We start from the raw sequence: 72,089 nt of genomic DNA, 5'->3' as shown, positions 1-72,089 counted from the left end.
TGCTCGCATATACTTACAAAGAATAGGTATCCCCACAAGGATGAGGGGCGATCTAACTATTTATATATTTTTCAAAGGAGAGTATGGATATGTGATGGTTTGCATATGCTCGGGCCAGGAAATGGCACTAGTAGAAGGTGTGTCCTTGTTTGAGTAGGTGTGTCACTGTAGGTATGGGCTAAGACCCTTACCCTAGCAGCCTGTAAGTCAGTATTTAGTTAGAAGCCTTCAGTTAAAGATGTAGAATTCTCAGCTCCTCCTGTACCATGCCTGCCTGGATGCTACCATGTTCCAACCTTGATGATACTGGACTGAACCTCTGAACCTGTAAGCCAGGCCCAATAAAATGTGGTCCTTTATAAGAGTAGCCTTGGTCATGGTGTCTGTTCACAGCAGTAAAACCCTAAGACAGGATATGTGCACTATTTAATAACTAATAACAGATGGATTAAAAAGTATCAGTGTAAGATATCTACATGTTCTATAGCTGAAGAACACCTGGTATTTTATAATGAGGAAGGGTTTATAAGGATTGCTTTTTAGTGTGTATATATATATTAATAAATATAATAAATATATTTATAATAAATAGTATATAAATATAAGTAAATGCATATTTAAAAGAGGCTAACAGCTTTTTCATGGGTCATTTAGAACCTTAGGACAACCATACTGCAAGAAAATCCAAGCTAGTCTGCATGAAGGCTGTATGTGTATGAAGCTAGATGCTTTGTCTATGACATGGTTCCATTCGGCAGACCATGTCAACCAAGCCCCAAACAATACAAAACCGAGGCAAGCTGTTCCAACAACATTGCATCTAAGTTACTAACCCACAAAATTTAAAGACATAGTAATAATAATAATAATAATAATAATAATAATAATAATGTATTACTTTAAAATCTACATTTCAGAGAGCTACATAATAATAAATAATATGAAATGTACACATTTATGTACCTACTTGAGATTTGCCAACTAAATTAAATTTAACTGACTTTCAAAAGGCTGATAAGGACCTCAAAAAATGACAAAAAAAAAAAAAAACGTTGATAGCTATAAATCCCAAGACCAATACAAGTGCACAAAGGATCTGATATCCTTCCTGCACATAAAGCTAAGTTGAAATGTGGGGAAAATAATGGTAAACCTAAGAGGAATTTATAAGACAAAATTGAAAGCAGTAAAGAAAACCATTTGCAAATTTAATATATACACATTTTCATTAACTATATACCAATCGAAGTATATATTAATAATAACATAAAACCATAATGATTATCAAGACATTAAAACTGAGCATTTAAAACATAGTCAGAGCTGCAGCCCGAACCTCACTGATCCCGACCCACAGCTCCCTGCTCCCAAACCCCATGGGAGAAAGAGCTCATCACCCAGACAGGTTGACACTCCTGAGACTGCAGGGCAGGAGAGACCTCCAATACTGCCCACTCTTGCCCACATCCCTGGCCCAAGAGGAAACTGTATAGGGCCTCTGGGAACAGGAAGATAGGGGCATTCAAGCTGTGGGAGCGCTGTGGTCCAGACTGTGCCCAATCTGAAGGGACCCGGTCAAACAGCTCCCTGCATCCAAATGCCATGGGAGGCAGAGCTAGACTTTCAGAGGGGCAGATACTCCTGTGAAGCCAGAGGAGACTACTCTCTGCCCACATTTCTGACTCTAGAGGAAAATGCCTAGCACCATCTGGGCCCCCTGTGCACAGGGACCCAGGAGAAGGCGGGGCAGGCCCTTCTGGTTGCTTTCATCACGGAGAGCTGAAACCCAGCCCCAAGGAGAGACTTCAGGCCCAAGACGAGAGGTAAAACCAACTTTTCTGCTCCAAGTGACCTGCCTGGTGGACTCAGGACACAGGCCCACAGGAACAACTGAAGACCAGTAGACAGGAAAGACTACACACCCGAAAGCAGAACACTATGCTCACATAATTGACTGAAAGAAAACAGGAAAACAGGTCTACAACACTCCTGACATATAGGCCTATAGGACAGTCTAGCCACTGTCAGAAATAGCAGAACAAGGTAACACCAGAGACAATTTGATGGCAAGAGGCAAGCGCAGGAACTCAAGCAACAGAAACCAAAACTACATGGCATCATCAGAGCCCAATTCTCCCACCAAAGCAAACACTGAATATCCAAACACACCAGAAAACCAAGATCTAGATTTAACATCACATTTGATCATGATGACAGAGGACTTCAAGAAAGACATAAAGAATTACCTTAGAGAAATGAAGGAAAACACAAGTAAACAAATAGAAGCCTAAAGAGAGGAAACACAAAAATCCCTGAAAGAATTACAGGAAAACACAATCAAACAGGTGAAAGAATTAAAAATGGAAATAGAAGCAATAAAGAAAGCACAAAGGGAGACAATAAAAGGAAGAGACAAGGAGTCATAGATACAAGCATCACAAACAGAATACAAAAGATAGAAGAGAGAATCTCAGGAGCAGAAGATTCCACAGAAATCATTGACACAACTGGCAAAAATAACGTAAAACAGAAAAATTTAATGGCCCAAAACATACAGGAAATCCAGGACACAATGAGAAGATCAAACCTAATGATAATAGGTATAGAAGAGACTCAAGACTCCCAACTCAAAGGACCAGTAAATATCTTCAACAAAATCATAGAAGAAAACTTCCCTAACCTAAAGAAAGAAATGCCCATAAACACACAAGAAGCCTACAGAACTCCAAATAGATTGGACCAGAAAAGAAAATCCTCCTGTCACATAATAGTCAAAACAACAAATGCACAAAACAAAGAAAGAATATTAAAAGCAATAAGGAAAAAGATCAAGTAACATATAAAGGCAGACCTATCAGATTTACATCAGTCTTCTCGCCAGAGACATGAAAGCCAGAAAATCCTGGACAGATGTCATACAGACCCTAAGAGAACACAAATGCCAACCCAGGTTACTGTATCCAGCAAAACTCTCAATTAACATAGATGGAGAAACCAAGATATTCGATGACAAAATGAAATTTACACAATATCTTTTTACAAATCCAGCCCTACAAAGGATAATACATGGTAAAGCCTAACAGGAGGCAAGCTACACCCTAGAAAAAGCAAGAAACTAATCTTTTTGCAATAAAACAAAAAGAAGAGAAAAACACAAACATTATCTCGCCCCCAAATACGAAAATAACAGGAAGCAACAATCACTATTCCTCAATATCTCTCAACATCAATGGACTCAATTCCCCAATAAAAAGACACAGATTAACAAACTGGATACACAATGAGAACCCAGCATTTTGCTGCCTACAGGAAACATACCTCAGAGACAAAGATAGACACTACATAAGAGTAAAAGGCTGGAAAACAACTTGCCAAGCAAATAGCCTGAAGAAGCAAGCTGGAGTAGCCATTCTAATATCGAATAAAATCAACTTTCCACCAAAAGTCATCAAAAAAGATAAGGGAGGACACTTAACATTCATCAAAGGAAAAATCCACCAAGATTAATTCTCAATCTTAAATATCTATGCTCCAAATAGGAGGGCACCTACAAACATTAAATTAACCTTACTAAAGCTCAAAGCACACATTGCACCTCACACAATGATAGTAGGAGATTTCAACCCCACTCTCATCAATGGACAGATCACAGAATCAGAAATTAAACAGAGACATAGACAGACTAAGAGAAGTCATGAACCAAATAGACTTAACAGATATTTATAGAACATTCTATCCTAAAACAAAAGGATATGCCTTCTTCTTACTAGCTCATGCTACTTTCTCCAAAATTGACCATATAATCGGTCATAAAATAGGCCTCAACAGATATAGAAAGGTAGAAATAATCCCATGCGTCCTATCATACCACCACGGGGTAAAGCCGGTCTTCAATAACAATAAGGAAACAATGGCCACATATACATAGAAGTTGAACAATGCTCTATGCAATGATAACTTGGCCAAGGAAGAAATAAAGAAATTAAAGACTTCTTAGAATTTAATGAATATGAAGGTACAACATACCCAAACTTATGGGACACAATGAAAGCTGTGCTAAGAGGAAAACTCATAGCTCTGAGTGCCTGCAGAAAGAAACAGGAGAGAGCATATGTCAGCAGCTTGACAGCACACCTAAAAGCACTAGAACAAAAAGAAGCAAATACAACCAGGAGGAGTAAGAGGTAGGAAATAATCAAACTCAGAGCTGAAATCAACCAAGTAGAAACAAAAAGGACCATAGAAAGAATCAACAGAACCAAAAGTTGGTTCTTTGAGAAAATCAACAAGATAGATAAACCCTTAGCCAGACTAACCAGAGGACACAGAGAGTGTATCCAAATTAACAAAATCAGAAATGAAAAGGGAGACATAACTACAGAATCAGAGTAAGTTCAAAAAATCATCAGATCTTACTACAAAAGCCTATATTCAACAAAACTTGAAAATCTTCAGGAAATGGACAATTTCCTAGACAGATACCAGGTGCTGAAGTTAAATCAGGAACAGATAAACCATTTAAACAACCCCATAATTCCTAACGAAATAGAAGCAGCCATTAAAGGTCTCCCAACCAAAAAGAGCCCAGGTCCAGACAGGTTTAGTGCAGAATTCTATCAGACCTTCATAGAAGACCTCATACCAATATTATCCAAACTATTCCACAAAATTGAAACAGATGGAGCACTACTGAATTCCTTCTATGAAGCCACAATTACTCTTATACCTAAACCACACAAAGACCCAACAAAGAAAGAGAACTTCAGACCAATTTCCCTTATGAATATCGACGCAAAAATACTCAATAAATTCTGGCAAACTGAATCCAAGAGCACAATAAAACAATCATCCATCATGATCAAGTAGGCTTCATCCCAGGTATGCAGGGATCATTTAATATATGGAAAATCACCAACTTACTCCATTATATAAACAAACTGAAAGAACAAAACCACATGATCATCTCATTAGATGCTGAGAAAGCATTTGACAAAATTCAACACCCCTTCATAATAAAAGTCCTGGAAAGGATAGGAATTCAAGGCCCATACCTAAACATAGTAAAAGCCATATACAGCAGACCAGTAGCTAACATAAACTAAATGGAGAGAAACTTGAAGCAATCCCACTAAAATCAGGGACTAGACAAGGCTGCCCACTCTCTCCCTACTTATTCAATATAGGTCTTGAAGTTCTAGCCAGAGCAATCAGACAACAAAAGGAGGTAAAGAGGATACATATCGGAAAAGAAGTCAAAATATCACTATTTGCAGATGATATGATAGTATACTTAAGTGATCCCAAAAGTTCCACCAGAGAACTACTAAAGCTGATAAACAACTTCAGCAAAGTGGCTGGGTATAAATGTAATTCAAATAAATCAGTACGCTTCCTCAACACAAAAGAGAAACAAGCTGAGAAAGAAATTAGGGAAATGACAACCTTCATAATAGTCCCAAATAACATGAAACACCTCACTGTGACTTTAACCAAGCAAGTGAAAGATTTGTATGATAAGAACTTCAAGACTCTGATGAAAGAAATTGAAGAAGACCTCAGAAGATGGAAAGATCTCCCACCCTCATGGATTAGCAGGATTAATATTGTAAGAATGGCCATTTTACCAAAAGCCATCTACAGATTCAATGCAATCCCATCAAAATTCTAATCCAATTCGTCATAGAGTTAGACAGAACAATTTGCAAATTCATCTGGAATAACAAAAAACCCAGGGTAGCTAAAACTATCCTCAACAATAGAAGGACTTCCGGGGGGAAATCAGTCTCCCTGAACTCAAGCAGTATTACAGACCAATATTGATAAAAACTGTATGGTATTGGTACAGAGACAGGCAAATAGTCCAGTGGAATAGAATTGAAGACCCAGAAATGAATTCACACACCTATGGTCACTTGATTTTTGACAAAGGAGCCAAAACCATTCAATGGAAAAAACATAGGATTTTCAGCAAATGTTGCTGGTTCAACCGGAGGTCAGCATGTAGAAGAATGCAGATTGATCCATGCTGATCACCCTGTACAAAGCTTAAGTCCAAGTTGATCAAGGACCTCCACATCAAACCAGACACACTCAAACTAATAGAAGAAAAATTGGGGAAGAGTCTCAAACACATGGGCACTGGAAAAAATTTCCTGAACCAAACATCAAGAGCTTATGCTCTAAGATCAAGAATCGACAAATGGGATCTCATAAAACTGCAAAGCTTCTGTAAGGCAAAGGACACGTTGTTAGGACAAAACGGCAACCAACAGATTGGGAAAAGATCTTTGTCAATCCTTCAACTGATAGAGGGTTTATATACAAAATATACAAAGAACTCATGGAGTTAGACTGCAGGGAGACAAATAACCCTATTAAAAAATGGGGTTCAGAGCTAAACAAACAATTCACAGCTGAGGAATGCCGAATGGCTGAGAAACACCTAAAGAAATGTTCAACATCTTTAGTCATAAGGGAAATGCAAATCAAAACAATCCTGAGATTTCACCTCACACCAGTGAGAATGGCTAAGATCAAAAACTCTGTCAACAGCAGATTCTGTCGAGGATGTGGAGAAAGAGGAACACTCCTTCATTGTTGGTGGGATTGCAGACTGGTACAACCATTCTGGAAATCAGTCTGGAGGTTCTTCAGAAAATTGGACATTGAACTACCTGAGGACCCAGCTATACCTCTCTTGGACATATATCCAAAAGATGCTCCAACATATAACAAAGACACATGCTCCATTATGTTCATAGTATCCTTATTTATAATAGCCAGAAGCTGGAAAGAACCCAGATGCCCTTCAACAGAGGAATGGATACAGAAAATGTGGCACATCTACACAACGAAATACTACTCAGCTATCAAAAACAATTACTTTATGAAATTCATAGGCAAATGGTTGGAACTGGAAAATAACATCCTGAGTGAGGTAACCCAATCACAGTAAAACACACATGGTATGTACTCATTGATAAGTGGATATTATTCCAAATGCTAGAATTACCCTAGATGCAAGAACTCATGAAAGTCAAGAAGGTCGACCAAAATGCGGATGCCTCACTCCTCCTTTAAAAGGGGAACAAGAATACCCTTGGGAGGGGATAGGGAGGCAAAGTTTAGAACAGAGGCTGAAGGAACACCCATTCCGCACCTGCACCACATGTGGCCCATTCATATACAGCCGCCAAACTACATAAAATGGATGAAGCAAAGAAGTGCAGGCTAATAGGAACCGGATGTAGATCTCTCCTGAAAGACACAGCCAGACTAATACTTCGGTGAATGCCAGCAGCAAACCACTGAAATGAGAACTGGACCTTGGTTGAAGGAATCAGAGAAAGGACTGAAAGAGCTGAAGGGGCTTGAGACCCCATATGAACAACAATGCCAACCAACCAGAGCTTCCAGAGACTAAGCCACTGCCCAAAGAGTATACATGGACTGACCCTGGGCTCCAAGTGCATAGGTAGCAATGAATAGTCTAGTAAGGGCACCAGTGGAAGGGGAACCCTTGATCCTGCTGGACCCCAATTGAACGGGATTCTTGAAGGGAGGGTGCTAATCGGGGGAGGATGGCGAGGGGAACAACCACATAGAAGGGGAGGGAGTGGGGAGAGGGATGTTTGACTGGAAACCAAGAAAGGGAATAACGTTTGACATGTAAATAAGAAATACCCAATTTAATAAAGATGGAAAAAATTGTTGGAGAAATCAGGGATTCAATTTACATATGTAAATATAATAAAAGCAATATACATCAAAACAATAGCTAACGAAAAACTAAATGGAGAGAAACTCAAAGCAATTCCACTAAAATCAGGAACAATACGCGACTTCCCACTCCCTACCTACTCAATATAGTATTAGAAGGTCTAGTCAGAGCAATTAGATAACAAAAATAGATCAAAGGGATACAAATTGGGAGGGAAGATGTCAGAACATCACTATTTGCAAATGATATGATAGTACGCATAAGCGATTCAAAGATTTCTACCAGAGAGATGCTTCAGCTGATAAACAACTTCAGCAAAGTGGCTGGATATAAAATTCACTCAAACAAATCAGTAGCCTTCCTCTACTCAATGGATAAACAGGCTGAGGAAGAAATTAGGGAAATGACACCCTTCACAATAGTCACAGATAATATAAAATCCTTCTGTGTGACTCTAACCAAGCATTGTGAAAGATCTGTATGACAAGAACTTCAAGTCTCTGAAGAAAGTAATTTAAGATAATCTCAGAAAATGGAAAGATCTCCCATGCTCATGGATTGACAGGATTAATATTGTAAAAATGGCCATCTTGCCAAGAGTAAGCTACAACAGATTCAATGCATTTCCCATCAAAATTCAATACTTTATAGAGTTAAAAAGAGCAATTTGCAAATTCATTTGGAATAACAAAAAACCCAGGATAGCAAAAACTATTCTCAATAGTAAAAGAGCTTCTGGAGGGAGGGGGACTCACCATCCCTGAACTCAAGCTATACTATATAGCAATATTGAAAAAATGTAATGGTATTAGCTCAGAGACAGGCAAGTAGATAAATGGAATAGAATTGAAGAGTGAGAAATGAACTCACACACCTATGGTCACTTGATCTTTGACAAATGAGTCAAATCCCTCCAGTGGAAAAAAGATTGCATTTTCAACAAATAGTGCTGGTTCAACTGGAGGTCAGCATGTAGAAGAATGGAAATCATTTCATTCTTAACATGCTGTACAAACTTAAGTCCAAGTGGATCAAAGACCTCCTCACAAAACCAGATAGACCAAAACTAATAGAAAAAAAGTGTGGAAGAGTCTTGAACACATGGGCTCTGGGGAAAATTTCCTGAACAGAACACCAATGGCTTATGCTCTAAGATCAAGTATTGACAAATGTGACCTCATAAAATTGCAAAGCTTCTGTAAGGCAAAAGACACTGTCACTAGGACAAAATGGTAACCAACAGATTGGGAAAAGATCTTTACCAATTCAATAGAGGGCTAATATCCAATATATACAAAGAACTTAAGAAGTTATACTCCAGAGAGCCAAATCACCCTTTTAAAATGGGGTACAGAGCCAAACAAAGACTTCTCAGCTGAGTAATATCAAATGGCTGAGAAGTACCTAAAGAAATGTTCAACATCCTTAGTCATCAGGGAAAAGCAAATCAAAACAACCCTGAGATTCCATCTCACACCTGACAGAGTGGCTAAGATAAAAAACTCAGTTGACAACAGATGCTGGCGAGGATGTGGAGAAAGAGGAACACTCCTCCATTGTTGGTGGGATTGCAGACTGGTACAACCATTCTGGAAATCAGTCTGGAGGTTCCTCAGAAAATTCGACATTGAACTGCCTGAGGACCCAGCTATACCTCTCTTGGACATATACCCAAAAGATGCAACAACATATAACAAGAATACATGCTCCCCTATGTTCATAGTATCCTTATTTATAATAGCCAGAAGCTGGAAAGAACCCAGATGTCCATCAACAGAAGAATGGATACAGAATATGTGCTACTTTTACACAATGGAGTACCTCTCAGCTATTAAAAACAATGACTTCATGCGATTAACAAGCAAATGGTTGCACCTAGAAAATACCACCCTGAGTGAGGTAACCCAGTTACAAAAGAACACATGGTATGCACTGCACTCACTGATAAGTCAATATTAGTCCAAAAGCTGAAATTCCCCAAGATACCAATCACAGACTACATGAAACTCAAGAAGAATGACCAAAGTGCAGATGCTTCAGTCCTTCTTAAAAGGGGGAACAAAAAGATTTATAGTAGGAGATATGGAGACAGTGTTTGAAGCAGAAACCGAAGGAATGGCCATTATGAGCCTTCTCCACATGGGGATTCAGTATATATATATATATATATATATATATATATATATATATATATATATATATATATACTCAAACTTAGACAATATTGATGAAGTCAAGTAGTGCATGATGACAGGAGACTGATATAGCTGTCTCTCGAGAGGTTCAGCCCGAGCATGGCAAATACAGAAGCGAATGCTAGCAGCAAAACATTGAACTGAGATCATGGTCCCCATTGTAGGAGTTAGAGAAAGGATTGCAAGAACTGAAGGACAACCTTATAATAACAATAGTACCAACCAACCAGAGCTCCCAGGGACTAAACCACTATCCAAAGTGTCCACATGGACAGACCCATGGCTCCAGCTGCATATTTAGCAGAGGGTGGCCTTGTTGGGCACCAATGGGAGGAGAAGCCCTTGGTCTTGCCAAGGCTGGACACACCCCCCAGTGTAGGGGAATGTCAGGGGAGGGAGTCAGAAAGGGTTGAGTGGTTGGGGAGGGGCAACACCCTTATAGAAGAAGGGGGAGGTGGGTGGGATAGGGGGCTTTTGGATGGGAAACCAGGAAAGGGAATATTTGAAATGCATGTAAAATATATCCAATAAAAATAAATTTAAAACACCCCACTGGATACCCATGCTCTACTCCACAGACCCAATGAAGTTAAACAATAAGCCAGGCCCACACATGGATGCTTGAGTCATTCTGGATATCATTAAGAAAACAAAATAAAATAGTCATAGGAGGCTGATGGAGGGAGGGAACTGGGTGGGAGAGGGGATGGAGAGGTGAATGGGAAGTGATTCAGGATCAGGTGTGGGGAAATACAGAGGAAATGGTCAGATGGCCATGCTCCTGAACCAATAGTGGTGACCTTCGCTGAGACTCACAGCAGTGGGGATATGGAACCTGAAGAGGTCACCTCCTGTAGCCAGGCAGGAACCCTACTGGAGCGATATGGACACCAACCCATTCACAAAACTTTCAACTCGAAATTTATCTTGCCTACAAGACATGCAGGCACAGGGAAGGGAGCAGAGGCTGAGGGAATGGCCAAGTTCTAACTAGTCCAAACCTGAGAGCTATCCCAAGGGGAAACACCAATCCCTGACACTACTAATGATACTCTGCTAAGCTTGTAGGCAGGAGCCTAGCATGTCCTTTGAGATGCTCCACCCAGCAGCTGGCTCAGACAGATATAGAGACACCCACAGCTATATGTTGGATGGAGCTTGGGGGCTCTTATAGAAAGGTTGTAGAAAGGACTGAAGGTATGAAAGGGATAGGAACTCCAGAGGAAGACCAACAGTGTCAACTAACATGGACCCTCGGGACTCTCAGAGTCTGAAGCACTAACCCATGATCATATGCTGTACATAGGCCTCCCCACACATATGTATCAGATGTGCAGTTTGGTCTTCATGTGTGTCCTGAACAACTAGAACTGGGTCTATCCCAGAAACTGTTGCCTGCCTGTGGAATCTGTTCTCCGAACTCAGCTGTCTTGTCTGGCCTCAGCGGTAGAAAAAGCATCTAGTTCTGCAGAAACCTGATGTGGTAGGGTGAAGGGAAATCCAGGACGGGCCTCCATTCTCTCAGAGGAGAAACGGAGGGCAGGAGAGACTGGGGAAGGGGAGCACTGAGGGGCAGGGATGGGGGAAGGCAGTGATCAAAATGTAAAGTGAATTAAAAAAATAAAAATATACAAACAGAATAATGGATCCCATTGAGGTATTTTCTAGTTATCCCCTTTCATTAAAAACTACCTAACCATTAGGGATAAAGCCTTGGTCAATGTCACCTTCGTTTTTCGATGTTCATATCAAGAACTTGTGACTAGACTGATCATAATCCTTAGGAGAAACCCCACTATTATTAGCATTCTGCTAAGTGGACATAGTAATAAACTTACTTCTAGACCTCATACCAATATTATCCAAACTATTCCACAAAATTGAAACAGATGGAGCACTACTGAATTCCTTCTATGAAGCCACAATTACTCTTATACCTAAATCACACAAAGACCCAACAAAGAAAGAGAACTTCAGACCAATTTCCCTTATGAATATCGACGCAAAAATACTCAATAAAATTCTGGCAAACCGAATCCAAGAGCACATCAAAACAATCATTCACCATGATCAAGTAGGCTTCATCCCAGGCATGCAGGGATGGTTTAATATACGGAAAACCATCAACGTGATCCATTATATAAACAAACTGAAAGAACAAAACCATATGATCATTTCATTAGATGCTGAGAAAGCATTTGACAAAATTCAACACCCCTTCATGATAAAAGTCCTGGAAAGAATAGGAATTCAAGGCCCATACCTAAACATAGTAAAGGCCATATACAGCAAACCAGTTGCTAACATTAAACTAAATGGAGAGAAACTTGAAGCAATCCCACTAAAATAAGGGACTAGACAAGGCTGCCCACTCTCTCCCTACTTATTCAATATAGGTCTTGAAGTTCTAGCCAGAGCAATCAGACAACAAAAGGAGGTAAAGAGGATACATATCGGAAAAGAAGAAGTCAAAATATCACTATTTGCAGATGATATGATAGTATACTTAAGTGATCCCAAAAGTTCCATCAGAGAACTACTAAAGCTGATAAACAACTTCAGCAAAGTGGCTGGGTATAAAATTAACTCAAATAAATCAGTAGCCTTCCTCTACACAAAAGAGAAACAAGCCGAGAAAGAAATTAGGGAAAGGACACCCTTCATAATAGACACAAATAATATAAAGTACCTCGGTGTGACTTTAACCAAGCAAGTAAAAGATCTGTACAATAAGAACTTCAAGGCACAGGTCTTCCTGGTTGCTGCCGCTGCAGAGAGCCCGTGGGCAGCACCCCACGAGCGAACCTGAGCCTCGGGACCACAGGTAAGACCAACTTTTCTGCTGCAAGAAAGCTGCCTGGTGAGCTTGGGACACAGGGAAGCAGAATTCCTCTAGGACCGGGCACATTCTGTGTTTACCGGAAGTCCCACACCCTCGGATCCCGGCCCGCAGCAGCTCTCTGCCCCCAGACCCTGAGAGAGAGAGACCCAACCACCTGGTCAGGTGGGCACTCCAGAGGCTGCAGAGCAGAAGAGACCACCAACACTGCTCACCCCTGCCCACATCCCTGGCCCAAGAGGAAAATGTATAAGGCCTCTGGGCTCCCGTGGGGGAGGGCCCAGGAGCAGCAGGACCCCTGCCTGAGACACCGCCGCATCCTGAAGGAAACAGACCGGATAAACAGTTCTCTGCACCCAAATCCCGTGGGAGGGAGAGCTGAACCTTCAGAGAGACAGACAAGCCTGGGAAACCAGAAGAGACTGCTCTCTGCACACACATCTCGGACGCTAGAGGAAAAAGCCAAAGACCATCTGGAACCCTGGTGCACTGAAGCTCCCGGAAACGGCGGCACAGGTCTTCCTGGTTGCTGCCGCTGCAGAGAGCCCGTGGGCAGCACCCCACGAGCGAACTTGAGCCTCGGGACCACAGGTAAGACCAACTTTTCTGCTGCAAGAAAGCTGCCTGGTGAACTCAAGATACAGGCCCACAGGAACAGCTGAAGACCTGTAGAGAGGAAAAACTACACGCCGGAAAGCAGAACACTCTGTCCCCATAACTGACTGAAAGAGAGGAAAACAGGTCTACAGCACTCCTGACACACAGGCTTATAGGACAGTCTAGCCACTGTCAGAAATAGCAGAACAAAGTAACACTAGAGATAATCTGATGGCGAGAGGCAAGCGCAGGAACCCAAGCAACAGAAACCAAGACTACATGGCAACATCAGAGCCCAATTCTCCCATCAAAACAAACATGGAATATCCAAACACACAAGAAAAGCAAGATCTAGTTTCAAAATCATTTTTGATCATGATGCTGGAGGACTTCACGAAAGACGTGAAGAACTCCCTTAGAGAACAAGTAGAAGCCTACAGAGAGGAATCGCAAAAATGCCTGAAAGAATCGCAAAAATCCCTGAAAGAATTCCAGGAAAACATAAATAAACAAGTAGAAGCCCATAGAGAGGAGACGCAAAAATCCCTGAAAGAATTCCAGGAAAACACAATCAAACAGTTGAAGGAATTAAAAATGGAAATAGAAGCAATCAAGAAAGAACACATGGAAACAACCCTGGATATAGAAAACCAAAAGAAGAGACAAGGAGCTGTAGATACAAGCTTCACCAACAGAATACAAGAGATGGAAGAGAGAATCTCAGGAGCAGAAGATTCCATAGAAATCATTGACTCAACTGTCAAAGATAATGTAAAGCAGAAAAAGCTACTGGTCCAAAACATACAGGAAATCCAGGACTCAATGAGAAGATCAAACCTAAGGATAATAGGTATAGAAGAGAGTGAAGACTCCCAGCTCAACGGACCAGTAAATATCTTCAACAAAATCATAGAAGAAAACTTCCCTAACCTAAAAAAAGAGATACCCATAGATATACAAGAAGCCTACAGAACTCCAAATAGATTGGACCAGAAAAGAAACACCTCCCGTCACATAATTGTCAAAACACCAAACGCACAAAACAAAGAAAGAATATTAAAAGCAGTAAGGGAAAAAGGTCAAGTAACATATAAAGAGAGACCTATCAGAATCACACCAGACTTCTCGCCAGAAACTATGAAGGCCAGAAGATCCTGGACTGATGTCATAGAGACCCTAAGAGAACACAAATGCCAGCCCAGGTTACTGTATCCAGCAAAACTCTCAATTAACATTGATGGAGAAACCAAGATATTCCATGACAAAACCAAATTTACACAATATCTTTCTACAAATCCAGCACTACAAAGGATAATAAATGGTAAAGCCCAACATAAGGAGGCAAGCTATACCCTAGAAAAAGCAAGAAACTAATCGTCTTGGCAACAAAACAAAGAGAATGAAAGCACGCAAACATAACCTCACATCCAAATATGAATATAACAGGAAGCAATAATCACTATTCCTTAATATCTCTCAATATCAATGGCCTCAACTCCCCAATAAAAAGACATAGATTAACAAACTGGATACGCAACGAGGACCCTGCATTCTGCTGCCTACAGGAAACACACCTCAGAGACAAAGACAGACACTACCTCAGAGTGAAAGGCTGGAAAACAACTTTCCAAGCAAATGGTCAGAAGAAGCAAGCCGGAGTAGCCATTCTAATATCAAATAAAATCAATTTCCAACTAAAAGTCATCAAAAAAGATAAGGAAGGACACTTCATATTCATCAAAGGAAAAATCCACCAAGATGAACTCTCAATCCTAAATATCTATGCCCCAAATACAAGGGCACCTATATACGTAAAAGAAACCTTACTAAAGCTCAAAACACACATTGCACCTCACACAATAATAGTGGGAGATTTCAACACCCCACTCTCATCAATGGACAGATCATGGAAACAGAAATTAAACAGTGATGTCGACAGACTAAGAGAAGTCATGAGCCAAATGGACTTAACGGATATTTATAGAACATTCTATCCTAAAGCAAAAGGATATAACTTCTTCTCAGCTCCTCATGGTACTTTCTCCAAAATTGACCATATAATTGGTCAAAAAACGGGCCTCAACAAGTACAGAAAGATAGAAATAATCCCATGCGTGCTATCAGACCACCACGGCCTAAAACTGGTCTTCAATAACAATAAGGGAAGAATGCCCACATATACTTGGAAATTGAACAATGCTCTACTCAATGATAACCTGGTCAAGGAAGAAATAAAGAAAGAAATTAAAAACTTTTTAGAATTTAATGAAAATGAAGATACAACATACCCAAACTTATGGGACACAATGAAAGCTGTGCTAAGAGGAAAACTCATAGCGCTGAGCGCCTGCAGAAAGAAACAGGAAAGAGCATATGTCAGCAGCTTGACAGCACACCTAAAAGCTCTAGAAGAAAAAGAAGCAAATACACCCAGGAGGAGTAGAAGGCAGGAAATAATCAAACTCAGAGCTGAAATCAACCAAGTAGAAACAAAAAGGACCATAGAAAGAATCAACAGAACCAAAAGTTGGTTCTTTGAGAAAATCAACAAGATAGATAAACCCTTAGCCAGACTAACGAGAGGACACAGAGAGTGCGTCCAAATTAACAAAATCAGAAATGGAAAGGGAGACATAACTACAGATTCAGAGGAAATTCAAAAAATCATCAGATCTTACTATAAAAACCTATATTCAACAAAACTTGAAAATCTTCAGGAAATGGACAATTTCCTAGACAGATACCAGGTATCGAAGTTAAATCAGGAACAGATAAACCAGTTAAACAACCCCATAAATCCTAAGGAAATAGAAGCAGTCATTAAAGGTCTCCCAACCAAAAAGAGCCCAGGTCCAGACGGGTTTAGTGCAGAATTCTATCAAACCTTCATAGAAGACCTCATACCAATATTATCCAAACTATTCCACAAAATTGAAACAGATGGAGCCCTACCGAATTCCTTCTACGAAGCCACAATTACTCTTATACCTAAACCACACAAAGACCCAACAAAGAAAGAGAACTTCAGACCAATTTCCCTTATGAATATCGACGCAAAAATACTCAATAAAATTCTGGCAAACCGAATTCAAGAGCACATCAAAAGAATCATCCACCATGATCAAGTAGGCTTCATCCCAGGCATGCAGGGATGGTTTAATATACGGAAAACCATCAATGTGATCCATTATATAAACAAACTGAAAGAACAGAACCACATGATCATTTCATTAGATGCTGAGAAAGCATTTGACAAAATTCAACACCCCTTCATGATAAAAGTCCTGGAAAGAATAGGAATTCAAGGCCCATACCTAAACATAGTAAAACCATATACAGCAAACCAGTTGCTAACATTAAACTAAATGGAGAGAAACTTGAAGCAATCCCACTAAAATCAGGGACTAGACAAGGCTGCCCACTCTCTCCCTACTTATTCAATATAGTTCTTGAAGTTCTAGCCAGAGCAATCAGACAACAAAAGGAGATCAAGGGGATACAGATCGGAAAAGAAGAGGTCAAAATATCACTATTTGCAGATGACATGATAGTATATTTAAGTGATCCCAAAAGTTGCACCAGTGAACTACTAAAGCTGATAAACAACTTCAGCAAAGTGGCTGGGTATAAAATTAACTCAAATAAATCAGTTGCCTTCCTCTATAGAAAAGAGAAACAAGCCGAGAGAGAAATTAGGGAAACGACACCCTTCATAATAGACCCAAATAATATAAAGTACCTCGGTGTGACTTTAACCAAGCAAGTAAAAGATCTGTACAATAAGAACTTCAAGACACTGAAGAAAGAAATTGAAGAAGACCTCAGAAGATGGAAAGATCTCCCATGCTCATGGATTGGCAGGATTAATATAGTAAAAATGGCCATTTTACCAAAAGCAATCTACAGATTCAATGCAATCCCCATCAAAATACCAATCCATTTCTTCAAAGAGTTAGACAGGACAATTTGCAAATTCATCTGGAATAACAAAAAACCCAGGATAGCTAAAGCTATCCTCAACAATCAAAGGACTTCAGGGGGAATCACTATCCCTGAACTCAAGCAGTATTACAGAGCAATAGTGATAAAAACTGCATGGTATTGGTACAGAGACGGACAGATAGACCAATGGAATAGAATTGAAGACCCAGAAATGAACCCACACACCTATGGTCACTTGATTTTTGACAAAGGAGCCAAAACCATCCAATGGAAAAAAGATAGCATTTTCAGCAAATGGTGCTGGTTCAACTGGAGGGCAACATGTAGAAGAATGCAGATCGATCCATCCTTATCACCCTGTACAAAGCTTAAGTCCAAGTGGTTCAAGGACCTCCACATCAAACCAGACACACTCAAACTAATAGAAGAAAAACTAGGGAAGCATCTGGAACACATGGGCACTGGAAAAAATTTCCTGTACAAAACACCAATGGCTTATGCTCTAAGATCAAGAATCGACAAATGGGATCTCATAAAACTGCAAAGCTTCTGTAAGGCAAAGGACACTGTGGTTAGGACAAAACAGCAACCAACAGATTGGGAAAAGATCTTTACCAATCCTACAACAGATAGAGGCCTTATATCCAAAATATACAAAGAACTCAAGAAGTTAGACCGCAGGGAAACAAATAACCCTATTAAAAAATGGGGTTCAGAGCTAAACAAAGAATTCACAGCTGAGGAATGCTGAATGGCTGAGAAACACCTAAAGAAATGTTCAACATCTTTAGTCATAAGGGAAATGCAAATCAAAACAACCCTGAGATTTCACCTCACACCAGTGAGAATGGCTAAGATCAAAAACTCAGGTGACAGCAGATGCTGGCGAGGATGTGGAGAAAGAGTTACACTCCTCCATTGTTGGTGGGATTGCAGACTGGTACAACCATTCTGGAAATCAGTCTGGAGATTCCTCAGAAAATTGGACATTGAACTGCCTGAGGATCCAGCTATACCTCTCTTCGGCATATACCCAAAAGATGCCTCAACATATAAAAGAGACACGTGCTCCACTATGTTCATCGCAGCCTTATTTATAATAGCCAGAAAATGGAAAGAGCCCAGATGCCCTTCAACAGAGGAATGGATACAGAAAATATGGTACATCTACACAATGGAATATTACTCAGCTATCAAAGACAACGAGTTTATGAAATTCGTAGGCAAATGGTTGGAACTGGAAAATATCATCCTGAGTGAGCTAACCCAATCACAGAAAGACATACATGGTATGCACTCATTGATAAGTGGCTATTAGCCCAAATGCTTGAATTACCCTAGATCCCTAGAACAAACGAAACTCAAGACGGATGATCAAAATGTGAATGCTTCACTCTTTCTTTAAATGAGGAAAAAGAATACCCTTGGCAGGGAAGGGAGAGGCAAAGATTAAAACAGAGACTGAAGGAACACTCATTCAGAGCCTGCCCCACATGTGGCCCATACATATACAGCCACCCAATTAGACAAGATGGATGAAGCAAAGAAGTGCAGAACGACAGGAGCCGGATGTAGATCGCTCCTGAGAGACACAGCCAGAACACAGCAAATACAGAGGCGAATGCCAGCTGCAAACCACTGAACTGAGAATAGGTCCCCCGTTGAAGGAATCAGAGAAAGAACTGGAAGAGCTTGAAGGGGCTCGAGACCCCAAAAGTACAACAATGCCAAGCAACCAGAGCTTCCAGGGACTAAGCCACTACCTAAATACTATACATGGACTGACCCTGGACTCTGACCCCATAGGTAGCAATGAATATCCTAGTAAGAGCACCAGTGGAAGGGGAAGCCCTGGGTCCTGCTAAGACTGAACCCCCAGTGAACTAGACTATGGGGGGAGGGCGGCAATGGGGGGAGGGTTGGGAGGGGAACACCCATAAGGAAGGGGAGGGGGGAGGGGGATGTTTGCCCGGAAACCGGGAAAGGGAATAACACTTGAAATGTATATAAGAAATACTCAAGTTAATAAAAAAAAAAAAGAACTTCAAGACACTGAAGAAAGAAATTGAAGAAGACCTCAGAAAATGGAAAGATCTCCCATGCTCATGGATTGGCAAGATTAATATAGTAAAAATGGCTATTTTACCAGAAGCGATCTACAGATTCAATGCAATCCCCATCAAAATACCAATCCAATTCTTCAAAGAGTTAGACAGAGCAATTTGCAAATTCATCTGGAATAACAAAAAACCCAGGATAGCTAAAACTATCCTCAACAATAAAAGGACTTCAGGGGGAATCACTATCCCTGAACTCAAGCAGTATTACAGAGCAATAGTGATAAAAACTGCATGGTATTGGTACAGAGACAGACAGATAGACCAATGGAATAGAATTGAAGACCCAGAAATGAACCCACACACCTATGGTCACTTGATTTTTGACAAAGGAGCCAAAACCATCCAATGGAAAAAAGATAGCATTTTCAGCAAATGGTGCTGGTTCAACTGGAGGTCAATATGTAGAAGAATGCAGATCGATCCATGCTTATCACCCTGTACAAAGCTTAAGTCCACGTGGATCAAGGACCTCCACATCAAACCAGACACACTCAAACTAATAGAAGAAAAACTAGGGAAGCATCTGGAACACATGGGCACTGGAAAAAATTTCCTGAACAAAACACCAATGGCTTATGCTCTAAGATCAAGAATCGACAAATGGGATCTCATAAAACTGCAAAGCTTCTGTAAGGCAAAGGACACGGTGGTTAGGACAAAACGGCAACCAACAGATTGAGAAAAGATCTTTACCAATCCTACAACAGATAGAGGCCTTATATCCAAAATATACAAAGAACTCAAGAAGTTAGACCGCAGGGAGACAAATAACCCTATTAAAAAATGGGGTTCAGAGCTAAACAAAGAATTCACAGCTGAGGAATGCCGAATGGCTGAGAAACACCTAAAGAAATGTTCAACATCTTTAGTCATAAGGGAAATGCAAATCAAAACAACCCTGAGATTTCACCTCACACCAGTGAGAATGGCTAAGATCAAAAACTCAGGTGACAGCAGATGCTGGCGAGGATGCGGAGAAAGAGGAACACTCCTCCATTGTTGGTGGGATTGCAGACTGGTACAACCATTCTGGAAATCAGTCTGGAGGTTCCTCAGAAAATTGGACATTGAACTGCCTGAGGATCCAGCTATACCTCTCTTCGGCATATACCCAAAAGATGCCCCAACATATAAAAAAGATACGTGCTCCACTATGTTCATCGTAGCCTTATTTATAATAGCCAGAAGCTGGAAAGAACCCAGATGCCCTTCAACAGAGGAATGGATACAGAAAATGTGGTACATCTACACAATGGAATATTACTCAGCTATCAAAAACAATGACTTTATGAAATTCGTAGGCAAATGGTTGGAACTGGAAAATATCATCCTGAGTGAGCTAACCCAATCACAGAAAGACATACATGGTATGCACTCATTGATAAGTGGCTATTAGCCCAAATGCTTGAATTACCCTAGATGCCTAGAACAAATGAAACTCAAGACGGATGATCAAAATGTGAATGTTTCACGCCTTCTTTAAAAGGGGAACAAGAATACCCTTGGCAGGGAAGAGAGAGGCACAGATTAAAACAGAGACTGAAGTAACACCTATTCAGAGCCTGCCCCACATGTGGCCCACACATATACAGCCACCCAATTAGACAAGATGGATGAAGCAAAGAAGTGCAGACCGACAGGAGCCGGATGTAGATCGCTCCTGAGAGACACAGCCAGAACACAGCAAATACAGAGGCGAATGCCAGCTGCAAACCACTGAACTGAGAATAGAACCCCCGTTGAAGGAATCAGAGAAAGAACTGGAAGAGCTTGAAGGGGCTCGAGAACCCATATGTACAACAATGCCAAGCAACCAGAGCTTCCAGGGACTAAGGCACTACCTAAAGACTATACATGGACTGACCCTGGACTCTGACCTCATAGGTAGCAATGAATATCCTAGTAAGAGCACCAGTGGAAGGGGAAGCCCTGTGTCCTGCTAAGACTGAACCCCCAGTGAACTAGACTGTTGGGGGGAGGGCGGCAATGGGGGGAGAGTTGGGAGGGGAACACCCATAAGGAAGGGGGGCAGGGGGATGTTTGCCCGGAAACCGGGAAAGGGAATAACACTCGAAATGTATATAAGAAATACTCAAGTTAATAAAAAATAAATACACTTACTTCTAATTAATTGTACATATAGATTGATGCACCTATCAACACTTACCAGAGAAGAACCTATCTATAGTAGATAGTAATGCTCTCTATATATTAGATATCAATATATATGTATACATAATATATATTTATATAATATATACCTGTATAATAATACATATATACTCACATTGGAAAGTTACACAGAATGCGGTTGCAGTATGCTTAGCCCTAAATACGGTATTGGTATCACATCCTCCTTGCAAGAGTCAATGGTCATTGCAGAAGAGGGAATGGAAATAGTGTAAGAACCAGAGGTGGCAGAGGACTACAAGGAGACAGTATCTTCTGGACAACCCAGGGCTGCTGCACATATGCACTGACCGCAGGTAGGAAACTTATGAAAGCATAAGACCTGTGCAAGCTCAAAGCAGACGAAAATCCTAGCATGGAATGAGTACGTGACCATGGAGTTGCACACCTAGCAAAGGATCTATTCACCGTCGACACTTTCTGGGAGAGGTGGAGGGTTTTGTTTTGATTTTTAGGGGTAGCTCTTAGAGGATGTGTGCAGCACAAGTTGGACTCGATGGAACATCTAACAAAGAAAACACAAAAGGTGAGTGGGTAAGAAGGGATGTGTCTTGAAGGTCTGGGGGTGATCAAGGTGATCAGCACACTTCCAGCAAAATTTTCAAAGAAATAATAAAAAGTCCATTTATAAATATACTGTAGAGACAAAGGTTATAAATTGCATACATTGGATGTGGAAAACGATAGACACATTTATGGGACAAAAATCCATCTTCAGCAAAAGGACATTGCCATTAAAGTAGTGGCATGGTCCCGGGATTCTCTTGAAGCCCTCAGGTGAAACTGTCCTAGATTTGGTATTGATAGCATATATTAGCTTCATAAAGTTTAACTTCTAATGACATGTGAGCACATTAGATTTTCCTAATAAGAAAGTGAGAAGACAGGATTTATACAGTACACATTTAAAGAAAACGGAGACTTGATCCTCTCACTGAACTTTGCTTCTTTTTTATAGTTGACATATAATAGTGTCGCATATTTATGAGATACACATTTGTGTAGACATTGTGCAGTAATATCAAGGCATCACCTCATATGCTTTGTTGATGTTCTTTCTGAAATGATGTTTTGCTAGGTACCCAGGCTGTCCTTGACATTATGATCTTTCTGCTGCTGCTTCCTGAATGCTGACATTATATGCATGTGCCATCACATTTGACTGACCTTGTACATTTTTCGTTTCTCTGTAGTAAAACACTCAAAATTCTTTCTTCCAGCTGTTTCGAAGAATCCAGTACAATACGATAACTATAGAAACAGTGCTCATGTTGCTCTCATGGAAGAGGGTGGCTCTAGGGACAGTTACGTGTGGAGTGGGGAGAGGCTAGAATCTGGAGAGATTGAACAATGAATACGAAGTAAGGGAATGAAGTTCAGGTGCTCCGTTTGTATTTTACCCCTTTTCAGGTTGATATCTGGGGCAGTAATTTGTTTGTGTGTACTGTTTTATAACATTCTGTTGTGTGACTATGTTCCAGATCTTTTAAATTTTATCTTCTTTTTACCAGTCATGGTGAGTCATTTGCTTTCAGGAACAAGACTGCTGTGAGCTTTTGTTTCCTGAGGAATATGTAAGAAGTTCCCAAGTGTATATTCTTAGAGATGAGATTACTGGGATACTGATACTCGCAGATTCAACATTCCTTTTCTAAAATCAGTGAGCTTCTGCCAACTGGGCACAGATGCATGCACTGCTTTTAGTTCTTGTCAACCCTTGCCATTATCTGACTTTTGAAATTTGCTGATGCGATGTGCACAAAACAGTACCCAGTGGATTTAAGTTGCATTCACCTCAATGGTAATAAGGTTCAGTATCTTTTTGGATGTTTGCGGTCATTTTTTTAAGTTTTCTCTTTACTAAAATGTAGAAATTCCTTTGTCAGTAGCAAACTGTCTTAAATTATACACCATTAAATATGTGACATTTTGTTTATTTCCCTAGCATATATGCAAGGAGTTCTCAAGGGTACATTCTAACAGATGTTAAAAAAAGGTGTGTGCAGATAGGTGATCATATTTAATTTCATTACAAAAATAATTTTTGAAAAAGAGGCTGTGCCTTGAAAGAGAGCAGGGAGGAGTATATGGGAGGGCGTAGAGGGAGAAATGAGAAGAGGGAAATGATCCAATTATACTATAATCTCTAAAATGAAGGAAATAATCGAAATTTTTAAAAAGAATTATTGTATGTGGGTTGGCAAGATGGCTCAATACGAAAAGTTCATGCTACCAAACCTAACAGCCTGAGTTTGATTCTCAGGGCTATCCATGGTAGCAGAAACGAACGAACTTTTGTAAGTTGAACTTTGACTTTCAAATGGAAGAGTGCTGTGGCCTGTCTATGTGAGCTTGGGGGTCACAGGCCCACATGTGCACACACATCCAGCATAAATATGTAATCACTTTTTTTCTATTTCTGAAGCATAGAAAAATCTAGCATTTTTAAAAAATTTGTCAGTTTGTGCCATCCTATCTTATTAGTTCATATGTTTTGTCTGTAGATTTTCATATAACTGCAAAACAGGAAGTATTTGGTTTTTTTCCTATTATCCTAAAGACGTTTTTCTCATCTTACTGCAGTGACCAGCCATCTAAAACAATACTACTTAGGGGCAGGGGAAGCTTTGTATTGGTATGGAAACGACAAGCCTACAAACCTTACTGGCTTACAAGAGAGAAACTTACTCCTCATTTGTAATTTTTATCTATAATGGATTGTCTATGATCTGCACATCATTTTAATTCTGGAATCAAAGCTGGAAAGATTTCCCCCCTATTATAGTATCTCTTGAGGGCTACATATGCTGAAATCACATTATGACTCTTAAACTCTCCTTCACAAGCAAGGCATATCACTGTCAATCAATGTCACTAGCCATCAATAAAGTGGGTTAGAGAGTCCTAAGTAGTAAGTAGCAGCAAATGTGTTGAACAACACAATCAAAATAAAAGAAGCACTCCATGTTTTCTAATAGAAAGGAGGGCATCTTGATGATGATGCCTTAGAGGGCCAAGTCTGACTCTTCTTTTTTTAGAAACTTTATCCTTCTCCTTATACTATTTCTTCTTTCTCTAATTACCACATCTCTTTTAGATACAAATGTGACTCCCTTTGCCATCAGTAATTATCAGTTTTCCCAAGACCCTTTCCTCATCCTCCTCAAGAAATACCCATGCTCTATTTTCATTCAAGTAGAATCTTTCTTTATAACCTAATAGAGAAATGACTCCTTCATATACCTATCATTCACTAGTAAGTTGAATCCCTAGAGTATGTCTTTTCATACCACAATACTGCTGATTGACTAAATACCATGTTGTGTTATTTTAAAGTTGTTCTGTGCATATAATCTATTTCCTGTTGCAGACTATAAGGCTGTCATGGTGTCAAGCAACTTTAACATAAACATCTGGAAGACTGAAGCAGGGGAATCAGTAACTCAAACTCTTCCTTAGCTAAATAGTGACTTAAATAGTGACTAAATAGTGGCCAAGATGGCTTACATGAGATCCTGTCTCCCAAAAGTAAGATAAGGAAAAAAGAATATAGATGTGGAGGAGGAGGAGGAGGAGGAAGAGAAGAAAAATTATAAAAATACACAGAATAGCTTGCATAGTACCTGAAAGATATGCTTGTTTTAGTGTTTAAGGATATTCATTTCTAAGTAATGAAAACTAAATGAGAATACAGAAGGAGAAGCAGTGTTACTTTGAGACGTGTAAGGTATAAGTAAGTACAACATATATACTGAATAGAATAGATTTTGACTGCAAGAAATGATAGAAAAGAACCTTATCAGATGAAATCATCATAATAACTGCTGATTGCTTTATATCAGCTACTCATTAGTAACTCCTTTTCTGGTCACAATTCTCCTATTTGAAACTTATAATTAATATTGTTGGTTGTGTAGCAGATTATTGACAAACTACAACTATGGCCAGGTATACTGGTCCCCATGTCTCTCTGATCCAAAATGTATCATTTCCAAGTGCCATAACTTTGTTCTCCCTGATCTTTCTAACTACATCTTTAGCAGGCTGCATGAACCATGTGGAATCCCTGATTCAAAGAATGTTCTCTCTCCATTCCATTTACACCCTCTGGCAAATGTGTTAAACCAACCCATCTCTTTCCCTTTGCTTTTCACTGCATATTTTAAATCAACTAAAATTATATGATTTGAAAATCATAATTTTGGTCTGTGAACTTTTCAGTTTCTTATTCCTTGGGATAACTTGCCTGATGATGGATTCCTTAGAGTCTATTTCATCAAGATATTTTTCTACCCAACAGTCCCTATCTCAGTAGGTGTTCAATCAATACTAATTTCTTTCCTTCACTCAGCTCTCTGATGGAAAGTGATTTTTTTTTTTTACTTTTCTAATGTCATCTCCAGTTTCCTCTCTAGAAACCCAAGTTGGGCACACGGTTACACCTACTGATTAACTTGTGCCAGTTATCAATTAGGCGTGATGTGAGGATGATAACATCACTAGTTGTAGTGAACCACATAATGCTTCACAGGGACATGTACAGTTTGGGGAGGGGTGCTTGCACGTGTGTGTGTGTGTGTGTGTGTGTGTGTGTGTGTGTGTGTGTGTCTGTGTGTGTATTCTGTAGAGAGAATATCTTGTGTATTGTATGGATGCACCACTTTTCATTAAAAAAAAATCCCTCTGGCCTATTAGGAAAGGGTTCAATAGAAGGCGGGACATCCTGGAAGTAGAAAGAATTCTGGGTTAGAGTGAGTCACAAGAGATTTGCCTGGGAACATGTAATGAGATGGACGCATGCTACCTGAGCAAAGGTTACCAGCTACATGGAAGCATTACATTAGAATAAATGAGTTACCTTAAGTTATGATCCAGTCAAAGAAAATCCTATTTAAATGGCCAAGGTATTTGTAAATATATTTTGAGTCTGAGTCTTATGTCTGGGAGCATGGGGCTGGGAGGGAGAACCAGAAATAACTTCAACAATGTTCATTTGTTTGTACTATAGATACTACAGTTTCCTAAATGGTACACAAATGTGCTTATTTTTTTTTCTATGGCTCTGTGGTATGACTAGCTGGCACTGTGCCAGAGTATTTAGAACACTGAAGCATCTAGTGCATTGTGCAAAACCTCTTAAACTTTAATGTGCACAAGATCAATGGAAGATCTTCTTAAAGTAAGTAATTCTGGGTAGCACCCTCCAAGGTTTTGACTCAGTAGGAGTAAGGAATCTTCTTTTATCCAGGGTCTAGGTGCACAAGGTGCTGGTGGTTTCTGCCAGACATTGAGAATAACAGTATTTTGACAAGTCTGTGAAGTAGGTATTATTGCAAGATGAGAAAATAGATACATAAAATACATTTTTCAATTTTATAGTATTAGAAAAGTCCTGGGAATCACAAGAATCCACATTCCTTGAATTCTAGGGGACAGGAAACCTGTGGGGATGACAGAGATAAATGCACAGTTTGTAAGTACACCATAATGCTCTTGAAAATATAATCTAGACAGCATTTATTGTATCCAGTTCCTGCTATTGTGTGTCTTTTATCATCTCTCCTCCATTCACAGACTTAACGCTCACATGAGCTAATGTTGATCTTTCATCTTTAACTTTGTTTTGACTTTCAGCAATTTTACAAGCAAATTGTTTTGCTATGCTTTCCACATGTCCTCAAATGTCTCCATGAAGGATAGATCAATGAAGATACAATGAAACTTTAGTTCAGCATAAAAGTTGTGAGTCAACTTCACAAATTGTTTTCATCATATTTATGAAGGGGCTGTTGCTCACTTGCTTCTCTGGTTCAATATGCTTAACAAACATCATACTGATATCTTTGTCAATAATACAGATGTCCACTTTTATTGTTTTGAAACTGTTTGAAGATCTATATGCTTTTATTATTATCCTTGAATACGATACATCCCTATCATAGTTTACCCTCCCTCCACTGCTCCAAGTCTCTCCCCTTACCTTCCTTCTACCCAAGATCCACTCCTCCTCCATTTCCTTTCAGAAAAGAGCAGGCCTTCCACGGATAACAACCAAACATGACATAACAAGATACAGTAAAAACCATCATCTCAGGGCTGGGAAAGGCAAACCCAAGGGAAGGAAAGGGATCCGAAGAGCAGGCAATAGAGTCAAATACCCGACTCCCACTGTTAGAAGTCCTACAAAAGCATACAACAACTGTTTTATATATATGTAGAGGACCTAGAAGAGACCCATGCAGGTTCAATGATTGCTGCTTCAGTTCCTGTGAACCTTGTTTAGTTGACTCTGTGAGCTGTCTTCTCTTGGTGTCCACGATCTCTCTGGCTCCTACAATTCTTCCTCACTTCTGAAAGAGCTGGGAGACCAGCATTGAGGGCAGACACCTGATGGAGATCTCCAATTTGGGCTCTAGTGTTCTGCTATGAGTCTCTGCATCAGCTCTCATCAGCTGCCAGAGGAAGCCTCTCTGATGACAGTAGATCTAGGCACCAATCTGTGAGTATAGCAGAATATCATTAGGAATCATTTTATTGTTTTTCCCCTAGGTCTGTGGACTATCTAGCCTCTAGTTCCGGGTCATTGAGGCAGTGTTGGGCATGGGCTCCCTCTAGTGTCTTAGGCCTCAAGTTAGACCAGTCATTGGTTCGTCACTCCCACAAGTTCTGTGTCTCTATTGCCTCCCCACATCTTGCAGACAGGATAAATTGTACATCAAAGGTTTAGTGTTCCAGTTGGTATCCCAGTCCCTCTACTAATAGCCTTGGCTAAAGGCTAGGCTCAAAAATCAAAAGAAGATCTATATTCTTATACTCTCAAAACTACTTGACAATCTTTATGATTCCGATTATGGATAAATTCTTGAATTTGTAGACAGAAGAAGAAATTTTATTGGCACTTAAAAAATACATGTAGGTACTTGGAAAATATTTGCTAAACAAATGAAATGAAACAAGTACAAAATAGGTCTTAAGTTTATAACACTATCTTCATTCCAATGGTTTTCCTGACACAGTTTTCAACCCAAAATCTTCCTGCAGAAGTGTCTTTCAAAGTTCAGGCTTTCATTTCTCTTCTGTGGCTAGGAATCAAACCTAGAGACTCAGAATGAGGTCCAACTGCTCTACTCCTGTGCTCTATTCCAGCCCTGTGTTTTCATTTCTGATAATAGCTTTTAGAGAGCTCATATCACAAACTCTGGTTATTGTAAATTATGCTTTTAGTCTTCAAATTAAGATTAGGATTTGATCTTACTTAATACTCTAAAGAGGATGTTATCCACATACATAAAATGAGGAAAGTTCTAACTTAATAAACTGCTCTATTACACACACACACAGAGAGAGAGAGAGAGAGAGAGAGAGAGAGAGAGAGACAGAGAGAGAGACAGAGAGAGAGAGAGACTAAAGACAGATACAGAGAATGAATTTTTTAATGATATTGAGGAACTGTTGAATAATAAAAAATCAGATCCCTTAAATTTTTCTGTTTTATGGTTATGTAGTGAATATTCTTTTTGTTAGACTATATATACTCAATACTTTAATGTTAATGTGTCCAACAATGTTTATGAGTCTTAATGCAATGACTTTAAGTGGTAGGGCCTGCAAGTGGTGATTAGATCATGAGGGCTGAGCATCATGAATGGATTATTGACATTATTGCAGGAGTGAGTTCATTATAGAGGGAGGGCTTCCTTATAGAAAGGAGCTTGGTGCTTGACCCCCTCTTTCTAACTCCTGCCTGTGTTCCCTTTCTTGCACAGCAGGCTATGAACCTGAGATGGGATAGCAAGAACATTCTATGTAGATATCAGCTTTGGGTTTTGAAGTTCTCAACCTCCACAGTGGTTAGAAATTTTTATTCATTATTAATTACAGTCTGTAGTATTCTGTTTTAACAGTGTATAACAAATTAGTAAATTGTCTAGGTTAATCATGTTATATTTCCATGTGGCTCTCTATTCAAATAAACAGTCGTCCCCATGAAGCTGGAGTTCTAGAAGCAGTTCCGGAGCATCCTAGGGCATCCAAATTATAGCTGGAACTTCTGACTACCTGGAGCATCTCAACACATGCTTGGAATTGAAAGAAGTGGCTTAGTCCCTTTTCTTGGATTACTTGTTGCCTAGATTTAGGCTGCAATGATCATTTTACATGTCCACAGAGACCTAGTAAAGTAAGGGGAGAACCAAAATCCAAGTAAAGAAATTCTTCTATCAAAGGAGGAATGTTCCCTTTCTGTGCTCAAGGTGCAAGAAAAATAGAACATACAATGCCTTATATTACATTGTGTCATATTAATTCTTCAAATTTGAACAGTATTTTGACGAGTGTAAGTTTTTACACATTTTCCCATTTAGCCTCTTCAAGAATCCTGTGTGCTTGGCCTTCTTATCCTCATTTCACATGCGAAAAACTTCCCCGAGATATATTAATCAAGTGTCTAACCCTGCACTGCCTTTAGATTTCAGGGGGCCCTGTAAGCAGAGCCTGGATGGAGATTCTTAGTCATGTGCTTTATTACAGAGTGCTGCGAAGAGAAGAGAAAGAAGGGAAACAGCATAGGCCAGGGGACAAAAGTTAGGCAAGGATGCGGTCTGACTTAAGCCTGACTTCAGCCTGGTCTTAAAGATGCTCCTGAGGACAAAAGTGGTACAGCACAAATCTCTTTTGTACCTCTCTGTCACTCATTTGTTAGCACCTATCCTGCAGTGGAGGGTTAAGTGCAAACATTATGGTTTCTTTGGAAACTCAGTTGTATCAGATGGTATTTTGCTGGGACAAACAAGTGAAGGAGCCTTTTACTGAAGCTCACACAGGTGAAGGAATGTTTTGCTAAAGCAAGCACGTGAAAGGACACGTGAGTGAAGAAGGATTCTTTGCTAACTACCCAGGTATATTGGTTTGCCTTACATTGTTTAGCTGAGCTCCATTTATAGTGACTTCATAATGAGAAATGCACTTTAAAAAACCTTCTGGTGATGTTCTGACTGCTTCTTGCTGCTTCTGAGGACTCAGGCTGATAGGCAAAGTGATGCTGATACAGAGTCCTGTGGAGTTTTGCTAAGACAGACCTAACTGCTGAGGCCTGACACATAATGAGTCAAGACCATGGAGGACATGTGATGTTTTAAGGGAATATAAATAGGACTCAACAGACTCAACAGACAGACTCAACAGAGAGAGGACTAGGCTTTTATTGTTTAGATTTATTTATTTAATGTACATGAGTACACTGTAGCTGTCTTCAGACACACCAGAAGAAGGCATCAGATCTCATTACAGATGGTTGTGAGCCACCATGTGGTTGCTGAGAATTGAACTTATGACTTCTGGAAGAGCAGTCAGTGCTCTTAACTGCTGAGTAATCTCTTCAGCCTGAGGGCTAGGTTTTTATAGCTAGGTTTGCAATGCATTGGCGGTCTCACATCTTCTCTGAACTTCACTTCTTTGAGAGAAACACTGCAGAGAGCTTTACCTGGTGTGGTCCTGGTTACTCCTGCTGAGTCATGCTGATTTGGCAGAGGCCTGGACTTGTTCTGCAGGGCTGTGCAACCACTGGTGACTCATGTTTGCTATCCCCAACACTACTGAAGTGGACTGCTGCTATATTGTGAAGTGTTTGCTAGTGGATTGAGCTGCTGCTGTTGAATCCTGTGAACTGAACTGATTATCTCCTGACAGTGCAAATGGGATTTGCTTCAAAGAACCATTTCTAAACAGATCCACTTCCCTGAACCCTAATAAGCTTTCTTTTCCACAACCTCTGGTGGGTGGTGGGCTAAAAGCATGGTTAAAGTATTTGCGAGCCCATATTAAAAGTGAGGGTTGTGGAAAGGGGGCTGGTTGGGGAGGGGGAATACCCTTATAGAAGAAGGGGAGGGATAGGATAGGGGGCTTATTGACAGGAAGCTGGGAAAGGGAATAACATTTGAAATGTAAATAAAAATATCAAAGAAAAAAAGAAAAATTAAAGCATTAGGAGTATGTGTTATCTTCATCTACTGGAAGAAGTATTTTTCATCTTGCTGAGAACAGTTTCTTGGGAATGGGGAAAGCTGTAAACAGATAGCTGCTTACACTTTGAACAGCTAGACAGGGTCTATCAGCCAAAGGGACAAAAGATCTGGGTTGAGACCAATACCATCTGCTACACAGTTAGTGGGCCTTGGGATTGAAACTCAATGCTTCTGTCCCTGGATCCCATGCAGTTTCTCCCTTCACACTGCGCTAGGAGACCCATATAATGGTCAGGAAGCCTAGACTGTGAGTCTCCACATTGGTAAGTTGGCTTAGCAGGTAAAAGTGTTTGCCACCAATCCACAGAATGGACCACCACCTCGAGTAGAATTTGATGACAACAACCCTTTCAGTGAAAGTTTTCAAGAGCGAGAGAGGAAGGAACGCTTACGAGAACAGCAGGAAAGACAGCGAGTGCAGCTGATGCAAGAAGTAGACAGACAGAGAGCTCTACAGCAGCGGATGGAGATGGAGCAGCATGGGCTTATGGGTGCTGAGCTAGCCAACAGGACACCTGTTTCCCAGATGCCGTTCTATGCTTCTGACAGACCTTGTGACTTTTTGCAACCCCCACGACCCCTTCAGCAGTCTCCACAACACCAGCAGCAGATAGGGCCAGTTTTACCACAGCAGACTGTCCAACAAGGGTCTGTTAATTCACCCCCAAACCAAACTTTCATGCAAACCAATGAGCGAAGGCAGGTAGGACCTACCCCCTTTGTTCCAGATTCACCATCTGCTTCTGGTGGGAGCCCAAACTTCCATTCTGTTAAGCAAGGACATGGAAATCTTTCTGGATCCAGTTTTCAGCAGTCTCCACTGAGGCCTCCATTCACACCAATTTTACCAGGAAAGCCTCCGGTAGCCAATAGCAGTGTCCCATGTGGCCAAGACCCTGCTGTAACAGCACAGGGACAAAATTTTTCAGGATCCAGCCAGTCTCTCATTCAGTTGTATTCTGACATAATCCCAGAAGAAAAGGGGAAAAATAAGAGAACAAGAAAAAAGAAAAAAGATGATGATGCAGAATCCAGCAAAGCCCCATCAACTCCCCACTCCAACTGCACAGCCCCACCAACCCCAGGCCTCTCAGAAACTACCTCTGCTCCTGAAGTGAGCACACCCAGCGAGCTCCCTCAGCAAAGACAACAGGAGGCAGTGCGAGCTCCCTCAGAAAAGACAACAGGAGGCAGTGGAGTCCGTCCGTGTCCCCACTCCAAATGTGGCAACAGGCCAGCCTTGTATCGAGTCAGAAAACAAACTTCCCAGCAGTGAATTCATAAAAGAAACTTCAAGTCAACAGACACCTGTGAGCTCAGAGGCAGACAAACCTTCCGGGGAGGCCTCCAACAAAAGTGAAGAGAGAAAGCTGGAAACGGCTGAGATACAGCCATGCCCAAGTCAGGTGGACACCAAAGTGGAAGAGAAAACTGGTAGTAAGATCAAAGACACTGCAGCTGGTCCTGTCTCCTCCATACAGTGTCCTTCCAATCCTGCCAGAACCCCTGTCACCAAAGGAAACACAGGAAACGAACTACTGAAGCACTTGTTAAAAAATAAGAAGGCCTCTTCCCTTCTCACTCAGAAACCTGAGGGCACTTTATCTTCAGATGAAAGCTCTACACAGGATGGTAAACTGGTGGAGAAGCAGAATCCAGCAGAAGGATTGCAAACTTTGGGGGCTCAAATGCAAGGTGGTTTTGGAGGTGGCAACAGCCAGTTGCCAAAAACAGATGGAGGAAGTGAAACCAAGAAACAGCGAAGCAAACGGACACAGAGGACGGGGGAAAAAGCAGCACCTCGCTCAAAGAAAAGGAAGAAGGATGAAGAGGAAAAGCAGGCTGTGTACTCCAGCTCTGACTCCTTCACCCACTTGAAACAGCAGCTCTCTCTGCTCCCTCTAATGGAACCGATCATTGGAGTGAACTTTGCGCACTTTCTTCCTTATGGCAGTGGCCAATTTAATAGTGGGACTCGACTTCTAGGAACTTTTGGCAGTGCCGCCCTTGAAGGGGTCTCAGACTACTATTCTCAGTTGATCTACAAGCAGAATAATTTAAGTAACCCTCCAACACCCCCTGCCTCTCTTCCTCCTACACCACCTCCTATGGCTTGCCAGAAGATGGCAAATGGTTTTGCAACGACTGAAGAACTTGCTGGAAAAGCTGGCGCGTGGTGAGCCACGAAGTCACCAGAGCTTTAGGACCGAAGCCATTTCAGCTGCCTTTCAGACCTCAGGATGACTTGCTAGCTCGAGCCATTGCTCAAGGCCCGAAGACAGTGGATGTTCCTGCCTCTCTTCCAACACCACCTCACAATAATCATGAAGAATTAAGGATTCAGGACCACTATGGCGACCAGGACACTCCAGACAGTTTCGTCCCCTCGTCTTCTCCTGAGAGTGTAGTTGGTGTGGAGGTGAACAAGTACCCCGACCTGTCACTGGTGAAGGAGGAGCCTCCCGAGCCTGTGCCATCCCCCATCATTCCCATTCTCCCCATCATCTCTGGGAGAGATTCAGAATCAAGAAGTAATGACATCAAAACTGAACCAGGCACTTTATTTTTTACATCACCTTTTGGTTCATCCCCAAATGGTCCCAGATCGGGTCTTATATCTGTGGCAATCACCCTGCATCCTACAGCTGCTGAGAACATTAGCAGTGTTGTGGCTGTGTTTTCCGACCTTCTTCACGTGAGAATTCCTAACAGCTATGAGGTTAGTAGTGCTCCAGATGTTCCATCCATGGGTTTGGTCAGTAGCCACAGAATAAACCCAGGTTTGGAGTATCGGCAGCATTTGCTTCTTCGTGGGCCTCCACCAGGATCTGCAAATCCTCCCCGATTAGCAACCTCTTACCGGCTGAAGCAGCCTAATGTACCATTTCCTCCAGCGAGCAATGGACTTTCTGGATGTCAAGATTCTAGTCATGGGATAGCAGAAGGCACATCACTCCGGCCACAGTGGTGCTGTCACTGTAAAGTGGTCATTCTTGGAAGTGGTGTGCGGAAGTCATTCAAGGATCTGACCTTTGCGAACAAGGGTTCCCGAGAGAGCACCAGAAGGATGGAAAAGGACATTGTCTTTTGTAGTAATAACTGCTATATTCTTTATTCAACAACTGCACAAGCAAAAATTTCAGACAACAAGGAACCCCTTCCGTCACTGCCACAGTCCCCTATGAAGGAGCCTTCCAAAGCATTTCACCAGTATAGCAACAACATCTCCACCTTGGATGTACACTGTCTCCCTCAGTTCCAGGAGAAAGTCTCCCCTCCTGCATCACCTCCTATAACCTTCCCTCCAGCCTTTGAAGCCGCCAAAGTAGAGTCCAAGCCTGACGAGCTCAAGGTGACAGTCAAATTAAAGCCTCGGCTGAGGACGGTGCCTGTCGGGCTGGAGGACTGTAGACCACTGAATAAAAAAGTGGAGAGGGATGAAGTGGAAGAAATGGAGCATTCATATTGTCATCCCCAAGGGGACCTTTAAACCGCCCTGTGAGGATGAGATAGATGAATTTCTAAAGAAATTGGGCACTTCCCTTAAACCTGACCCTGTCCCCAAAGACTATCGCAAGTGTTGCTTTTGTCACGAAGAAGGTGATGGGCTAACAGATGGGCCAGCAAGGCTGCTCAACCTGGACCTGGACCTCTGGGTCCACTTGAATTGTGCTCTGTGGTCCACAGAGGTCTATGAGACACAGGCTGGTGCCTTAATAAATGTGGAGCTAGCGCTGAGAAAAAAAAAGTGTTTGCCACCAAGACTGATGACCTCAGTTTAATCTCCAGGGTCCACATGGTAGAAGGAGTGAATTTACTCCTGCAAGTGGTCCTCTGATCTCCACATGCATACATAACCCACCCACATACATACATCTCCACATGCATACATAACCCACCCACATACATACATCTCCACATGCATACATAACCCACCCACATACATACATCTCCACATGCATACATAACCCACCCACATACATACATCTCCACATGCATACATAACCCACCCACATACATGCATCCATGCATACTCACACAGCGTCCAAAATAAAGGTAATTTTAAGAATCGTACAAATATTTTCAAATTTTCTATGTGTGACAGTAATTTTCCTGGAAATGGAAGGCAGTTTTATTTGGTAATACTGTCCTATAAATATTTAAAACACTCTTGTATAAAATGCCTAACTCAATTTCACAGTTTTGCCACCTTTTTTCCCCTAAATCCACTTTTAAGAAAATCATGAAATTAGTTCCACTTTGCTATAAAATTCCCAATAACTTTTCATGTCCATCTTCCCCTCTTCTGTGACCTCAGGATAATTAAGTGTCTTTCTCCCAAGAAGAAATGTGAAGCGTGTGGAGAGCCTGCTGGCCTATTTGCTGATTTATGGGTCAAGTCTCTAGTTATTACAGACAAAATTTGAAAGTCTCTGATTAAGAAACCCTGCTGATTTAAGGATCTTGCTAGAAATATGTGCATAATGAATTATCTACAGACAATAATTCAAATTGTCCCTGGGTGATTCAGATCACCAGGTTTATTAAATTATCCATTTTCTGTGGGGTTTTCAGGTCTACACAAGGTATAATAGTATAAGAGGTTTAAACAAGAATGACTTTACTTCCAAAAAACATTTATCCCCAAATTTAAGCCCATCCCCACAGGATCAGTGATTATGTGTGACTCATGGGGATATCTTTTTCTGAAAACGTTGTCTCCTATGTTCTTGAGCCCTTGTCATATTGAAATTATTTTGGGGAAAAGACAACCAATTTCTTGTGAGTGCTGATAGAAAGAAGCAAGATAAAAATAATCAAATTATTTCTTCGAAAAAAAAAAAAAGGAAATAGCAATCACAGTGGTCCATTTTTAGCAAGGCACACGAGACTAACAAGGCATGAGTTAAGAAAATATGTCACCCTAGAGTATGTGGGTTTATTTAACAATGGAACAAGCAGATATATAAAGAACAGAGCTCAAGTATTGAAAGTACAGAAAGGCTTATTTTTCTTTCTCCTTTTCTTTCATTTTTCCAAGGGAATGAGATTGTTTTTCTCTGAGCTCCAAAATAGTTGCATCAATATTTAATAAAGCAGACGCCACCCACATGCAGGCCTGTACTGGCTAGTTTTGTGTATCAACTTGACACAAGCTGGAGTTATCACAGAGAATGGAGGCTCCCTTGAGGAAACACCTTCATGAGATCCAGCTGTAAGGTATTTTGTCAATTAGAGATCATGGGTGGGAGGGCCCATTGTGGGTGGTGCCATCCCTGGACTGGTAGGCATGGGTTCTATAAGAAAGCAAGCTGAACAAGCCAGGGGTAGCAATCCAGTAAGCACCACTCCTCCATGGCCTCTGCCTCAGCTCCTGCCCTGTATGAGTTCCTTTCCTGAATTTCTTTGGTGGTGAACAGCAATGTGGAATCAATCATAAGCTGAAAAAACCCTTTCTCCCTCAACTTGCTTCTTGGTCATAATGTTTTATGCAGGATTACAACCCCTGACTAAGACGAACTGGTAGCATTAGTGGGGTATTCCTATGACAGCCTGACCATGTTTTGGGGAGGACTGTGGAAGGATTTTGGAAGGACTATTTGAGCTAGAATAGCCATTGGGTATTAAGAGCTCTGTGGGATGTTCTATGGGAGCTTGGAAGATAATGTTGAAAACAGTGCAAACAATGAAGGCCTGGCTTGCAAAATTTCAGAGGGAAGATTAAAGACTCTTATCAGGGCTGTTGGTGTTTTGATTGTGAAGATTCTGTGGTTTTGATTAGCTGGGACTGAAGAATCAGCTGTGATTAACAAGACACCAGAACTACTAAAGCAAAACCTTTGCATTTCTGGAACTATTGATGCTGGTTAGCTGGAACTAAGAAGTTAGTGGTGATTAAGAAGAGAACAGCATCATTGAGGTTCAATACTCTGGTAAGTATTTCCTGAGAGCACAGAGAAGCTGTGTTCCAGAGGCAGCCACAGTTGTACCTCATGTTGGCAGCCAGACTGGGTAATATATGAGTCACTCAGGTGGTACTGACTTGAAACATGAAGGGGTAGCATCTGATGCTTGGCACTGTGAGAGGTCATTAGTAAAGGTGCAGCCACAGTGGCAGTTGAAGTCCCAGGACTGTAGGTGTCATGCAGAGAAGTTGAGGCTTAGCACCTTGAAAAGAGCCTATAAGAGGCTACTTGTGAAAGTGCAGTCCAATTGCATCAGTAGACATCAGTGTTTTGGAGATGCCAGTACCATGAGATGACCACCAAGAACAGCAGGAGCAATGGAGTACAGGCAACGGGAGCCTAGTAGACAAGGTGTGTGCTACAAAGGGCAGAGCTGGAGAAGTGACCCAAGCCCTTACAGAAGCTTGTGAGTGGATCCCAGACATTGGACAGCTAGTTTGATTTTGCTTTGGATTGTGACTGTGCTCTGATATTTTTCCCTCTTGAAGTAAGAATATATTGTAGTGGAGCTCACAGTTAAGAGACTTTGAATCATAAAAAACTGAATTTCTAAAGAGATTGGATATTTTAAAGGGATTGAAATTTTTTATGAAGCACTTTTTCTTTTAATTCCTCCTTGGATATTTTATTTACATTTCAAATGTTATCCCCCTTCCCGGTTTCCTCTCCACAAACCCCCTATCCTATCCCCCTCCCCCTGCTTCAATGAGGTTGCTCCCCTACCCACCCACCCACCCGCTCCTGCCTCACTGCCCTAGCATTCCCCTACACCAGGGCAACAAGCTGTTCAGGACCAAGGGCCTGCCTTCCCACTGATGCTAGATAAGGCCATCCTCTGTTACATATGTAGCATGAGTCATGGACCGACTCTTGTATACTCTTTGGTTGGTGGTTTAGTCCCTGGGAGCTCTGTGGGGGGATCCGGTTAATTGATATTGCGGTCCCCGTGCTTAGTCCAATGTGTTGGCTGTGAGCATCCACATCTGTATTGATCAGGATCTGGCAGAGCCTCTCAGGAGACAGCTGTATCAGGCTCCTGTCAGCAAGCACTTCTTAGCATCAGCAATAGTGTCTAGGTTAGGTGACTGTATATGGGATGGATCCCCAGGTGGGGCAGTGTCTGTATGGCTTTTATAAGAATTTGTAAAGACTTTGGGGTTTCTAAAGTTATTTGATCTTGGGGATGAAAATAAGGGTTGATTCTTAATGTTTGTGTGACAAGTTGACATTGGTTCAGTTGTACTGGCTGGTTTTGTAGGTCAACTTGATGCAAGCTGGAGTTATCGCAGAGAAAGGAGCCTCCCTTGAGGAAATGCCTTTATGAGATCCAGCTCTAAGGAAGGCATTTTGTCAATTACAATCAAGGGAGGAAGGGCCCATTGTGAGTGGTGCTATCACTGGGCTGGAAGTCATCGGTTCTATAAGAAAGCAAGTTGAGCAAGCCAGGGGAAGCAAGCCCGTAAGCACCACTCCTCCAAGACATCTGCATCAGCTTCTTCCCTGTGTGAGCTCCTGGCCTGACTTCCTTTGGTGATGAACAGCATTGTGAATGTGTAAGCTGAATAAACCCTTTCTTTTGTGCAGGAATACAAACCCTGACTAAGGCAAGGCCAAAGGTTTTGCTCACTGCTTATATCCTCTTCTGATGGAGCCATGAGGGGGCTATGACATAGAGGTGACCAGCTCAAACAGGATCTACTTTTATCCAAAAGCCTGATTGTGGTCTATTCTCAAAGAATTGGGCTGCAAAAGTTGAGGGGAAGAACAATCTGTTTTCTTGCCTCTAAGGTGTGCAGTGCCATCCCCTTCTTGCCACTATAATTGATTAGAGAGAGGTGGCACTTAGGGTAAAGATGATGCTGGTTGTGCTAGGAAGGCATTTCTGAGATTGTAGTTGTTTCTTTTTGCTTTCCTTCTGATGTTCCCATTCCTGCTTCCCTTTTCTTTGACTCAAGGCCATACTTCCTATCTCTGTCATAAAACCCCATAAAAGCTTTTCGTTTGGGTGCTGGCGTGCCTATTTTCCTATTGTTGATAAAAAAAAATACCCTGGCAAAATCAATTTAAGGAATTGTTGATTGGGGAAGAGGGAGTAGGGGAGGAGGGCTCACAATCTGATGGTACAGTCCACCATGGAGAAGAGGTCAAGGCAGCAAGAGTTTGAGGTCCTGGTCACATTTCATTCACAGTCTGGAAGAAGAGAGTAACAAATGCTCTAATGCTTAGCTCCTTTACTCCTTTTTACACAGTCCATTATCTCAGTCTAGTAAACAGTAAGTAGGCATGCCCATAAGCCAATCTCCCAAGGAAATGTCCATCTGATGAGGTCTTATCACAGTGCCACATCCCCGGTTGTATCGTTGAGCTTCAGTAATTAAGCAACAGGTCCCTTGGCTAGGGAGTTATCTCGGTGGTAGAGCTCTTGCCTCACCTGAGCTATACATCTTAGATCCACCCTCAGTCCCTCTCCTCCAGAAAAGAAGCTTGCTGTTTAACATTGGGATTGAGCATCTCTGATGACATTCCACTGCTGGTCATATTAGGCAGAGTAGAATATTGTCTGATTTCAGAATTGGACTATCCTCACTTTGGTAACATGAGAGAGTGGGCCTCCATTTGAAGTTCCTAAGGGCAAAGTCTGAAATAAGTAGAATTTAGTAGCTAGGACACTAGAAACAATAACAATCACTTCAATGACACAAAATTTCAGGATAAAACACACAATACCATCAGTTTTCAGCCTAGAAATAGTAGACAGTTGCAATTTATACTGATCAGGACTAGTACAGCCATAAAGACATGGTATTTAATGATAGCTGAGGACACTTCCATGTTTTTAACTTTAAGTTGATCCCCAGTCTCCACGGTGACTATTTCAAACCTTCCCTACCTGTATCATAGCTCTAGTGTTCTGCTTGCCTCTCCAGTCTCTGCCTAGGTACCCATTTCACAATTAAGAAAGGTCACCAGGTGAAAGCCCACTAAATTCCTAGCTTCCAGGCCTGAAAATGTTTCTGAAACCACCCCTCTCTTTCATTCTCTCCTCTTTGTGATAAATCTTCTATCCATACTTTAGTGCCTCTTATACCACATCTAGGTTTATATCTATTTTCTCCCATCCATCATCCATCCATTTTCTCTATTACCCTCCCCTCTCTTTACCTTCCCTGTCAGAGAAATGGGTATTATCAAGGCATTTTCATGTCACTGTAGTTTGATTATAGTTCATCTCTCTCCCCAACTGTCCTTTGTTGGCCTCTGGTTGCAACTTTTCTTCTACCAAAATAAGCTCCCCTGCTTTTAAACATGCCTTTCTTATTCCATTATCTCCTTTACGTGTTTATATTTCTTTCCTCCATTCCCTTTGGTTCTTCAAGGTGAAGGACAAGTGCTTCTCTACACTTGCTTTCTTCATTTCTTACCTACAGTGCACTGCCTGAACCTTTCCAGTTTCATATCTGTTCTCATCTTGCAGTTCTGACTGAAGTCACTATAATTTCCCTTTTCTTTCCTTGCCAAGAATAGAACCCAGGACTTTGTGCATGTTAGTCAAGTGCTCTACCACTGACCTCCTGGGCCCCTCTGTATTTGTTGTAAAATTCAATGGACTCCATAGAGCTGTCAGTACTTGTTTTCTTAGGGTTGAAACATTCTCTAGCCTTGATCAGAAATACAAACTACTTCAGCTTTTAAATCATTTTCTGGCTTTCAGTCTCCTGTTCAGCCTACACTTTTAACACTGGTGATTCTCTTCATTATGTCCTTGGCAATCTTCTATTGCTCTATAAATGTCCTGGGGAGAGCTTGTGAGTGTTCATGGCTCCAATTATCATCTGTTTGCTTTTCTTTTCCCTGATAATGTGTTCATATGATTGTTTTCTTCATACTTTACTGATTGTTCATTTCATTCTGGACCATTTTCAACCACAAGATTAGATCCAGCACCTAAATATTCTACCACAACTTCAGCTGGTCTTTATTAAATTCTTGTCAAATACAAGCTTGTTAACTAACCATAGTTCAGAGTTAGTTGACCTAAATTAAGAAAAAAATCAGTACACATCTTGTTTTACAACTCACATTAACTGGCTTAATGATGTTTATTTATTTGGGCCAGTTTTGATTTATTAAATGAAAGTGTAAATCGTATCCAGAAAAAAATCTGTTAACACTTTTTTAAACCACTGGAGATTCTTCACTGCAAATAAACATAATAAAGCTTATGTAGAATGAACAGAGATGCCCGAAACTTATTTTGGGTTACCCAGGGGACATTCTGTGATATTCTGATTCAAGGCAGCTCAAAGGTAGATTTTAAGAAAACATATTATGTGGTTATCCTCCAACAACAGTCACTATAGCCACATAATAAAGTGTGCTTTGGATGCAGAATGACTATATGATTGGAATATGGTGAATCAGCCTTGCAAATAGCCAATTGCTCCTGGAATGAGTTGAGATTTGCTGTATATCAAATGGCTATAGTCATTTGTTGCACAATTACTAAATCTCTTAGAGACAGAGAACATCGTTGTTTTTTTTTTAATCTTGATTTTTGTGCTTATTTTTCAGGTTGCAGAATATGGATTTAATTAAAAACAACACAAAGCACTTGTACCTTGTTCCACTGAATGAGACTCCTTAGATACTATTTCCAGATGACAATCTCACCAAACATGTTTAGCAAGAGGAACAACGCACTTTGAAAGTACCTATCAAAGGAATTTAATCATAGTTATAAGACTCCTGGGGTGAGGCTGGGTAGCACAATTCTGCCCTATTCACCACTACAAGTTTATTTAATATATTCTGCACAGTGATGCCTCACATAGCTGTGAGAATGCTTGATTTGGGCATTAGGATGTTTCTGATCCCCTAGGAAGCTTTTCTGCCTCAACAGGTCATAAGCTTCCATGGCTGCCTTTGATGAAGCCATTTATCTTAGTGGCAGCAGCAGGATGTTGAAAGTGTGCATATGGGAAGGTATGCAGTGGATTACAGGTGCTTTTGTGGAGTCAGAAGATTATTATTGACAGTCAGCTTGGAGGAGATTTAATATATCCTTCTGTATAAAGCTGCTGAACAGCCTGTCTAGAAACAATTAGAGAAATAAGAGATTATTTCATGTTGGCTCCTTGCTACTTCTAGAGGATGCATTGGTCAGGACAGCCTGTGAAACCATTTCCAGTGGGCATGTAATGAGAAGCCCTACTTGAATATTTACCCAAAAATGTCTGCTTATCTCTGGTGTGTACTTCTGGCCAGAATCCATGATCAAGATACTAAACAACTTAATAATACCAATAGCACATGACCTATATCCATTGGCTTTTGCCATATCAGGAGCATTTCTAAATTAATTTTTAAACAACAACGAGTTATAAATACCAAATAGATAGCATATACCATATGAATACCATAGTTCAATGTTTTGTTATTTTAGTGTAGACTGCCTCTCCCAATTTCTCCTGGTTCTGTTCTTCAATATGCAGTTAGTTGGAAGGTCAGCAAATAGCTGAACAATCCAATAGACAGCCACTTTCTTGGCTGGTAGTTGGCTAGCAGCTAATTAGCTGTAGTATCCCCTTGTTCTCCAGAACTCTCATTAAATCTCAATTCCATGCTGGTCTCAGTATCCCAAACACCAACCGAAGGAAATGCTCAATATGTGAGGGCCTTTAAGCTTATGATAGGGTTGTGTTGACTTTTATCCCAGATGTAAGACACAAATACAGAGAGGGTAGGGGAAAATACTCCATGGTTAGACTGGAGAAAGGGCAAGGTTAATATTGCATGGTCGTGATGTGGACAATTCGGGCACATATTTTAAATTTATCATAGGGCCATTGGAAATTTGTAGTTCTTTCACATGTGCTCATCCTCACTACAGTCAGGTGAAGCAGAAACAATGATTCCTATTTCACAGTTAAATAAGCTGGCTTGTGGAATAGGAATGGCTTTGACCAGGTAACAAAGAGCAGCATTCTTGTTCTTATGATCACAACAGCCTATACTGCAAAAAAATAGAGAAAGCCTGTTACACTACTACCTCTAAAACCACACCATCAGTATTCCAGCATTTCTTTTGGTTGGTTGGTTTTTTTTTTTTTTTTTTTTTTTTTTTTTTTTTTTTTTTTTGGTTTGGCTTGTATATCAGGCAGATCTCAACAACAACCAGGGCTACCTCTGCAGTTACGACAATGCTAACTCCAGATTCTCTTAGCAGTTCCGATCCAGTCAATCTGCTGAGAAACAGGGATCAATCTGCATTTTGTGTTTTAGTATTCTTGTTGTTGCACTGATTCTCTTTGTGTTAAAGGATTTTATTATATTTCCCAGACTGGCCTTGAAATCATGGTACCTTTGACTCGGCCTGTGGAGTGTTGGGATTATCAACCTGCATCTGATGGATTTTCATGTTCCATGGATTATTCCAAGAATCCTGATGCAAGTGTCTTGAGCTTCCTAGGCTAAGGAACACCAGCTTATGCACATCCATGATCACATCCCCTGATGCCGGTACGGCACAGTCCCTGACATAGTATAAAGCTTATACACAATTCCTTTGGTCATCTTTCCAGATTCCAGAGGTAACAGCATCTAGACAAGTATTTAATTGCTCTAAGTCACCAGCTTGGTGTCCCCAAAATAGTGATAATAAGATAGACCTTCATAAGGCTGATGTGAATATCCAGTGCAGAGTGGAGAAAGCACCAACTCCAGGGCCTAGAAGAACCTCAGCAAATATTCCTTTTCTAGGATCAATTAGGGAGGTGAGTCTAGAAGCGGTGGAAAAACTGTTTCTATAATATATTGCAGAATTGCACTGTTGGTGCTTGTAAGTGAGAAATGATGCTCCAGTAGTCATCAGTGCCTCAGAACGCACGTAGATCTGTTTCGGGGGGTGGGTGGGGGGAAGCCATCAGATTCTTCAGATGCCTACGAATCATGACTGGAAACAGTGACAGGCCTGGTCGGCAACAGCTGTTGTCATTAGAGACCAGCTATATGCATAAGAGGCACAGAAGGGCCGGTCATGCCTCAACCCCTCCAGCCTTTCCCAAATTACTGCAAATGTTGGTGTCAGCACTCTTGTCTGTACGTTCCCAGACAATGACAAAATGTATAATGATTCTATATTAAGACTTGGCCTTCCTTGAGTGAATTGGGACCATGTGGGTGGAATTCCTATAAAGTATTTGCTTGCAATAATATATAGGGAGGTTCTTAATTTACAGCCATGTAGTCTGTTATTTCCAGATCCTGTGGGGCTTTGATTTGGAGCTTCTGTGTTGAAGTGATGCGCAAATGGCTTATTTCCTGTAGCTTCAGTGGTTCAGCTCCCTTCCCAGCGTTGTTTGTTTGCCCATCGTCTCTCTACCCAGCCCATGTACATTTCTGTTCGTTATCATGTTGTCTTGGGATATTTTGTAGATTTCATTTTTTTCTTCTTTCTGTTTTTTTCCAAAGTGAAACAGTGTCTTTTCTTACCTAAAAAATCGGAATGAAGTTTATAATACATGCCTGCGTTCGATTTTACAGACTGCATTTCTGTCTGTGGTTGTCATCTCTACCAGCAGATGGAGCACATCTCTTATGTTAAATCACACTGCAGCTTATAGGATGGGGAGTTTTCTCCCGTCTGTCAAGACTTTTTTTCCCCCTCTCCCAGCAGTGAAATAGGAGTTGGAAGCTGATGTAATGCAAAACAAACCTTCTAACTTGACTAGACTGCAGCATATACTTTTCTGAGTCATGTCAGCAATGCAGGTCTTAAGAGCAACTGATCTAGGTCTGTGTTACCTAAGCAATAATGAGAGTTCCGTGCGTGCATGCATGGTTGTGTGGTCTCTGCTCCTTTGAAGACCTGGAAGCTTTGTGTGAAAGGTATTCTTTTTCCTCTTCTTTCTTCCCCTCATTCTTCTACTCTTTCTCTTATTGGCAAGGCATCAGGAAAGCACACAGGACAGAGACACGTCTAATGATCCTCAGGTAAGTGTCTGTCTTGCTAGAGCTGAGTGGAACATGAACATCACATATGACTGAAAGCAGTAAGGGCTCAGGCTAAAGAAAGGGGATCACAGTGTGACATGGGACAGCCCTTGGCATTTGATCAGACTTTTGTCATAGCTGCTGTCATCAACTTTGTTGTTACAAAAAATGTCACTCCCTAATGACGGGCTCTTGCCTTAAAGACTTTGCAGATTTTGCTTTAACTAAAGGTGCCAAAAAAGCCAGTCAAACAGCTGAATCCATCTTTTCCTCAAACCAGCCAGCTGTTTTAACTTTGTTCTTGGAAGTGAAGATGCAAGCCTCAGCTTCTGAATGAATTTGCTCCGTATGTTGCCTGTTGTGGCAGCCTGTATGTTTGAGTGCTTCATACACAGTGAGAGACTCCAAAGCTCCATTCAGACCAGCCGGGATGGGCAAAATATCCAACAAATTCCCGGGTTGTGTGGTGCTAGAATAATTTAGTTTGCAGTTCAGGAAATTGGATTTGAATCACTTTCTCCAACATTCTCCAACTGAGCTTCTGAGAAACTAAGACTAAAGATGACTATGATCTTTATTCTTTTGGGCACTTTTCCTGTTTTGTCTGGGCCTCCTTCACTTTCTACCTCCAGTGTAGGGAAGGCAAAGCTAAGGTTCCTCGCAGACCTTAGGGCTAGGAACCGGTAAAGGCAAATCATTTTAGTTGAAAGTGAAGGTTGGAATTTCCTTTTGTAGAAATAAAGAAATGTATTTTCCTTCAAGCTACATATAGTGGTAATTATGCAACACTAATCCTGGCATGAGCACAAGACAGGAGGATTGGGGTTTGTAGGTCAGCCTACACTACTTAGCAAGATCCACCTCAATAAAGCAAACTAATGAGCAACAAGGAATGGCTCATTTGAACACACTCCTGTTTGAGTCTGTCTTGGGGTTTTCCTGCTGTGAAGAGACACTATGATCAAGGCAACTCCTATACAGACATTTAATTGGGGCTGGCTTACAGTTCCAGAGGTTCAGTCCATTATCATCAAGGCAAGAACATGGCAGCATCCAGGCAGGCATGGTGGAGGAGGAGCTAAGAGTTCTACATCTGCATGTGAAGGCTGCTTGTCGAATACTCCCTCCTAGGCAGCTAGGACTAGGGTATTAAATCCCACACCCACAGTGACACACCTACTCCAACAAGGCCACACCTCCTAATAGTGTTACTCCCTGGCCCAAGCATGTACAAACCATCACAATATCTATTCTGAAAGTTCAGAATGACTATGGGCTAGCATCTTATAGGAGATAAATGTTATGAAAGGACTCTATAACCAATCTCTCTTGTTCTACATATACTTGAATATCCTAACATTTATATCCTATAACAGAAATGTCATAGATGATAACTACAGACTGAATAAGTATGTTATTATAAAAAAGTAAAGAATTGGATAGCTCCAGATATTTTCCTAGTTTCTAGAACTTTTCAAGCAGAGACTACCTGATATCACCTGATATGAATTCTCTTTTTTCCATTAGTATTAGAATCCTATGCTTGTTTCAAATACTTCTTAAAATATAATATAACAGACCACATTTTCCACCTTCTCCTGTGAGTAGTTGTGGTCATCTAACTATGAAATACATTTTTTAATGTGTAGAATTTCCAGGATATATGCTTAAAGATCACCCTGTCTTACTTTGGAAACCCCACCCCACTCCATCTTTTCCTAAGGTCCTTTTCTTCTTCCTTAGGCATGCACTCTGAGAGCTAGAACTTGAGTCCTGTTGGATTAAGAAAACACTGAAGAGGAAAACTAGTGTTCGGGATGGCAAAACAGAAGGACAGAACATGGGTGTCTCATGCGTGTGTGCTACTATTACCCCAGCACTGGTCACAATACCTGTGCTCTCTGGGCAAAGCAAATAAACGTGTTTGCAACCAGGTTATTGGAGTTTTACATTTTACATGTGTTTGAAACTAAACCAAAGTGATACAAATTGTACCACTCCAGTTACACACTACACAGGTTCTCAAACTGAACTATCATCCAAAATCATGTGGAAGAATTTACAGCTCAGAATGCTGAACCCCACCTCATGGTTTGAGTCCCTAAATTTGAGTCACCTAAATTGGTGGTGGGATCTGAAGATTAGCTTTGTGCAAAATCCCAGGTTGTTGGTCCCAAGACTACACTTTTTAAAAATTAATTATTTTCTTTTTTCTTCTTAAAAGACAAATTGTTTTATTTATTTATATCCCATATGTTGACCCCCCCTCTGAGTCTCCTCTGCCCCCTCCCAGAATTATTTACCCCCTCCCCTTTGGTTCTGAAAGGGTGTACCCCCCCCAGGCCATCCCCTTCTCTGGAGTATCAATTATCTAGAGAATTAGGCACTTCCTCTCCTACTGAGACCAGACAAGGCAGTCAATCCTCTGCTGCATATGTGTGTGTGGGGGGAGGGAGAAGGGTTAGACCAGCTCATGTATGACCTTTGGTTTGTGGCTTAGTCTCTGGGAGCTTCCAGGGGTCCAGGTTAGTTAACACTGTTGGTCTTCCTGTGGGGTTGCTATCACCTACAGTTCCTTCAATCTTTCCCCTATTCCATAGGGGTCTCTGAATCTGTCCAATGCTTAGCTGTGAGTATCTGCATCTTTCTGAATCAGCTGCTGGTAGAGCCTCTCAGAGGACAGCCATGCTAGGCTTTTGTCTGCAAACACAACATAGCATCAGTAATAGTGTTAGGGATTGGTGCCTGCCCATTTGAGGATCCCAAATTGGCCCAGTCATGGGTCGCCCATTTCTTCACATTTTTGTCCCTGCATTTCTTTTTTTCCCCCGAATTTTTTAATTGGATATTTTCTTTGCTTACATTTCAAATGTTATCCCCTTTCCCGACTTCCCCTGTGGAGTCACCCTATCCCTTTCCCCCTCCCCCTGCATCTATGAGAGTGTTCCCTCACCCACCCACTCCCTCCTATATCCCTGCCTTGGCTTTCCCATACAAGGGGGCACTGAGCATTCACAAAGCCAAGGGCTTCTCCTCTCATTGATGCATGGTAAGGCCATCCTTTGCTACATATGTGGCTGGAGCCACAGGTCCCTCCATGTGTACTCTTTGGTTGGTGGTTTAGTCTCTGGGAGCTCTGGGGTTTCTGGTTGGTTGATATTGTTGTTCTTCGTATGGGGTTGCAAACTCCTTCAGCTCTTTCAGTCCTTTAACCCCTCCATTAGGGGCTCCTTTCTCAATTCAATGGTTGGCTGTGAGCACCTGCCTCTGTATTTGTCATACTCTAGCAGAGCCTTTCAGGAGACAGCTATATCATGTTCCTGTCAGCATGTACTTCTTGGCATCCACAAGATTGTCTGGGTTTGGTGACTGTATATGGGATGGATCCCCAGGTCAGGCCATCTCTGGATGACCTTTCCCTCAGTCTCTGCTTCTCCATACTTTATCTCTGCATTTTCTCCTGTGAATATTTTGTTCTCTCTTCTGAGGACTGAAGCATCCACTCTTTGGTCTTCCAACTTCTTGAGCTTCATGTGGTCTATGGATTATATCTTGGGTAATCTAAGCTTTTGGGCTAATATCCACTTATCAGGGAGTGCATACTATTTGTGTTATTCTATGATTGGGTTACTTCACTCAGGATAATATTTTCTAGTTCTGTCCATTTGCCTAAGAATTTCATAGTCATTGTTTTTAATAACTGAGTAGTATTGCATTGTGTAAGTGTACCACATTTTCTGTATTCATCCTTCCATTGAGGGACATCTGGGTTGTTTTCAGCTTATGGCTATTATAAATAAGGTGGCTATGGACATGGGGGAGTATGTGTCCTTGTTCAATTTTGGGTATATCCCTAGGAGTGGTATAGCTGGCTCCGCAGGTAGTACTATGTCTAATTTTCTGAGGAACCTCCGGACTGATTTCCAGAGTGGCTGTACCAACAATGGAGTAGTGTTCCTCTTTCTCTACATCCTCACAAGCATCTGTTGTCACCTGAGTTTTTGATCTTAGCCATTCTGACTGGTGTGAGGTGGAATCTTAGTGTTGTTTTGATTTGCATTTCCCTGATGACGAAGGATGTTGAACATTGCTTCTTGGCCATTTGATGTTCTTCAGTTGAGAATTTTTTGTTTAGCTCTGCACCCCATTTTAATAGGTTTATTTCACTATCTGGAGTCTAACTTCTTGAGTTCTTTGTATATATTGTATATTAGTCTTCTATTGGATGTAAGATTGGTAAAGATCGGAAGGAAACAGACCAGATAAACAGTTCTCTGCACCCAAATCCTGTGGGAGGGAGAGCTAAACCCTCAGAGAGGCAGACACGCCTGGGAAACCAGAAGAGACTGCACTCTGCATACACATCTCAGACGCCAGAGGAAAACACCAAAGGCCATCTGGAACCCTGGTGCACTGAAGCTCCCGGAAGGGGCGGTACAGGTCTTCCTGGTTGCTGCCGCCGCAGAGAGCCCGTGGGCAGCACCCCGAGAGCAAACTTGAGCCTCGGGACCACAGGTAAGACCAACTTGTCTGCTGCAAGAAAGCTGCCTGGTGAAATCGGGACACAGAGGCAGAATTCCTCTAGGACTGGGCAGGTCCTGTGTTTACCAGAATCCCACACCAGCGGACCCCGGCCCGCAGCAGCTCTCTGCTCCCAGACCCCGTGGGAAAGAGACCTCACCGCCTGGTCAGGTGGGCACTCCTAAGGCTGCAGAGCGGAAGAGACCACCAACACTGCCCACCCCTGCCCACATCACTGGCCCAAGAGGAAATGGTATAAGGCCTCTGGGCTCCCGTGGGGGAGGGCCCAGAAGCAGCAGGACCCCTGCCTGAGACACCGCCGGAACCTGAAGGAAACAGACCGGATAAACAGTTCTCTGCACCCAAATCCCGTGGGAGGGAGAGCTAAAACCTCAGAGAGGCAGACAAGCCTGGGAAACCAGAAGAGACTGCACTCTGTATACACATCTCGGACGCCAGAGGAAAACACCAAAGGCCATCTGGAACCCTGGTGCACTGAAGCTCCCGGAAGGGGCGGCACAGGTCTTCCTGGTTGCTGCCGCTGCAGAGAGCCCCTGGGCAGCACCCCATGAGCGAACTTGAGCCTCGGGACCACAGGTAAGACCATCTTTTCTGCTGCAAGAAAGCTGCCTGGTGAACTCAAGACACAGGCCCACAGGAACAGCTGAAGACCTGTAGAGAGGAAAAACTACACGCCCGAAAGCAGAACACTCTGTCCCCATAACTGACTGAAAGAGAGGAAAACAGGTCTACAGCACTCCTGAAACACAGGCTTATAGGACAGTCTAGCCATTGTCAGAAATAGCAGAACAAAGTAACACTAGAGATAATCTGATGGCGAGAGGCAAGCACAGGAACCCAAGCAACAGAAACCAAGACTACATGGCATCATCGGAGCACAATTCTCCCACCAAAACAAACATGGAATATCCAAACACACCAGAAAAGCAAGATCTAGTTTCAAAATCATATTTGATCATGATGCTGGAGGACTTCAAGAAAGACATGAAGAACTCCCTTAGGGAAACACAGGAAAACATTAGTAAACAAGTAGAAGCCTACAGAGAGGAATCGCAAAAATCCCTGAAAGAATTCCAGGAAAACACAATCAAACAGTTGAAGGAATTAAAAATGGAAATAGAAGCAATCAAGAAAGAACACATGGAAACAACCCTGGATATAGAAAACCAAAAGAAGAGACAAGGAGCTGTAGATACAAGCCTCACCAATAGAATACAAGAGATGGAAGAGAGAATCTCAGGAGCAGAAGATTCCATAGAAATCATTGACTCAACTGTCAAAGATAATGTAAAGCGGAAAAAGCTACTGGTCCAAAACATACAGGAAATCCAGGACTCAATGAGAAGATCAAACCTAAGGATAATAGGTATAGAAGAGAGTGAAGACTCCCAGCTCAAAGGACCAGTAAATATCTTCAACAAAATCATAGAAGAAAACTTCCCTAACCTAAAAAAAGAGATACCCATAGGCATACAAGAAGCCTACAGAACTCCAAATAGATTGGACCAGAAAAGAAACACCTCCCATCACATAATAGTCAAAACACCAAATGCACAAAATAAAGAAAGAATATTAAAAGCAGTAAGGGAAAAAGGTCAAGTAACATATAAAGGCAGACCTATCAGAATCACACCAGACTTCTCGCCAGAAACTATGAAGGCCAGAAGATCCTGGACTGATGTCATACAGACCCTAAGAGAACACAAATGCCAGCCCAGGTTACTGTATCCTGCAAAACTCTCAATTAACATAGATGGAGAAAACAAGATATTCCATGACAAAACCAAATTTACACAATATCTTTCTACAAATCCAGCACTACAAAGGATAATAAATGGTAAAGCCCAACATAAGGAGGCAAGCTATACCCTAGAAGAAGCAAGAAACTAATCGTCTTGGCAACAAAACAAAGAGAATGAAAGCACACAAACATAACCTCACATCCAAATATGAATATAACGGGAAGCAATAATCACTATTCCTTAATATCTCTCAACATCAATGGCCTCAACTCCCCAATAGAAAGAAATAGATTAACAAACTGGATACGCAACGAGGACCCTGCATTCTGCTGCCTACAGGAAACACACCTCAGAGACAAAGACAGACACTACCTCAGAGTGAAAGGCTGGAAAACAACTTTCCAAGCAAATGGTCAGAAGAAGCAAGCTGGAGTAGCCATTCTAATATCAAATAAAATCAATTTTCAACTAAAAGTCATTAAAAAAGATAAGGAAGGACACTTCATATTCATCATAGGAAAAATCCACCAAGATAAACTCTCAATCCTAAATATCTATGCCCCAAATACAAGGGCACCTACATATGTAAAAGAAACCTTACTAAAGCTCAAAACACACATTGCACCTCACACAATAATAGTGGGAGATTTCAACACCCCACTCTCATCAATGGACAGATCATGGAAACAGAAATTAAACAGAGATGTAGACAGACTAAGAGAAGTCATGAGCCAAATGGACTTAATGGATATTTATAGAACATTCTATCCTAAAGCAAAAGGATATACCTTCTTCTCAGCTCCTCATGGTACTTTCTCCAAAATTGACCATATAATTGGTCAAAAAACGGGCCTCAACAGGTACAGAAAGATAGAAATAATCCCATGCGTGCTATCGGACCACCACGGCCTAAAACTGGTCTTCAGTAAAAATCAAGGAAGAATGCCCACATATACTTGGAAATTGAACAATGCTCTACTCAATGATAACCTGGTCAAGGAAGAAATAAAGAAAGAAATTAAAAACTTTTTAGAATTTAATGAAAATGAAGGTACAACATACCCAAACTTATGGGACACAATGAAAGCTGTGCTAAGAGGAAAACTCATAGCGCTGAGTGCCTGCAGAAAGAAACAGGAAAGAGCATATGTCAGCAGCTTCACAGCACACCTAAAAGCTCTAGAACAAAAAGAAGCAAATACACCCAGGAGGAGTAGAAGGCAGGAAATAATCAAACTCAGAGCTGAAATCAACCAAGTAGAAACAAAAAGGACCAAAGAAAGAATCAACAGAACCAAAAGTTGGTTCTTTGAGAAAATCAACAAGATAGATAAACCTTTAGCCAGACTAACGAGAGGACACAGAGAGTGCGTCCAAATTAACAAAATCAGAAATGAAAAGGGAGACATAACAACAGATTCAGAGGAAATTCAAAAAATCATCAGATCTTACTATAAAAACCTATATTCAACAAAACTTGAAAATCTTCAGGAAATGGACAATTTCCTAGACAGATACCAGGTACCGAATTTAAATCAGGAACAGATAAACCAGTTAAACAACCCCATAACTCCTAAGGAAATAGAAGCAGTCATTAAAGGTCTCCCAACCAAAAAGAGCCCAGGTCCAGACGGGTTTAGTGCAGAATTCTATCAAACCTTCATAGAAGACCTCATACCAATATTATCCAAACTATTCCACAAAATTGAAACAGATGGATCACTACCGAATACCTTCTACGAAGGCACAATTACTCTTATACCTAAACCACACAAAGACACAACAAAGAAAGAGAACTTCAGACCAATTTCCCTTATGAATATCGACGCAAAAATACTCAACAAAATTCTGACAAACCAAATCCAAGAGCACATCAAAACAATCATCCACCATGACCAAGTAGGCTTCATCCCAGGCATGCAGGGATGGTTTAATATACGGAAAACCATCAACGTGATCCATTATATAAACAAACTGATAGAACAAAACCACATGATCATTTCATTAGACGCTGAGAAAGCATTTGACAAAATTCAACACCCCTTCATGATAAAAGTCCTGGAAAGAATAGGAATTCAAGGCCCATACCTGAACATAGTAAAAGCCATATACAGCAAACTAGTTGCTAACATTAAACTAAATGGAGAGAAACTTGAAGCAATCCCACTAAAATCAGGGACTAGACGAGGCTGCCCACTCTCTCCCTACTTATTCAATATAGTTCTTGAAGTTCTAGCCAGAGCAATCAGACAACAAAAGGAGGTCAAGGGGATACAGATCGGAAAAGAAGAAGACAAAACATCACTATTTGCAGATGATATGATAGTATATTTAAGTGATCCCAAAAGTTCCACCAGAGAACTACTAAAGCTGATAAACAACTTCAGCAAAGTGGCTGGGTATAAAATTAACTCAAATAAATCAGTTGCCTTCCTCTATAGAAAAGAGAAACAAGCCGAGAAAGAAATGAGGGAAACGACACCCTTCATAATAGACCCAAATAATATAAAGTACCTCGGTGTGACTTTAACCAAGCAAGTAAAAGATCTGTACAATAAGAACTTCAAGACACTGAAGAAGGAAATTGAAGAAGACCTCAGAAGATGGAAAGATCTCCCATGCTCATGGATTGGCAGGATTAATATAGTAAAAATGGCCATTTTACCAAAAGCGATCTACAGATTCAAAGCAATCCCCATCAAAATACCAATCCAATTCTTCAAAGAGTTAGACAGAACAATTTGCAAATTCATCTGGAATAACAAAAAACCCAGGATAGCTAAAGCTATCCTCAACAATAAAAGTACTTCAGCGGGAATCACTATACCTGAACTCAAGCAGTATTACAGAGCAATAGTGATAAAAACTGCCTGGTATTGGTACAGAGACAGACAGATAGACCAATGGAATAGAATTGAAGACCCAGAAATGAACCCACACACCTATGGTCACTTGATTTTTGACAAAGGAGCCAAAACCATCCAATGGAAAAAAGATAGCATTTTCAGCCAATGGTGCTGGTTCAACTGGAGGGCAACATGTAGAAGATTGCAGATCGATCCATCCTTATCACCCTGTACAAAGCTTAAGTCCAAGTGGATCAAGGACCTCCACATCAAACCAGACACACTCAAACTAATAGAAGAAAAACTAGGGAAGCATCTAGAACACATGGGCACTAGAAAAAATTTCCTGAACAAAACACCAATGGCTTACGCTCTAAGATCAAGAATCGACAAATGGGATCTCATAAAACTGCAAAGCTTTTGTAAGGCAAAGGACACTGTGGTTAGGACAAAACGGCAACCAACAGATTGGGAAAAGATCTTTACCAATCCTACAACAGATAGAGGCCTTATATCCAAAATATACAAAGAACTCAAGAAGTTAGCCCGCAGGGAAACAAATAACCGTATTAAAAAATGGGGCTCAGAGCTAAACAAAGAATTCACAGCTGAGGAATGCTGAATGGCTGAGAAACACCTAAAGAAATGTTCAACATCTTTAGTCATAAGGGAAATGCAAATCAAAACAACCCTGAGATTTCACCTCACACCAGTGAGAATGGCTAAGATCAAAAACTCAGGGGCGACAGATGCTGGCGAGGATGTGGAGAAAGAGGAACACTCCTCCATTGTTGGTGAGATTGCAAACTGGTACAACCATTCTGGAAATCAGTCTGGAGGATCCTCAGAAAATTGGACATTGAACTGCCTGAGGATCCAGCTATACCTCTCTTGGGCATATACCCAAAAGATGCCCCAACATATAAAAAAGACACGTGCTCCACTATGTTCATTGCAGCCTTATTTATAATAGCCAGAAGCTGGAAAGAACCCAGATGCCCTTCAACAGAGGAATGGATACAGAAAATGTGGTACATCTACACAATGGAATATTACTCAGCTATCAAAAACAACGGCTTTATGAAATTCGTAGGCAAATGGTTGGAACTGGAAAACATCATCCTGAGTGAGCTAACCCAATCACAGAAAGACATACATGGTATGCACTCATTGATAAGTGGCTATTAGCCCAAATGCTTGAATTACCCTAGATGCCTAGAACAAATGAAACTCAAGACAGATGATCAAAATGTGAATGCTTCACTCCTTCTTTAAAAGGGGAACAAGAATACCCTTGGCAGGGAATAGAGAGGCAAAGATTAAAACAGACACAGAAGGAACACCATTCAGAGCCTGCCCCACATGTGGCCCATATATATACAGCCACCCAATTAGACAAGATGGATGAAGCAAAGAAGTGCAGGCTGACAGGAGCCGGATGTAGATCTCTCCTGAGAGACACAGCCAGAATACAGCAAATACAGAGGCGAATGCCAGCAGCAAACCACTGAACTGAGAATAGGACCCCCGTTGAAGGAATCAGAGAAAGAACTGGAAGAGCTTGAAGGGGCTTGTGACCCCTTATGAACAACAATGCCAAGCAACTAGAGTTTTCAAGGACTAAGCCACTACCTAAAGACTATACATGGACTGACCCTGGACTCTGACCTCATAGGTAGCAATGAATATTCTAGTAAGATCACCAGTAGAAGGGGAAGCCCTTGGTCCTGCTAAGACTGAACCCCCAGTGAACGTGATTGTTGGGGGGAGGGCAGTAATGGGGGGAGGGTGGGGAGGGGAACATCCATAAAGAAGGGGAGGGGGCGGGATTAGGGGGATGTTCGCCTGGAATCCGGGAAAGGGAATAACACTCGAAATGTAAATAAGAAACACTCAAGTTAATTAAAAAAAAAAAAAGATTGGTAAAGATCTTTTCCCAATTTGTTGGTTGCCGTTTTGTCCTATTGACAATGTCCTTTGCCTTACAGAAGCTTTGTAATTAGGAGCAATTTGGGATTAAAGTTTCACAGGTGAATTGTTGTCTCTGTCTCTGCAGTGGGGCTCTGCCTGGCTACAGCTGGTGGCCTCTTCAGGTTCCATGTCCAGCTGTTAGGCATCTCAGCTAAGGTCACCCACATTGAGTCCTGGTAGACTCCCCCATCCTGGGTCTCTGGGACTTTCTAGAGGTTGCCCCCACCTCTGGCAGCTGCATATTTCCATTCATTTTTTTTGGCCCTCTGTGCCTCTCTCCTGTTCCCCTCATACCTGATCCTGCCCCCCCTTTCCCTCCCTGTCCTCTTTCCTACCCAGGTCCCTCCCTCTGCCTCCCATGACAATTTTGTTTCTCCTTCCACATGGGATTTAAGCATCCTCACTTGGGTCTACTATCTTACAGTCTGTGGTGTGTATCATGGGTATCCTGTACTTTTTAGGTAATATCCACTTATTAGTGAGAACATCCAATGCATACCTTTTGGGGTCATTCAGGAGGATGTTTTCTAGTTCCATCCATTTGCCTACAAAATTCATGATGTCCTTGCTTTTAATACCTGAGTAGTATCTCACTGTGTAAATGAACCATATTTCCTGTGTTCATTCTTCATTTGAGGGACATCTGGCTACTTCTGCTTTCTGGCTATGACAAATGATGTTGCTATGAACATAGTGGAGCATGTGTCCTTGTGATATGGTGGAGCATCTTTGAGTATATGCACAGGAGCAATATAGCTGAGTCTTCAGACAGAACTATTTCTAATTTTCTCAGGAACTACCAGGCTGATTTCCAGAGTGGTTGTACCAGTTTACAATTCCACCACAAATGGAGGAGTGTTCCCCTTTCTCCACATCCACATCAGCATGTGCTATAGCTTGAGTTTTCGTTCTTAGCCATTCTGACTGATGTGAGGTGGGATCTCAAAAGCATTTTGATTTGCATTTTCCTGATGACTAAGGATGTTTAACATTTCTTTAAGTGCTTCTCAGCCATTCAAGATTTCTGTGTTGAAAATGCTTTGTTTAGCCCTGTACCTTAAAATTTTAAGCCCTGTAACTTAAAACCCACCGTTAAACTGGATTTTCCTTCAACTCAAATGTTAAACAGGCTGAGAAAGAAATTAGGGAAACAACAATATCTACAAGTAATATAAAATGTTTTGATGTAACTTTAACCAAGGAAGTGAAAGATCTGAATGATGAGAACTTCAAGTCTCTGAAGAAAGAAATCAAAGAAGACCTCAGAAGATGGAAAGATCTTCCATGTTTCTAGATCAGTAGGATTAACATAATAAAAATGGCAACCTTACCAAAAGCAATCTACACACTCAATGGAATTTATATCAAAATTACAATACAGTTTTTTACAGATGTTAAAAGAGCAATTCTAAACTTAATATGGAAAAGCAAAAACTCCAGGATAGCCAAAATGACTCTGAACAATAAAAGAACTTCGAGAGGAATCACTATCCCCGACCTCAAACTGTACAACAGAGCAATAATGATAAAACATGCATGGTATTTGTATAGTAGCAGGCAGGGTGACCAATGGAATTAAATCGAAGACCCAGAAATAAATCCACACACCTAAGGACAAATTGATTTTTGACGAAGAATGGAACCATACAATGAAACAGGGAGAGCATTTACAACAAATGGTGCTGGTCTAATGGGATGTCTGCATTTAGAAGAATGTAAATAGATCTATATTTATCACTCTGCACAAAACTCAAGTCCAAGTGGACCAAAGACCTCAACATAAAACTGGATACACTGAATCTAATAGAAGAAAAAGTCAGAAATAACCTTGAAGGCATTGATACAGGAGACAATTCCCTGAAAAGAAGACTAATGGCTCTAAGACCAACAACTGACAAATGAGACCTCATGGAGCTGAAAAGGTTTTGTACAGCAAAGGACACTATCAATAGGATAAAACAGCAGCCTACAGATTGGGACAAGATCTTCACTAACTCTACACCTGAGAGAGGGTTAATGTCTAAAATATACAAAGAACCCAAAAAGTTAGATGCCATAAAAACCAGGACTACACTTTGAAAAGTGCTCTTTTATCATGATCACTTTAATTTGAACCAGGCTCACTTTAATTTGAACATTTTGGATTAGCATATGCCAATTTCACATCCTTAGATGATCCTGGATAAGAATTCTTCCTCCCTGGAGAAGCCCTTAGTCCTGCCAAGGTTTCATGCCCCAGTGAAGGGGAATGTCAGGGTGGGGAGGCAGGAAGGGGTGGGTAGGGGAACACTTCATAGAAGCAGGGGCGAGGGGGGATGGAATATGGGGTATATGGATGGGAAACTAGGAAAGGGGATAATATTTGAAATGTAAATTTAAAAAATCAAATAAAAAATTGGACCAGGGAGTGGGGACAGCATTTGGGTTGTAAATAAATAAGACCTCTCTGATGAGTAAAAAAAAAAAAGAATTTTCCCTCCCTTAATAAAATTGATAAATACTGTATAGTCATTCCATTGGTTTAGATCCAAGTTACTTTTAGACTACTGCCTATAGGAACAATGTTGTATCTGTGTTAACCATGTCTGCTTCATTTCTTCCTGTATCACTAATTTATCATCTGCCTCTTAAAATATATAGCTTCCAGAAGCTTCTGTTTTCTCTATTAAAATGGATGTTTTTCATATAATATATTCTGTTTACACTGTAGCTTTTCCTTCTCCCAACTCCTCCCTGATTCTTCCCACCCACCTAAATCCATATCTTTTCTTTCTCTCTGTCTCATTAGAACACAAATAAGGATCAAAATGGAGGAATCAGAGAAGGGACTGAAGGAGCTGAAGGGGTTTGCGACTCCACAGGAAGAACAAGAATATCAACCAACCAGACCCCCCAGAACTCCCAGTGACTAAACTACCAACCAAAGAGTACACATGGAGGGACCCATGGCTCCAGCTGCATACATAGCAGAGGATGGCATTGTATGGCACCAATAGGAGGAGAGGTCCTTGGTTCTGTGAAGGCTTGTTTCCCCAGTGTAGTGGAATGCCAGGGTGGTGAAGTGGGAGGGGAGTATCTTCAGGGAAGCAGGAGGAAGAGAGGGAAGAACCAGGATAGAGGGTAACATTTGAAATGTAACCGTATAAACTATCCAATAGAAAGATAAAAATTTTAAAAACTCTAATAGAACAAACCAAGCTAAGGGTATTGATCAATGGTAGAGTTCTTATCCAAAGCCTCCTATATTTCATAGAGTATCACTTCACCTAGTCAACCTTCAGCCCTGTGTCACTCAGCCCAGGCAGGCAAAGCACCTCACAGAGAACCCTGCTTGGTACCATGTGGCATAGCATTCCTGAAACAACCCTAGACTCTCAGTGGCACCACATGCCGCTAAGGTAAGCAAATGGGTGGTAGAAAGATGGGCAAAAGAGAAGCAAAAGGATGCGTGCACAATGAAGACACCGAACACTTGATGGTAGTGAGGAACAGTGTAATGTGAGATGTTGATGCTACCTAAGCCCACCTAAGGTCATGGTGAGGTCCTAGCCTGTGCCGCCACTGAGGGTCCTGCCTGAGTCTGTGGCTCTGCAGCAGTGGGGATCTGTTACCATCAAAGGCCAGGCAGATGCCCTGGTCTAGGTTGCTGCCTGGGACCACATTGATATCTGGGTGTTGTGCAGAGCTGGCTGCTCCCCTCGCCTGGGCATCATAGGAGAGTTGGCCCTACCATTACCAGCTGCAGTCCTCAGGAGATCAGGACCCACACCACATCCAGGAAGCAAAGGAGAGTTGGCCCTGGTTGCAGGGGTTGTGGGTGAGGCAGCCCCATAGGCGTGAGCATGAGAGAGCTGGCCCTGCAACTTGTCTACTGTGGTTTGGAGTGGACAAGGGAGAGGTGCCCTCACCCACTCACCCCTCATCACCTGTGGAAGGCAGGAGAGCTGGCCCTGAGGTCCTAAGATTAGGAGACATGGGTTTGATCATCACCAGCTGCAACACTTGAGAGGACAGGCCTTGCACCTCATCTAGGCAGCATAATAGAACTAGTCTTGTTGGGGTGAACAGCAGTGAGCTGGCCCCTATGGCAGGAAAGCTAGAGAACTGGCTCTTCCCTTTGCTGGCTGCAACACTGTGAGAGTTAGCCAGGGTTGTCCTGGAGAGCTCATCCTGTTGGTATGGGTGTGGGAGAGCTGGGGGGACTACCAGCTCAGCTACAACCCAGGCCCAAATCCAGGGCTTTGAGTTGGTCCACTCCAACCCCTACCCCATCTATGATCTGATAGAATGAATGAAAGGACCAGTCTTGCTGATCCAAAGCTGAAGGCTCTCCATGACACAGGAATACAACAAGTTATCTGAGAGAAGTTACAGTGAGGATCCAGTATTGATAGTGTAGCAGGAGCCAGAGTCCTCAAACCACACCAAAGACTCATTGCAATGATCATTTGCAAATAAACAATTGTGGACAAAAGGGTATATTGTGGGACACACTGCCACACACTACAGCTTCCACGATGAGATTTTTTTTCTTGTGCAATGGTTTGCAAAAGGACAGGAAGATGAGGGGGGTGGGGGTGAATGACACGAAATTCACAAAGAATAAAAAGTTTTAAAAAGGGAAATCTTTTTGACATCTTGATTGTGGTGATAGTTTCACAGATGCTATAATACAGACAAGGGAAATTGGGTGCATGGATGACGTCAGAGTATGATCTGAAGTATGATAAGTTATATTGTGTAGTTTAAGCCCCGGGTTTGATAACACGTTATTGTTTTGTAATATTTCACCGTTGGAGGGAGCTGTGTGTCACATTCATTGACCTGTACTACTATTTCCGGTTTCCTGCAAATCTGCAATTATTTAACAATTAAATTTTGTAGCGTTTAAGGTATCAAGAGGTTGAGAAGGTAACTCGGATGGTAAAGTTACTGCCAGGTAGGAGAAAGGACCTGAATTCTGATGCTTAGCACCAATATAGAACAGTTCAGATCCCTGAAACTCACTTGTCAGCCAGCCTAGCTAATGAGTGGGCTCCAGGCTTAGTAGGAGTCACTGTTGCAATCAGTAAAAATGTGATACAACTGAGGAATATTCATGACTTTGGCCTCTGGCCTATACACATGTATATGCACACACAGACACACACATATACATATACATACATATATCTCAAAACAAATAAACACACACACACACACACACACTTTTTTAAATTGACAAAAAAATAGTCTCAGTCCAGATACTAAGAATAAATTGAGTTGAAGGCTTTTGTGATATTAGATTCCATATTTGAGTGACTGGATAAAAACTAGATTTTGAAGCAACATAAAATATAAAATATTTTTAATCTACAAATTACCAATATGGAGATTTTCATAAGACAGTTATTAGATCGTTGCATTACTTTTCTCATCACTATAACACAAATGCTTGACAGAAGCAACATAGGCTCTTGTTTGTCTTTCGTGAGCTATCTATTTGTCATTATATTACCATAGATGTCATGCACTAGCTTATTAAGTAAGAATGGAAATATTTTAAGGAAATTCAATGTTGAAATTATTCTCTGATCACATGTATTTTTCTCTTCATTATACATGAGTTTAATTTTCTGAACACTTTAATGTAATGATAAGGTAGCTCTGTAGTACAATTTTAATCACCAAGAGTTAAAAGTGGATGGTTGTGTCACACAGCTTTAAAAAGTCACCAAGAGTTGTATTTAGTGGAAGGACAGCTTAAAAGAGCAAGAGAGCAATTCAGCCCTTAAGCACAGACCTTATTTATATGTCACATTTCAGTTGAGAGGAGATTTTATGACCAAATCTTAGAGCTTTAAAGATGAAGTCTATAATATAAACATGCTTGCAGCATTAACTGAATGGCACAAGGCGAAGCTGGTGCAAACCCCTATTTATTATGTTGGTTCTCTTCTGCGTGAAAGACATTTTGATAGTCAGGGTAACAGTTCTTCACCTCTCAACTTTTAGGCAGGATACTACTGCCATGCATAAAATCAAAATATAAACCTTAATGTATATTACCCCCCAGAATGTTTTCAGATTTTAGATTCCAGGATGAGTTTTGTCATGCCCCTTGTTTTAATAAGATACTTATGGGTGTGAGATGGGCAGGTAAAGGTTTCATTCAGATTTTCCCTGGCTACTCTTCCAAAACGGGTAAAAGACTGAAATCTATTTTTTCTTCTTCTTGAATTAGAGCTAAATGAGCTTGGTTAAAGTGAACTGAAGTACCAGGCAAAGAAAATGACAAAGGCTCAATCTATGATTTGCTTTCTAGAGACACAGCCTCTAAGTACTGTGCTTTCTGTTATCTACTCTCTGCTGCAACTACCTTTCTCCCCTTCTTCCTTGTCAGTTCCTACTCATCTCTCAAACTTTAGCACAAAAGTTACTTTCAGAACCTAAGGATTGGATCAAACAATTTCACTATACTCCTCCCTCCACCATCTTGGATTTCTTTTTCATAGTTCTTATCAAGGATTCAATTAACATTGACAACTAGTTTTCATATTATATTCTCTTTACTGTTGTATTGGTTCTGCTCCTATTTCTGTGATACAATGCTCAGACAAAAGCCACCAAAACCCCAAGTGACAGGCAAGGAACACATTCTTTTAGGTATAGAGGCTATTGCCATTGCCTTTTGTTGTCTCCCAGAACTTGAAGATACTTTCCTATTGCTGAAGACACCATATACTTAATTCATAGACGTGGAAAAATTGTTATGGATTTAGTCTGGCAGTCTTCCACACCCCCCTAGAGAACTAGTTCTCATAATACTAGAAGGTACTAAGCTGCCTTGGGAGAAAAATTATCAACAGTTCTACCTACTGGTTAAACCTGAGAACAACAATAATAGCAACTAGCCTGTTAAGCTATCTCCAGTAATGTTACAGTGGCATTTAGATATTGGGACTAGCCAACAGCTGTCTAAACAACATTAGTGCCTACCAAATACAAGGGACTCACGTCGACTACTGTAGACCTAGCCAACTACCTATAGCTGGGGAGGTCAGAGATCCCTCAGGAGAACCTATTACTGCTACTTTCTCAAACCAATACAACCTCAATGTATTCTCAATACTTATATTAGTCCTCATAGATAAGTGAGGTCCTTCAACCATTCTGGAAATCAGTCTGGAGGTTCCTCAGAAAATTGGACATTGAACTACCTGAGGACCCAGCTATACCTCTCTTGGGCATATACCCAAAAGATGCTCCAACAAATAACAAAGACACATGCTCCACTATGTTCATAGCAGCCCTATTTATAATAGCCAGAAGCTGAAAAGAACCCAGATGCCCTTCAATAGGGGAATGGATATAGAAAATGTGGTACATCTACACTACTCTGCTATCAAAAAATGACTTTATGAAATTCATAGACAAATGGATGGAACTGGAAAATATCATCCTGAGTGAGGTAACCCAATCACAGAAAAACACACATGGTATGCACTCATTAATAAGTGGCTATTAGCCCAAATGCTTGAATTACCCTAGATGCACAGAACACATGAAACTCAAGAAGGACGACCAAAATGTGAATGCTTCACTCCTTCTTTAAAATGGGAACAAGAACCCTTGGGAGGGAATAGGGAGGCAAAGTTTAGAACAGAGGCTGAGGGAATGCCCATTCAGAGCCTGCCCCACATGTGGCCCATACATATACAGCCACCAAACTAGATAAGATGGATGAAGCAAAGAAGTGCAGGCTGACAGGAACCGGATGTAGATCTCTCCTGAGAGACACACCCAGAATACAGCAAATACATAGGCGAATGCCATCGTTAAACCACTGAACTGAGAATGGGACCCCCGTTGAAGGAATCAGAGAAAGGATTGAAAGAGCTTGAAGGGGCTTGAGACCCCATATGAACAACAATGTCAAGCAACCAGAGCTTCCAGGGACTAAGCCACTACCTAAAGACTATACATGGACTGACCCTGGACTCCAACCTCATAGGTAGCAATGAATAGCCTAGTAAGAGCACCAGTGGAAGGGGAAGCCCTGGGTCCTGCCAAGGCTGGATGCCCAGTGAACGTGATTGTTGGGGGGAGGGCGGTAATGGGGGGAGGATGGGGAGGGGAAGCCCTTATAGAACTGGAGAGGGAGGGGCTAGGGGGATGTTGGCCTGGAAACCGGGAAAGGGAATAACAATTGAAATGTAAATAAGAAATACCCAATTTAATAAAGATGGAAGAAAAAAAAAGAAAAGAGCAAAAATAAATAAATAAAACCATAAGAGATAATGGGATTATTCTGCATCACTGTTGAAGTTTATAGTCTATTTTGGAAGTGCAGTCAAGGAAAGAGGAGCTTGAAGCAACTTGTTACATTTCAGTCACAGGCAGGAAGCAGTAAGGGCTAAAAGCTCAGGACCTATGCTTCACTTACAATAGTCTAGGCTTGTCAGCATGGAATGGTGCCACCCCAATGGCCAGGTCTTCGCACTTCAATTAAGTTGATGAAGAAACTTTCTCATAGCCACACACAGAGGCTCTTCTCCCAGGTGATTCTATATTCTGTCAATTTTACAATTAATGCTAACCATGACAAGTGCGCATAAAGCCTAACGGCTTTATATGTATTTGACTTATCCAGACCTGTAGTCTAAGTACTCAGCAAAATATGCGATGTGTAGCTTATATTCAACAAATTGTCATTGAATAAATAGTGGAAGGGCAGAGGGTACAGCCCAGGTGGAGGAGTCCTTGCCTGGCATACACAGGGAACTGGATTCAGTCCTTAACACCACAAGGAAATAAAAGAGAAGACTGAAAAAGGGAAGGAGGCAGAGGAGGAGGAGAAAAGGCAAATGTAGAAGCAGTAAAATGGGTCCTTTGCTAGAGATCATGCTAGGCATTAAATTGAAAAAGGTTTCATGAGGTGTCCTATGTAATTGGAACTACAGCTTGAAGAGGTAAGTATTCTTATGCTCATTTTACAGATAGAAATCTAAGGCTTCTGAAGTTTGAGGAAGTTAGTCACAGTTACATAGCTGGCAACATTTTCAGTTACATGACGAACTCTTGCCTGTTGGTTTTTGTTGTCTTCTCCCTCTTGTGTCTTTTTGTGTCTCTACTCATTCTTTCTTTTTGGATAACATCCCTGATATAAACACTGGAGAGAAATAACTTGAATCTCAATACTCTTTGAGGGTACTGCAGTCTGGGAAAAGCTGCTTGTAGATTGGGCATTTGGAAGAATGAAGAGCAGATCAAGTTGCCTTACTCTGACCTTCAACATGTCATGGTGGAAGCTGATATGTGTCAGGGTCATCTGCATTGAGAGGTTCAAAAGAACTGTTCATTCTAACATATATGTTAATACTCTTTCTGTGCTTTAGTTACAGGGTCACATCATTGTTAAATATCTCTGAAATTTCCTTTTCAATATATCAATTTAAAAATCATACCATCATTTTAAATACAGTGTCAGAATAGTATTGAAAAGAAAATATGCAAACAGCAAATTGTCAAGGTTTCAGTTATTTTCAAAATACGGCTTCGTCCTCCCCACACTGATGTCACCTTTTGTTATTGTCATGAAGAGCATGGCTTAGAAGTTTCAAAGTATATGTGCTCCATACCAAGTGGGCTGCTGAAGCTTTCTCTGTGGCATTTGGAAACACATTAAAATATGCGGCTTGACTTCTTACTCCTTTCACACCCTCTGTATTTCTCTTTTGGATAGCTGAGAGGGGGAGGTGAAGTAAAACGAAAACTAGCCCAGCCAAAGAAAAAGAAGAATTTTAGTGACATTAGAAAACAGCATATAAAACTGAATCTATTGGTCTTAGTTCAGATTCAGGTTTGTAGTTCAGATTGCATTTGTGTGTCTTTTTGTTATTGCTATTGTGTTTAACAGTGATTTTGTGTCTAGAAATGTTCTGTATTGAATCTCTCCTTATGCCAGTTTTTGTATCACTGCTGTTCTATTTGAGGCATTAAGTCTAGCTTATTTTAGGCTTGTTGGTGATAATTTGCATTTTCCTTAGCTATAGAAGGACCATTGGCATTGAGTCACAAGATCTCAGTTGAAGGTTCAACTCTGAAGGTTCAGCTTAATCCTTAGAACGTCATGTGCAGAATGAAAATAATGATGGCAACAGCTTTGCCAAGGGATAAAAAAAAAAAAAAAAAACAAATACAAAAACCACAAATGAACTGTAAATTTTTCCTACTTCAGTGGTGTTTAATCCTCATACAACTATTATTCCATAAAAATGGCACATCCTTTCCAGACAGTGCAAGGCCATGACGAAATGTTGGAAATATTGGTATAAGAAATATAAAATACTATTGATTCTTCAAGAGGTGTAATTGCCCTCTTAGTATAGGTATCTTGGCACTGTTAGAGCTGAGAATGAAGGCATATCCACTTCTCATGACTGTGGATTACGTCCTCTATTGGCTACGCTTTTATAGCGAATAAGGTTGTAGAGAAGGGACAGCATATGACACCTCACTTGCAGTATAGAAGTCAAATTATAATTGAAACAGAATTAAAAGAACTCTTTGACTCTGGTTCTAACAATTGAAACTCAGATTTCCCACCCAAGGATGAAAAATACCTAAATCAGGGTATAGGATTATTACTATTACTTGTTCAAGAATTACACCACTTCATTGCAGATGTCCTCTTTTGAGCAATGTTGTACATGATGTCGACCCATTGATTCCACTGACTTCCTGAATAACAATGTTTCCCACCGGTGGCATCTCTCTGATGTTTCTGGGAAAAATTTAGGTTATAGTTTATCTCTGTCTCTTCAAGTATGTTTCTCATATGACATGGTTTCCCATGCTGCTGAACATTTAGATTATTGCATTTGCCAACGAACACTCAGAGCTGGACACTATTACTACTATACGTATACCTGTCGACACCATAATGAGACGGGCAGTGTAGGCTCATTTACCCCAATAATGTGGGTGCTCTGGCATTGCAGAGCTACATTACATTGGATTTTAACAAGAGTCAAAATATTTTCATATGCATGCAACAAACCACCATGAACTAACTCAGTAAGAGTCTGGAGAATTTTCATACAAACTACTGAAAATCTCTTATTGCAAGAGAGAAAGCGGGGTGTCTAGTCAATATAACTAGGACTCTGTGACTTCTTGACAATGTATAACATGTCATGCTGGTACAAAAGGTAGAACAGTAGTTACTAAGCTTTTATTGTTTATTTTTTAATCTGTATTTTTACTCTGTCCTTGGCATGCAGAATATTCTGTGTCTTTATCAGCGTTGGGAGGTAAGCATGATCCCTGTTTAACAGATGAAGGTGTCATTCACTTTGAAAACGGATTTGAACCTAAGAAATCTGAGTCTTGACTCCACACAGATGAATCTTCCTGGATAATGGATAACTGGAAAATACTATGACAACTTCTTATTTTTCCCCTAAATGATAAATATAAACTTGAACTTATCTTAAATTTTCTCTTTCTTTCCCAAGTTTCCAAGGTTATTAAACAATGTTTTCTCAAGGTAATGGAGGTAAAGAGTTCCCAAGGTCACAGTTTCTCCTTCTTTTTCCTCCTCCTCTTCCTCTTCCTCCTCCTCCTCCTCTTCCTCCTCCTCTTCCTCTTCCTCCTCCTCTTCCTCCTCCTCTTCCTCTTCCTCCTCCTCTTCCTCCTCCTCTTCCTCTTCCTCCTCCTCTTCCTCCTCCTCTGCCTCTTCCTCTTCCTCTTCCTCTTCCTCATCTGCCTCCTCTTCCTCCTCCTCCTCCTCCTCTTCCTCCTCTTCCTCCTCCTCCTCCTCCTCTGCCTCTTCCTCCTCCTCTGCCTCTTCCTCCTCCTCTGCCTCTTCCTCCTCCTCTGCCTCTTCCTCCTCCTCTTCCTCTTCCTCCTCCTCTTCCTCTTCCTCCTCCTCTTCCTCTACCTCCTCCTCTTCCTCTCCCTCCCACCTCCTCCTCTGCCTCCTCCTCCTCCTCTTCTTCCTCCTCCTCTTCTTCCTCCTCCTCTTCTTCTTCCTCTTCTTCTTCACCTTGCGACTTTGACCATCCTCTATTCTGCTCAATTGTAAACAACAGGTTTCCATAAGCTTCTGTGTAAATGAACACCTACTGGACATCCAATACACTACATATGCTTATAAGTTCTCAGATTACTTGTGAATTTAATATGCTTAAAATTATTTAAAACAGTTACTTCTAAAATCACTTCTATTTTATAAAGTGTTTAAAACTTTTCTAATTTGTAGTTCTTGGCAGTAACTACACAACAAGAATGAATTATAATGTTTTAGAATGTTTTTATAAGCCAGATACACTCAAACTAATAGAAGAAAAACTAGGGCAGCATCTCGAACACATGGACACTGGAAAAAATTTCCTGAACAAAACACCAATGGCTTATGCTCTAAGATCAAGAATCGACAAATAGGATCTCATAAAACTGCAAAGCTTCTGTAAGGCAAAGGACACTGTGGTTAGGACAAAATGGCAACCAACAGATTGGGAAAAGATCTTTACCAATCCTACAACAGATAGAGGCCTTATATCCAAAATATACAAAGAACTTAAGAAGTTAGACCGCAGGGATACAAATAACCCTATTAAAAAATGGGGTTCAGAACTAAACAAAGAATTCACAGCTGAGGAATGCCAAATGGCTGAGAAACACCTAAAGAAAAGTTCAACATCTTTAGTCATAAGGGAAATGCAAATCAAAACAACCCTGAGATTTCACCTCACACCAGTGAGAATGGCTAAGATCAAAAACTCAGGTAACAACAAATGCTGGCAAGGATGTGGAGAAAGAGGAACACTCCTCCATTGTTGGTGGGATTGCATACTGGTACAACCATTCTGGAAATCAGTCTGGAGGTTCCTCAGAAAATTGGACATTGATCAACCTGAGGACCCAACTATACCTCTCTTTGGCATATACCCACAAGATGCCCCAACATATAAAAAAGACACGTGCTCCACTATGTTCATCGCAGCCTTATTTATGATAGCCAGAAGCTGGAAAGAACCCAGATGCCCTTCAACAGAGGAATGGATACAGAAAATGTGGTACATCTACACAATGGAATATTACTCAGCTATCAAAAACAATACCTTTATGAAATTCATAGACAAATGTTTGGAACTGGAAAATATCATCCTGAGTGAGGTAACCCAATCACAGAAAAACACACATGGTATGCACTCATTGATAAGTGGCTATTAGCCCAAATGCTTAAATTACCCTAGATGCCTAGAACACATGAAACTCAAGACGTATGATCAAAACGTGAATGCTTCACTCCTTCTTTAAAAGGGGGAACAAGAATATCCTTGGCAGGGAATAGAGAGGCAAAGATTAAAACAGAGACAAAAGGAACACCCATTCAGAGCCTGCCCCACATGTGGCCCATACATATACAGCCAGCCAATTAGACAAGATGGATGAAGCAAAGAAGTGCAGGCCAACAGGAGCTGGATGTAGATCTCTCCTGAGAGACACAGCCAGAATACCGTAAATACAGAGGCGAATGCCAGCAGTAAACCACTGAACTGAGAATAGGACCCCCGTTGAAGGAATCAGAGAAAGAACTGGAAGAGCTTGAAGGGGCTTGTGACCCCTTATGAACAACAATGCCAAGCAACCAGAGCTTCCAGGGACTAAGCCACTACCTAAAGACTATACATGGACTGACCCTGGACTCTGACCTCATAGGTAACAATGAATATCCTAGTAAGATCACCAGTGGAAGGGGAAGCCCTTGGTCCTGCTAAGACTGAACTCCCAGTGAACTAGATTGTTGGGGGGAGGGCGGCAATGGGGGGAGGGTGGGGAAGGGAACAGCCATAAAGAAGGGGAGGGGGGATTAGGGGGATGTTTGCCCAGAAACCGGGAAAGGGAACACCATTCGAAATGTAAATAAGAAATACTCAAGTTAATAAAGAAAAAGAATGTTTTTATAAATGGACCAAATGTATAGGCGATAGCATAGGATAGGAAATGGGAACATTTGAAAATCTTTTAATGGTATTTTGTAGTTCTCTGAAGCAGAAATTCAGTTAAGTTCAATCATCCATGATGCTCAAAGCAGCATGTAGGAGAAATTTGCATTAGTTGTATTAGGTCACTCCTGTATATATTTAAAATAACAAGTGAAAGAGAAGTCCTAGCTAGAGCAATCAGGCAAGAGAAAGAGACTCTAAATTGGAAAGGAGGAAATCAAATTGTTGCTGTTTACAGCTAATGTGATTGTATATATAGAAAACCTAGATTCCACCAAAAACCTCCTAGAATAAGTACATGCAGCAAAACAAAAGATAGAAAAGTCAACATACAATAATCAGTAGTGTTTGAGTGTGTGTACTGACATGTATGTGTGCATACATGAGGGTATATATAATTTTCTGAAAAATCAATAAAAGAGTTTCTACTTATAATCATTACCAAAATGAAAGTGCCTAAAGGTAATTTAATTGGATAATGGATGCCGTAAAGTACTCCTGAAGCAGAGACACAAAGATGTTGAGTTTGAAGCTAGACTGAACGATATAGTAATATTCATCACAACATATGAAGGACTGGAGCTGTAGGTCAGTGGTACAACACTTGTTTATTATGCACTAGGCCATGATTTCCATCCTAGGAAATTGAAGAGAGTATAAAGAAATTGAAAGACATTCTGTGTTTATGTATTGCAAGAATCGGTACTGTTAAAATGTGCAAAATATTCAACGGGATCTACAGATCCAATGCCATCTCTATTAAGATGCCAATGACTTTCTTCACAGAACTAGAAAAAGCAATCCTAAAATGTATATGGAATCATATAAAAACTCCAAATAGAGACATCTTGAAAAAGACCAAACAAGAGAAATTAAAATACCCGACTTCAAAATACTATACAGAACTGTAGTAAAGATTTTTTGCATAAAATAGATACATAATTCAAGGGATTTGACAAGGGAAACTTATATTGCTACAGCCAACTGATTGTTTTTATTTTTGGGGGTGGTTGTTTGTTTGTTTGTTGAGAAAGAGTTTTTCTGTGTATCCCTGGCTGTCCTAAAACTGTTCTGTAAACCAGGATGTCCTAGATCCCCACTGCACCCCACTCCTGAGTGCTGGGATTAAAGGCATGGGCCACCAAAGGTAAAGATCAGGGAAAGGGAAGCCTCTTCAATAAATGTACTGGGAAAAGTGGACTCTCAGTTTTCAGAAAGCTGAAATTTGATCCCTGCCACCTCTTCTGTACACGCATTGACTCAAACCAGATCAATGGCCTACATACAGAATCTGAAGCTACTGGAAGAAAACCCCAGTGAAATGTAACAAGATATAGGTATAGGCATTTTTGTTAAAAACATCAAAAGCACAGGCATCAAAAGTAAAAATAGACAAATGGGATTATTTCAA

This window comes from Rattus norvegicus, chromosome X (assembly GCF_021556685.1).
Source record: "Rattus norvegicus strain SHRSP/BbbUtx chromosome X, alternate assembly SHRSP_T2T, whole genome shotgun sequence".
NCBI classification, from domain to species: Eukaryota; Metazoa; Chordata; class Mammalia; order Rodentia; family Muridae; genus Rattus; species Rattus norvegicus.
Note: the sequence above shows the minus strand (reverse complement) of the source record.